Raw genomic sequence first — 72,089 nt, forward strand, 5'->3', positions numbered from 1 at the left:
CAGTTCAAAGGGTTTCCCATAATCTGGCATTCCCAGTGCTGGGGCCTTTGTTAGGCTCACCTTTAGTTCCTCGAAAGCCAGCTCAGATTCCTCAGTATGAGAGACCCGATCTGGCTTAGTTGAGGAAACCATCTCTTGTAGTGGTAATGCCAGAATAGAGAATCCTGGGATCCAATTGCGACAGTATCCACACATGCCTAGGAACGTACGGATCTGATGCTGGGTCTGTGGCAGTACCATGTTCTGAATCGCTTGGATTCTGTCGTCGGTGAGGTGTCTCAGCCCTTGGGTAAGGCAGTGGCCCAGATACTTAACCCTGGTCTGGCATAATTGCAGCTTATCCTTTGATACTTTATGTCCTGTCTCTGAGAGATGCATCAGCAGCTGTCTAGTGTCATCCACTGATGACTCCAGTGACTCAGAACACAACAATAAATCATCGACATATTGTATCAGTATCGAACCACTCATGGGTTGAAAGGATTGTAAACAATCATGCAAGGCCTGGGAGAAGATGCTGGGGCTGTCTATGAATCCCTGGGGAAGTCGTGTCCAGGTATACTGTACTCCTCTGTAAGTAAAGGCGAACAGATACTGGCTGTCAGGGTGCAAAGGGACGGAGAAGAACGCTGAACACAAATCAATGACTGTGAAATGAGTACAGTGAGGTGGGATTTGCATTAGGATGACAGCTGGGTTTGGCACTACGGGGAATTGGCTCTCAACTACTTTGTTTACCCCTCTTAAATCCTGCACTAGTCTGTAGCCCCTCCCCCCCGCTCTTTTTCACAGGAAAGATGGGACTATTGGCCGTGCTGGAAGTTCTAACTAGGATTTCCTGTTGGAGCAATCGTTGGATCACTGGGAATACTCCTAGCTCAACTTCAGGTTTTAAAGGGTACTGCGGTATTTTTGGGGCTATCCTGCCTTCTTTTAAGCGGATTTCTACTGGAGCTACATTTGCCATCAGCCCAGCGTCCTGTCCATCTTTAGTCCAAAGGGAACCCGGTATTTGTGCTGTAATTTCAGCTACCCTAGATGGATTTGACTCTACAACAGTGGAATACAACATTAGCCTCTGAGGACTGTCCAGCATATCTTGCACTTCCTGTGTAAGATTTTTAGGAGTGTCCAGAAATACCCCATCGGGGGTGCAATAGATGACACATCCCATTTTGCATAGTAAATCTCTACCCAGAAGGTTAGTCGGGGTCGCTGCAGCCAACAGGAAAGAATGTTTGGTATGCAAAGGCCCGATTGTAACCTCTGCTGGTTTCGTCAGTGGGTAATGTTGTATTTTTCCTGTTACCCCAATTGCCGCTACTGATTGGTTAGTGAAACCCAAGTGAAGAGGAGTGTTGAGAACAGATCTGGCCGCCCCTGTATCAACCAAAAAGGTTTGCCTTACTCCAGCTATATCAACCTTCACCTGAGGTTCCTCTCTAAGGTGTTGAGTTAATCTAACTGGCTGTAGGATACAGGTATGACCTGTTTCCTATTGTCTGACCTGGGTTGCCCTTAGCACAGTGTCAGCCATCAGATGGGGAGGAGGCATGTTGCGTGACCTGTCTGTCTCCTCCCATTGTCTAGGGGCTGGGTATCTCCGTGTCTCACCTTTGTGAGATTCCCATTCTCGCTTATGTGTCTGATAACTCCTGTGGTTTCCTAACCTACAATGAGCTGCAATGTGTCCCTCCTTATTGCAGTTGTAACAGATAATTGGCTTCCTACCTGTGTCCCTGGTGTTTCGTTGGTATGCAGCTTTGTTTGGGGCATTAGTAAGGGCTTGGATGCTAACCATCATCAGTTTGTCAGTTTGCAGTTCCCTGCGTTTCTTGATGTTACGGTCGTGGTCTACAGCAGATTCCCGTAGGGCATCCACTGTCATTCCACGCCAATTTGGAAAAGAAGTTTGGACTCTGGCTCTCAGGTTTTCGCTAAGCCCTTCCACCAGCACAGAGACAATCATCTCCCTCAGGTGGGGGTCGTCCTTAGGCTCGGAGACACCAGTGTACTTTGATACCTCCAGTAAGGCTTTTGTAAAATAATCAGCAGCAGTTTCGCCATCTTTCTGTTTGATGGTGAAAATCTTGCTATATTCTACTGCTGCAGGAAAATACACTCCCAACTGTAAGTTAATCAGGTGTATATTCTCCTGGTTGATCTCATCATTTATCTCCTTGTCCACTTTCAATCCACTATCCTGAATGAATTTCGGGATGTCAATGTGAGTGGGGAGACAGGCCCTCAACATGATTCTCCAATCCTTGTTGGTGGGCTCATCAGAGTTTCCTAGATCCCTTACAAATTTCCGGCACAATGCCAGATCTTTCCTTGGGTCAGGGAAATCTGAAATGATGGACCGCAGCTCTAACCGTGTCCATGGGTTTAGCATGTTCATCTTTCTGGTAGGTATCACACCCTCTCTGTCTGCCTTACCATAGGGAACCTCCAGTGTGCGCATAGGATATGTTTGTACCACATTCGCATTACTGGGACCTGCTTGGGAGTCATTTGTGTCTGTGCTGTGTGGTGCATCATTACCTGAGTCCAATACTATGCTGTTGGCATCAGCCGTCTCCTCCTCCTGTGCTGGGGCCTCAACAGCGGGTTGAGCTTTTCCCTCAATCATATTAATTGCATGAGAGACGGCCAGTGCCAACAGCTGCTCGTTTTCCTCTCGGGTTTCCTTGTAAGGGGATAAGACAGGGTACAGGTTAGCAACGGATACATTATTACTTATACTTTTCTTATGAGTCATTATCCCCTTCGGCACATATGGGGGTGGGGGAGCTGATTCTATTGTGGCAGCGGTTGCATTTATATTTTGGCTGATTGTGTCAGGTATTGCCAGACCTCTGCTTCCCCATTGTTCCTGTCCTTCCTTCTGCCACAATTTAAGAATATTGATATGCTTCACTCTCTCCTTACGACTGGAGAGTAGGCATATTTCATCTTTTACTGCCGATAAGATTTCCGGATCGAAGCTACCAACACTGGGAAATTCTAACTTGCTGCCTTGTGTCATTTTTCTCCATTTATTTTGGTAAACAAACTGCGAGTTCACCGTGCTTCCTGCACATAATAAAAGCAGCCGATCCTTTTGGCCGGCTTGCTTCCTCCCTAACATGCACGTTATCACAGCGTGACCCGTTATTACCCATAGTTACAGGAATAAACGTTCACAGCTTAATAGATATCGGTGGGTTATTACTTATCTGAGAGCTCCCCAAACACTCACTTCTACAGCTTCCTAGAACATCCCACAGTCAAGCAGGTGCGAAGGATACGAGGTACGATACTCAATCACCAAGTCTTTCAACTAGCAGCGAACTTCTAGCCAACTTGCTTGGTGCGGCACAATTTTTCCAGGGTATAAAAAACTTGTTTTCCTATACCCCCAAAAATTGGATTTCTAAAGTAGCTAATCGGAAACAAGTGCGTTCCGATGTATCTTCTTGTACCCTCCTAGCGGAATCACTTCCACTGAAGGGGCAGTTCCTATGGGCACGTCGTCACGTGAACCCTAACCTTGTCCTACCTGGACTGTCCTACACTGGACTACACTGCGCTTGAGTCGTGTCGTCACACACCCGTTCGCCTCAGTTATTTTTCACACTGGGCGCTGGTTACACCTTGGTCTTATGCATATATTTGAAATATTTCTGTACAGAAAATTCTTCCCAGGCTGGTAGCTTTTCACTAGATACTTATGCAGGTATAAATCCCTTATAATACTCTATAGGAATCTATTAAAATAATGCTTGAGTTGCTTGTTTAAAAAAAAAATGAACAAAAAGAAAAAAAACTTATTTTCTTTTATTAATCACCGCCTTATTCGCAGTATATTGCTATACTGTTTAAATAAAGCTAGTGGTTCAATACTGTTCACCTTTGAGTTCCTATGTGTGCTGCATGTGCAGTACCAATGAACAGCCACGTGTGTACATGCACTGTTCACAGGCCGCCGATGAATCGGCCACCCACGTGTTCTATAGTGTATTTGCAAGGCTGTGCTCGGGTTTCGCTATACGCAGTAATTGCGCCTAAATGTGGAATAAATCCCTTAACTCCGTCCGAAAGTTACGTATCAAGATGCGAAATAAATCCCGCACTTAATCCGTAAATCACGTACAAAGATGCGAAAATTTCCCGATATGGGCACGTGCGCGCGCACCTTGCGTAATACACAATAGACGCTTTACGTTACTGCAAAAGGCCCAGGGCTTGTCGCCACGTGGCGGAGTCTCTGGTTTTGCAGTAACTAACAATAAAAGTTATAGTTTTGCACAGAGGGTATCCTCTATGTACTATAATAAACACAGACTCCACGTGTGCGAACCTTATCGCACGTGGTACATATACTATAATAAACAAGCAACCCAAGACACTATACCCCGTTAAACTACTTGTGGCAGGCAGAAGTACAGTTTACTAAACACTTAGGTATGATATGCTTTAAAACACGTGGCTTTCACTTATTGTACTCCGGGTTCAGCGCTAGCACTTCCCGAACCCCGCACCGCCGCGGACTCGGCCTATCCAGCAATGGAAACAAATAAATACTTCCACCCTTTTGCTGGTATAGGTCGAGTCGCACGCCTGGTACTTAGTTCTGGAATGTGGAGCGGACGGACGTGCCCCCAATGGTTAATGGTGATTAAATATGACCAGAGAGACAATAAGTGAAATGCGCAGGTTACGTAATAAGTCCGCAACCAACGTACCCTTTATACCTAACTACGTGCGTACAAAGCGTAGCGCAGCGTAGTGTACCTTTTATTGTATTATGTACACAGAGAACCAGTACCTTAATCAGAGATTCCTTCGCAGTATTTTGTCTCTAATCTGCGAATATACCTTATCGGACAGTGTCCGTAATATACCTTGTCGCTATTATGCGAATAAACAGACACGACCACTGTATAGAAATAAGGAGATAAGAACTCCGTAAAAAGGTTGTATTTAAGTCCCTAATGGACAAAAGGGGGTTACAGAAATAAGAATAAACAGGTATGACAAGTAATACAATATACTAACAATGAATACTAAACAGACTCTGCTAAGGGGAAAGAAAACAGATACAAGACACAATCAGCCAATCAATACAATAAGGATAAATACCGTTAATGCAACCGTTACCGTTCTCATCAAATATGCGAAGTGTAGTCCGGTCAGAGCTCACTATCGTTCAGGGATGAACTATAGTCCGGTGGTCAGGTCAGGGAAAGGTAGATGTGCCGAAGAGACTTTGGCTGCTCTGGGTCGCTTATCTTATAGGGTCAGAAAGGGGAGGTCAAAGGCCGTTCTCATTGGTCAGGGGTCGAATGTCAGGTCAGCTGTGATTGGGGGGTAAGCTGATACACCTGGTTTGGCTAGGTCCAGGGGAGTGAACTTTAAGAGTCCTTTGTTCGGTGGTTTCGGCGTCAGCAGTGATAAGAACTGGTTTCATCTGGATTTCTTTGTTACATTCTTTTAACAGAAACTGTCCCTGGATTATGGATTATGTCCATAACTATTGAGTCGTGTATATTGCGAAATATTCGCAATGACCGGAATACTACGCATAAGAAACGGAACGGAACGGTACTAAACATGATACAGACAGATGTATGCAGGGCTAACTAGGCTATGTGTGGCGTTCTAGACCTTTAACTATATTTTATTTAGTGTCAGTATGTTTTTATGAATTTATGTGTGATAGTATGGCTACTCTTCTGGTCCACTTTGCCACGCATACTCGGGTATGGAAACTTTATTTGCGCAACTCTGCGAACCAAAATGGCGGCCATACTATCCTAAAATGGCGTGTGTGCACTAAATCCCAGACAATTTTTCCACTAACACCTACGAGGGAGGGGGGGCATTCTGGCGGTTCAATTCTTGAATCCTTCCCTTCATATACCCTAAACCTGTGGGTGTACCCTGAGGTGCTTTCACACAGCTTATACATTTTTATGCCATACCTTGCCCTCTTACTGGGAAGGTACTGGCGGAATTTAACCCTTCCTTTAAAATGTATAAGGGACTCGTCTATGCAAATGAATTTATCTGGGATGTACATCTCTTCAAATTTGGCACTGAAGTGATCAATGACCGGCCTGACTTTGAATAGCCGGTCAAAGGTGGGATCATCTCTGGGTGGGCACTGTGCATTATCGTTGTAATGCAAAAATTTAAGGATTAACTCAAAACGATTCCGGGTCATGGCCATACGGTAAAGTGGGGTGCTGTACAGAACATCTGTACTCCAATATTGCCTAATTTCTGGCTTTTTAACTATGCCCATATGAAACACCAGACCCCAAAACGTCATCATCTCTACTGCATCTACAGGGGTCCACCTAGCAAATGATGACGTGGGGTTTTGAGCAATAAACTGCTGGGCATATAAATTAGTTTGGTCCACCATTAAATTTATAAAATCATCAGAGAAAAATAATTTGAAAAAGTCAATTTCTCTGAGACCTGTTGAATCAAATTGGATTCCTGGGGGGGGGGTCTCAGCTGCTCTACGGGGGCGTCTTTGAGGGGGTCCCTCATCACTAGAGGAGGAAGAGGAGCTTAAGATGAATCCTTCAAATTCCCCGCTTGCCTCACTGGCTGTGTCAGAGTCAGAGGCAAGCATGGCATATGCCTCCTCCGCTGAATACATTCTTCTGGATGACTGGGATGACATTTGGGATGACATTTGGGATGACATTTTTATTTTTGTGTTTCTGGTAGTGAAATGTTTCAACACGTGTATAGTGTAGGGGGGGTACAAACTTTGTTTCAATGTAGTATGTAGTGTGTAGTGTGTATGTAGTGCAGAAAAAAAAAAAAAAAGGTCCTGCGCCAAAAATTGAGCACAGATGTTGGTCAGTAACGTCCGTCACTGAACAGCGCTCAAAGGCAACAGGAATTTGATCAAAAAAATTTGATCAAAAAAAATTAAAAAAAGACCCCACAGCACCCTCAAAAAAAAAAAAAAAGGTGATCAGTGATGCGACACTGATTACCAGTGAGGGGCAGCAGGTGCACAACCTTTGGTGCAACTGGCAGGTATATATAAAAAAAAAACCCTGCACCCCCAAAAAGTTGCTGATCAGCACAGATATACTGATCAGCACAAAAGGGGGGGTAGCAGACACAAAATATAGCACTCTCTATCACTCTCTGTCACTATCTCTCTCTATCTCTCTCTATCTATCTCTCTATCTCTCACTATCTATCACTCTATGACACTGCAGCAGCAGCACTGACAGTTATATATATATAAAAAAAAAAACTGCAGCCCCAAAAAGGGGGGGTAGCAGACACAAAATATAGCACTCTCTATCACTATCTCTCTATCTCTCACTATCTCTCACTATCTCTCACTATCTCTCACTATCTCTCACTCTATGACACTGCAGCAGCAGCACTGACAGTTATATATATATATAAAAAAAAACCCTGCAGCCCCAAAAAGGGGGGGTAGCAGACACAAAATATAGCACTCTCTATCACTATCTCTCTATCTCTCACTATCTATCACTATCTATCACTCTATGACACTGCAGCAGCAGCACTGACAGTTATATATAAAAAAAAAACCTGCACCCCCAAAAAAGGGGGTAGCAGACACAAAATATAGCACTCTCTGTCACTATCTCTCTATATCTCTCTATCACACTGCAGCAGCAGCAGGAAGTCACAAGAAGTCAGATCCAGGAAGCATCCAGCACGCTACAAGCAGTGATCAGGTGATCAGGTAAGGTATTTGCAAGGATCAGGTAAGTATTTGCAAGGATCAGGTCAGTATCACGGCAGATAGGCACGGTGACCGCTCTGCACGCAATTCCAGACCGGAATGGCGTCTGCAGCGCAGTCACCGTTAGTTTAAATGTCGCGCCTTGGCTGTGATTGGTCCGTGGGTCCCACGGACCAATCACAGCCTTGGGGGCAGGTGGGGTGAGGTGTCGTCGTCACCGATGACCCCCTCATGCCCCCTGACGCCCGGCGGTGATTGAAACCTGTGTTACCGAGCGTCTGAGTCGCTGGTAACACAGGAAAACGCTGTGAATGGCTGTTCACACTGAACAGCCAATCACAGCGATCGCCGACGGGGGGGCGGCATCGCAGCCCCCCCTGGGCATGCAGGGACATGTCTGCTGTCAGGGACAGCAGACATCGTCCCTCTGTCACTGCGTCTCTAGACGCAGTGACAGTTTAAAGTCATGACGTACATTTATGCCATGTGTCGGGAAGTACATCCCGACCATGACGTAAATGTACGTCAAATGTCGGGAAGGGGTTAAGGCCACATTCCACCAGGTAAATGTGCTGCCAAATAAATCATTACAATATTCTGTGTTTTGTCTTTATTTTATATTTTCTTTACAGGACAGACTACAAGTGCCAGCAAGCACTTGATGTCCAGCATTGCTGGCAATTATGGTTCTCCATGCTGGGTCTGGACTGCTGGGATCTATAAGCCATCTGTAAAAGAACAATATTAATGTACCATGAACCCTGCACACACCCGCTTTCAGTTTATGAAAGGAGCCTCATTTTATCTTCCGTTCCAAGGAATTCCAGCCAGGAGCTCCCTAGTTTTGGGGTTGGTTATTGTGATGAGAAGGGAACCCAACACTGATTGTTCCCTTGGCTTGTCCAGCCTGGTTCTGGCAAAAATTGGGGAAACACAACTCTGGTTTCTCCCCCTAATTTTTACTAGGTCTAGGATGGTTATTGAGTTTTTGAGGAAATTTAATTTTATTTATTAACATGGAAAACCTCTTTCGTATCTGTTAATAATATTCTGAACCCCCCCCCCCCCCCCCCCACAGTTATCAATAATTGCCTCCCTGCATTAAGTATTTATGCAAATTGTTTCAGCAAATACAGAATGGAGAGTTGCTGTAAGATTGGTTAAGTGTGTATTTATGTATTGGATGTAGAATCTGAAAGGAGGTTACAGTAGAATTGTATAAATAGTCTGCTCTGCTGACAAGTGTGTACAACTGGGCAAGTAAGTATGTACCCAGATTTAGGAGAGGATGGGTTGGTACTTTCTCTCCAGGCTTTGATACATATATTTAATATTGAAATTTGGATCAAGTAAATAAGACTACTAATAGTGGCATTTTAATAAATGGTCAAATGCCCTGGGCACACAGGAAAAGGAAAGTTCACCAGCAGGGATGTGGAGTTAGAGTGGCTGGTTGGAACAAAAACCTGGTAATATCTGAGTGACAGTTTTTGACAGTTTTCCAGCAAATAGTCAACTGTCATCCATTACCAGGTTTTTGTTCCAACCAGCCAGATCGGACAATAAATCTGTAGATGTATGACCACTTTTAAGATGGTTGGATTCAGTATAAATGTACTCTCTCCATCTCAACGGTCTCTAAACATAGGAGTATGGCTATTCTTAATACCTGGACTGGAGCACATTTGAGAAGAACTGCACTACAGTAACCAGAAAATAAATCTATAATAAAGTAATTGCTGAAATAACTGGTCATAAAAATAGTGAATTTTTATGGAGGAATGTTAGGGGTGTATTCAATGCTGCCTGCTCGATGTCACAGCTCGCAGGGTCAGTATTCAACTTGCGGCTAAATGCAGCGGGATTCCTGTATTAGCTGCGAGCCTCGCTGTTTGGGGGAATCCTCACAGTCCTCTGACAGTGAGGATTCCCCCAGAACGTTGACTAGGATGAGCGGCTGGTGCAGGGTTAAACAGAGAGGATCGCTTGTTTTCTGCCATTCCTGCCTTTTAACCCCCTTGCCGGCCGCATTGAATATGGGCTTTAGACTATTAGAAGAGTATGGAAAATTATTATTTTATAGTTACCCAATGCTGCCACCATTACCCACTAGACACTACGCTACAATAATTACCATTTTCCACATGCAGTCATCATGCTGTGATATAGATAACCCACCCTGCAGTCATTTGTAGTGGTAAAAAAAGAGGAGGAGATACGGGTTGGAGTACTGACCATACAGCCCTGCTCACCAGCGCACCTACCGGTAACAGAGAATAGACAGTACAGCTTTTATCACAGGCCAGAGACAAAAGACAAGAGGAAGATTAAAAAAAAAAAGTCTATACTAACTTGGTTGGAACAAAAACCTGGTAATGATTTTCCCAGTCTGTGGAACTGTGTAACTCTAACCCTTCCACAACTTTGTGACAGCGATAGGCTGATCGAGGCTGGGGCGAACGTCACACACGCCCCCCTAAAAGCATGGACAATACCAGAAAACGGTTACCATCTATAAACGCCTGGCTTCCTGTGGTGTGTGCCAATTGTGAAAAAGTAATCACGGATGTGTGCTGCTGTTTGACTTTGCACATTATGTTTCATACACAAGCGCATTCGTTCTGGAGTAATTGCCTTGCGAATTTGCACAATATCAATAAGATCTAAATAACCTCCTAAATTCCTTAAGCTAAAATGGGCACCTGCGGCAGGTGCATAACCTATGTTAGGGGATCCTAATAATTAGGGGCAAAAGGCAATAAACTATTTTCTCTTGTTAAGCTAATGCTGCCTCTTTTATTTAAGCTATAGCATTCCGTATTTGTTCTCTAAATGATACCTCAAACTGCTCTGCCGGAGATGCTAGTGGTTAAAGGCACACACCGGTTACCATGGCGCCAGGGAGTAGGTGCATACGGTACAGATCATGCTCAGCTCTATTGACTTGCTAAGGTAACAGAGAGAGAAGAAACTATTTGCACCAAAACAGGAATGCTGCTACACCAATTAAAATATTATTAAACAAAGCAATCCTTACTGGGTACTGAGACGAGCTGGAAGGAAAATAAAGGGCCCTTTTCAATGACATCAGATCAATATAAACAATGACAATTAACGGTCATATGTTTAGTCAATCTAATCTTCATGCATAAAACACAAGTGGAAAAATACTAAACTCATAATAAAGCCTAACATGCTAATTAGAAAAGCATATGTAGATTTTGTTTATATAAAATGATCACCTACTGTATGTACCCCACTGGCGCTGATGTCACTGACACTCCCTTAAAACAACTGGGCACGCCTGTTTTTTTTCTGACATTCCCAGAAAATGACAGATTGCCACCTCCCAGAAGCCAGCTTCCTGTTAATCATCCACCGGCCACATTGATTTTTACGATGTTTGCACATTTTCACTTGTATTTGGGCTTTTGCAAGCTCAATGTGTACAGTAGACAGGAGCAATCATTGATATATATGCTCAATTTGTGAATTTGCTGATCAGCAATCAATTCTGAATCAGGCCCGTGGTCAGGATTAATAGGATCCTTAATGTTGAGAAATATAGGGCCTTATTCTGGTTCACTTCTGGCAAATTCCATCTTAGATGGACAAAACCATATGCTCTGCAGGGGGCCAGATGTAACATGTGCAGAGAGAGTTAGATTTGGGTGGGGTTTTACTTCAAAGTGAGATCTATATTGTAGTGTAAAATAAAGCAGCCAGTATTTCCCTGCACAGAAACAAAGTAACTCACCCAAATCTAATTCTCTCTGCACATGTTACATCTGCCCCCCCTGCAGTGCACATGGTTTTGTCTATTTAAGAAGGAATTTGCCAGAAGGAGTGAACCAGAATAAGGCCCTTAGGCAGGTACTTATCCATAATGTAACGTCATCAGGGAGGTATCACATCCACAGAAGATCTGGGGTTACTTGGAACAATCGCCCTGCCAGGTTCTGTCAAAAACGGTGTACTGGTGAACCTAGAATTGATGCTGTTTTGAAGGCAAAGGGTGGTCACACCAAATATTGATCCGAGTTCTCTCCTCCACTCACTTTGCATTTAGTTAAGAATGCTTAAAAATAACAGTTTATTTTTAAACCATTGTGTCGCAGCATTTTTTTCACAACTGCCTAATTTTTTGTACAGCACGGTTATTTATATACAGCAGTGGTGGCCAACCCGTGGCTCTTGAGCCTCATGCGGCTCTCCCCCTTGTAAAGTGTGGCTCCTGCTCCCACTGCTGCCCACCGACCGTCCAAGTACCCCCTGCTGCCGGTTCCCTGAATCCCTTCTCCTTCTGAGGGGAGGAGAGTGCGCATCGCGCATCTCTCCTACCCCTTACTGTGCATCCTTGTGACTGGGCCGTCCGCCAATTAGAGCTCGCAGGCCAGCAGCCAATCAGGAGCCGGCCAGCGAGCTTTGATTGGTGGACGGCCCAGTTACAGGGAAGTGAGGGGGAAGGAGACGCGCAGTGTCCTGTGCTGTGCTCTCCTCCCCTCAATGACATGACAGGACTGCAGGGGGACGCCAGACTGTCCTCTCCCCGCCTGGCAGCAACAACGGTGAGTGGTGGTGCTGCTGCTGGGAAATTTGCACTGTGGGGGCATAGCAGTCTGTGGCACTGTGGGGGCATAGCAGTTTGTGGCACTGTGGGGGCATACCAGCTTTTTGGCCCTGTGGGGGGCATAGCAGCTTTCTGGCACCGTAGGGGCATACCTGGCACCGTGTGGGGGGCATATGTGTATCTGGCACTATTTGGGGCATATGTATATATGGCACTGCACTATTGGAGGCATATTTGTATCACACCCACCCAAGGGGTCAAAATAGACTACGCCCCTTCGGCGCACGCATGATGTCGGCTCTTTAGCTTGACTACCGATATTTTTTGGCTCTTTACCTCTGACCGGTTGGCCACCCCTGATATACAGCATACACAAATATCTGATCTAATATTGCCCAATGCCACTGGATTTAATAGGACATGAACAGAAAGGCTGGTTTGGTTACCAGGAAGCCAGCTGCTTGGTCCAAACCCAAATTACTGAATTTATATATTGCTGCTGTCCATAATCTGAGTTTAATTTGGTGATCATGCTGAACAGACAGACTGTACAATGCAGAGCTGATGCACATGTGAAAGCATAAATAACTAAAATAACAGAGTACGCAAATAGCATTTTTCTGCACATATGCCAAATAATACACGTATAGAGACTTGTATGTAGAAGGTGATAAAAGGATCTATCTTCACACGAGTCCCATTTCTGTGACCTTGCCATTACTGAAAATGCCCCTTATTTCCGCCGTTCTACCTCTCCACTTGCAAGGTCTGATACACACTAAACATCTGTGGGTCTGCAATCACTCATATGCCTATGTGCATTTACAAGATACACTGCAGAAGCTGGTATAGTACTCAGACAGTTCCAGAAGATGTAGGAAAAAAAAGTCTACTATTTGAAGCGAATCAGCTCCTAACTGCTGTGCTACAGGCTGGGTATGAAAATGGCAGGTAGGAGCTGATTGGCTGGCTGTTTATCACTCTCCATTTTATCACTTTTTGAAGCTTGATACATCTGGCCCTCAGCAGAAATGTGGATGTCACATTACCAGAATACCTGTGGTTTTGGGATTACTCCTGGCAACAGATATATCGCAGGCCAACAGCCACAAATTTGTAAATCTACTGCAGACTTTGGGCCCTATTCAGATGGTGCCTAGCGAGCAGGAAAACGCTGCCTTTGGCAAATCCCCACACTACCATGCAAGCGGATGCGTACGCTTACATATCCACTCGCATGCGGATGCACTGAGAAATCATTTGATTCAAATTATTCTTTCAGGCTTCACAAGTCTTTTCAGATGGCCACTATCCATTGAATTGGGACAGGCACTGACATCTTGTGACGTCAGCCGGCCACGCCAAATATGCATGGGCACGCCTGCATTTGCTACGGTACGCACACTGTTTTCATGGGCACACCAACCGTTTTTGGGGCATGGCCATAATACGCTGAGAGGTCTTTGCGCCCAACCCCTACTCACCATTGTGCAAATGTCCTGGCAAGTGTAAAATTCGTGAAGACAGGGGATCGAATTCGGACATGGAGCGATCGGGTCTAAATCGCACCTTTATCCAAATGTATTGTCCATTTGGCTGAATTGACAACTATTCAATAGCCATAGTTTACTTTCAGGTTTCTCTTGTGGTTCCAGTTGATAGATCTACAGCAGGCATGTCCAAACTATGGCCCTTCAGCTGTTGTGAAACTACAAGTCCCAGCATGCATTGCCAGAGTTTTGCTATTATGGAATGCTAGAACTGTGGCAAGGCATGCTGGGATGTGTAGTTTCACAACAGCTGGAGGGCCACATTTTGGCCTTACCTGATCTACAGTATCTAGTATCGAATAACCCACACCCTTCTCTTGTGCTCTAGCATTAATGTAGCTACGGAGTTAGGGTTTGACTATATGAGGCTAGATAGCATTTTGAACATGCATGGGATAGGCATAAGAATATCTTTGCAAGTAGTTAACCCTTTGCTTGCCAATTGAATTTGTCAATTTTGGTGTGAAAATTGCAAAGCAAACCTTTTTTATTCATCAGAATGACCTGTAATGTTCACCTTTATATAGGAAATATAATTTATATTTTTTACACAATATTTTTTATTTGAATTTATATAACAAATATACAGGACGCATTTTTTAGCCAATATTTAGCATATCTCTCAAAGATGTTGGCACTCAAAGGGTTAAGGAACAAATAGGGTCTCAAGCTCTCAAAAAGGATAAAAGAAAATGGGTCAGAGTAGATGAGCCAAGGGGTTCTTATTTGCCGTCAAAGTCTATGTACTATAGCGCCTTTAACATTGGACCAGCCATCTGGCAATAATGTTACTATATGTAAACAGTGGAATGAGCTTCTATTTATAGAATGACGTGCTATTATTTTGTATTACAATTAAGTGAAAATAGAGATTTTTCCTATAAGTCACGAAAGACAGGACAGAATTCCAATTACAAGCGAGATGAAATTTGCCTTAAACAGCAAAAATATATTCATTTCCTACCACACACAAGAGCTGAGCTGGCATCTCATATGTTTAATGCAGGGAAGGGTGCAGGCAGCTTGTTCCAAACTGCTGTTATCAAGAGCAGATGGTGCGAACACGCGTAGAGTAGCAGTGTGCGAAGAGTGGGGTGTACTGTTATGACAGACTGCAGCAGTCCTGGCCTGTGTTTCCTAACTGCTTCCTGAAAGCGCCTCATTACCAGAATACAAGCCAATCAAACCTACTGGAGCTATGAGAAGTTTGTTTCTTCCCAGGATCCTTTGTAAATTATTGCATGACATAAGTAAAGATTATGTTTGTGAAGATTGAAAGGGAGAGAGCATCTACTGTATATAGCCCTTTTTTCATCAAATGTATGTAGAAATGCAATTTTTGCATATTTTTATGTTTTCTTATTTATGAGTCTAATGCAGGAAATTTCACAGAAATCATCTGCAAAAAGCTATTTAGTGCTGCAGACTCCAGTCCAACCCCTATGTACCTTTTGGTTACTCCATTATCAGATTTTGTAATATCACTTTAGGTCTATAAAAGGGGATACTTATGGATAATTGGCAGTCAGAATACCAACGCCAGCATCTCCAAGGATGGAATCCTGATGGGGCAGGAAAGTATACTTACCCTCCCCCTGCCCCCCTCCTAGCAGCCTAACCCTAACTCCCATAGACTGACCCTAAGCACCACCGTTCTAAGGGCCAGATTCTCTAAGCTTCAAAAGTGATAAAATGGAGAGTGATAAACAGCCAGCCAATCAGCTCCTACCTGCCATGTCACAGACTGTGTTTGAAAAATCTCAGGCAGGAGCTGGCTGTTTATCACTTTCTGTTTTATCACTTTTTGAAGCTTAGAGAATCTGCCCCTAAGTGCCTAACCCTAAACTTCCCCTCTCCACAGCCTAATTCTAATTCCCCCATTAGTGCTTGAACATAACCCCCCTATGATGGCTGCACCTGCATACTTATCAATTGGGATTCCTACTGTTGGTATTCCAGTGTTGGCATCTTGATCCATTCGAGGTTCTGGCATTGGTCTTGTGATTGCAATCTGGATGCCGGCATCCTGACTGCATCCTTATGGAAAGCATTCAAGCTAAAATGGGAACTTATGTTACCTTCCCCAAAGCCTCCACCCGACTCTAGAAACTGACACTATTCACAGATTCTTAGGAGAAGTCGATGTAAAATGAGGTTAGGATATTACTCACAGGGATTATAGCTACCAGCGTCCCTGCAGATCATTTTAGTACAGAGAGGTGAAAATATTAGTACAAATATAAGGCTGTTGAGACAGACTTCTAATGATCACAGCACCGCCCCATATACACAATGTAAACTGTACACTACTATGGCAATACTTTTCACAATGCCATATAGGTTTTCATACGTGAATAAAAAAAAAGATAGAAAAAAAAGGTACTGGTATTCAAATTACAATATACGTTGTAAGGGAGTTTTAGGGATGGCCATCGACCATCGATGATTTGTAATCATCAATGTTTTATGGCCGATGTAGAATAGTTTTGCCAGATGGTTCCCATCCACCCACAGCAGAAGCGAAAAGGGAACACAGCACGGCTAGGGGCCTGCTTCAGAGAGGATTGCTGATCAGCGAGTTGCAGAACGAATTATCATCAAACGACTGCACATGCGTGCAAATCTTAGCCGCATGCGCAAGGGTTAATAGCAACAGAAATTGTGTATGGATCCTAAATGCAATGTTGCTGGAGCTTGACAGATAAAACAACGCAACTCACGGGCAAGTCCCCGGAAGAGGAAAAGCACTGTCTTAGCCCTAGACTCTGACGCTGGCAGCAATCAGACAACCACTGGCGGCACACTAGTTTGGAACCCTGGGATAGTGAATAATGTATTAATCCATTTGGCATTCACCAACAAATTTACACAGGGTGGCGGCTTTCTACTCAAAGTCATCTGCAACTTTGCAGTTCAGCGATCAACTCTGCATCAGGCCCTAGGTTTCAGAAGTGTCAGAAGCTGATTGGCTAGCATGTTCTCTGTTTCTACATTTTGATAAATCCCCATTTAGCTATGATCTTATGATCGGTCTACAGACTAACAGGTGCAGGTTATGTTCTTCAGGGGACACGGTCACTAGGTCTACAACAACTAGGTCAACAAGCATTAGGTCGACATAGGGTTAGATTGATAGGGTATTTAGGTCGACGTGGGGTTTTTCACTTTTTTTTTTTGTGCCAACAGGTGGTTTGTCATGCCCTACAATCCACTAGGGCACACTGGGAGAATAAAATGGTGTGCTGAGCGTAGTGAGGCACCGTGCCCGAAGCATGGCGAGCGCAGCAATCCATGCAAAGTGACGTGGCTCACTTTTTTAGTATCCATGTTGACATTCAGGACAAAAAAAAAGTGAAAAACCCCATGTCAACCTTATATGGTAATTTTCATGTGAAAAATTTTGTTTTTTCTTGTTTCAATTTTCAATATTCACAAAGCCAAACACCCCAAACAGTCAAAGTATAGGTGCCATACACGTTGCGATTTTAACATGCGTTTTGAACTTATAAAGGTCAAAACGCATCACATTGGTTAAAATCGCACCGTGTACCTGCGGGGATGCGATGTGCATCCCTGCAGGTACAATATTGTAGAACACAAAAAGTATCCGCAGGCAGTACTTTATGTGCCACATCACATCGCATCAATTTTGTAGTACATGCGATGCGACATCCATTAGGTAACTATAAACTCAAAAAAATAAAATAGGAGATCGCATTGCATCGCATACCCCTATAAGTGCAAAAATCTCAAGGCACAAATGAAGTACAAAACGCACAGCACACATATCGGCACGTGTATGGGCACCTTATGTGCAATTACAAATCTTTCTTCTGTCAGTTGTGGGATTGGAAATTAGGTATGTTTAATTGGCGTTGCATTCCAGAGAGATAATTCAGAATCTAACACTTCAGAGGACATCTGATCTGACTGCATCTGTGTGACCAGGAAGTGTTACCCCTCAGCCAAAAATAAGACCAAAAAAACAAGTGCTCATTCTATTCAATTAAATTGGATATCTGCAAGGTTAGTATATATATATATATGTAGTGGATACAGATCAGACCAGCAGCAACCATATGAAGAGAACCAGCCAAAACTCTCCATCTGTCATGCCACATAGGTAAACATCATACATAAACCAGCCAGATGTGCAGTATAACTTTCATCAATACATCAAGCACTTATTTTTTCAGTTTTACTGGAAGACATAATTCACTTGCAACAAATATGTCTCTCACTTATGCTGTGTTGCTAGGTGATCACCACCTCCAGGCTTTATTGGTATTAATTCTACATCTTCTAACTGTAATTGGAAAAATCACATGCATGTACGAATAGATCAGAGGTGGCGATTGCATAGCAACATTGCAAAAACAAGATAGATAGCTAGACAGGTACATTAAACACAACTACTTTTGTTTAAACTAAATGTTTTCTTTTAATGTGTTTTTGCAATAAACATTCTATTTACTGATTTGTATTCTGTTTTATTAATGTTGTATAGAAAAAAATACCTCTATTACTTCCTCCTCTTGTCTGAGGGGGTTTACCCATCTGGCAAGATGCTGACGAGTCTGCCCATATTTTGAAAACGGCAATCAATTTAAAGGCATGCTGGTGTTGACTTTAAAATGATTGTTGCTTTAAAAACAAAGGCAGACTCAGGGGTAGATTTATTAAGCTGGGTGAAGTGATAAAGTGTCTGGTTTTTATCACCGGCCAATCAGCTCCTAACTGTGAAGTTAGGCATGTAGCAGCTGATTGGCCGGTGATAAAAACCAGACACTTTATCACTTCACCAAGCTTAATAAATCTGCCCCTCAGAATCTTATCAGAACCTGAGTGTAGAAAGCTATCACATCTTACACAGATAGCGGTTTGTGGGTAGGACAGCACGTAGCAGGGTTGGCTTCTTACCTGGATAATGTCGCAAATCTGTAGCTGGTGGTGGACAGCTGTAAATGTGCCGATGTTTGTCTGTACAAAATTTCTCAGTACAATAACATCTATAAATTTGACAGTAAAACTGAAAAACAGCCCGAGATACTGGGAATATTACCTTTCATTAGAATCTCGGTTATAGAAGACAACGTATTTTAATAGTAAGTGGTCCTTTAACATCCAAACAATGTACTAATTTTACCTCATTTGGGGCCAGATGCATCAAGCTTCATAAAATGATGAAGTGGAGAGTGATAAAAAGCCAGCCAATCAGCTCCTAACTGCCATGTTACAGGCTGGGTTTGAAAAATGACAGGTAGGAGCCGATTGGCTTGTTGTTTATCACTCTCCACTTTATCACTTTTTAAAGCTTGATACATCTGGCCCTTAGCCACTTTAGAGTTCTAGGTTTGAACCCTTATGTCTGCAAGATTGTATAGAAAGGAGTGTACTTCTATTAGCGCAATAAATGCACCGCTAGGATTAAAAAATTATTCTTTTGAACATTGTTCCCAGTCTGAATATTTTTTTGCAGCACTATGCAAAGCCATCCTCAAAGCCGCTCATCTGCTGGTAATACAAGCAGATAAGCGGCTTTCCCGGCGATGATGAAGGATCACTAGGCCGTACACACAGGGCCGACAACACCACTAGGCAGCCTTAGGCATTTGCCTAGGGCGCCGGCCACTTGAGAGCAGCCCCCGATCAAGCTCAAGGTGAGTAAAAATTTAGATTTAATTATTTTTCTGTCCCCTCTGCTGGAGTGGGACATGATGCACATAGGTGTAAACGATTATGCACTATAACAGCTGCAAAACATTTCTGGAACTTATACCCACAGTAAGTGGTATAAAATGTATAATATCAATATATAGATCTCTGTAGTTGAACAGATTAGCATTTACTTTAATAAGAGAATCTTCCATCGAAGGTGGAGAGGTGTCATACATTGCTATCCAGAAATTCCCAAGCTTAGCCATTACAGTCCAGGTTGTAAGAATATCCATGCTTAAGTCCAGATCTTAAATCAAATTGACTGAAGTACTACTTAAGTCATCTGTGCTCAAGTATGGATATCCATAAAACCTGGACTGTAATGGTGGAGTTTGGGAAGTTCTAATCTTGTCCAAAGTTTTTTGATCAAGAGATGCCAGTGTGGTGCATGCATGTGGAAATGCGAATGCTCGAGGACAACATATCCTTTCCACACAAACTGCAACTTTCACACAACAATTGACCATTCTTATAAAGAAGGAACCCTTTAGCTTGGAAATGTATCCTTCGAGAACTTGGTATTAAGATGGGCTTTGGGTGCCAGAATTCTGCCAGCAAACCTATATGTAGCAAAATGACTCATCGGGCATAACATTCAATAGCACTCTTACAAGATGGAATGTGTTTAAAGAATTGTGATACACAATACAAAATAGGAATTATTTATAATCTCCAAAAACAAAATAAATCTACTGACTTTGAAGTATCAGTGGCTGAGCCTCACAATGACAAAATAGCTTCTGTAAGTACAGGAGGGCAAGGATAATGTCAAAGCAAAACAGAATATTGTGAGAATACAAGATGACAATGGAACAATGTTATAGGTCAAACAAAATTAAAAAAAAAATGGTCCTGAAAGCTGGATGCAGCAACTGTGGGAGAAAGATTCATTAACTCTCACCAAGGTCAAGACAGTACCTTCTTATCTGGTAACCGTCTAAATTCATTTAATTAATACCTACTTCAGCCAAAAATTAATTAGCATTATACATTTTAATGGCTGAAGCAGCCGGAGTTATCTGAACTAATAATCAGCCTTAAGAACAATAGGTCACTTATGGGAGAGAAACAGGACCTCATGTAGAAAGCTGCATCCAGCGGCAAAGCCACAGTTTAACATTTCAGCAATATAGAATTTGGAAACAACCATGTTATGTTGGTGGGAGGAATGGAGAAAATGCTAAGAAATGGCAATAAAAACTAAATTTAAAAAAAGGTTAAAAAAAAAAACAGCAACTGTAATGGAAATCAGAAAGAGGGGTAAACAAGGGTACACAAAATAAAAGAAATTAAAATGCATCCCAGAGATTATAAACACAAGTGTAGCCTCCACATCGTCCAGGGGAAGGGAAAAAACGGGGTCGGAGGACAGCTGTGGAAATTTTTCTCAGCCCTTAAATGTCTGCACTCCAAAGTCTTTCAGGAGAACGGAAACGGCTTTCCGCCCCTATAAATTAAGATAAAGTTCCGTCAGGGAAAATGCAAGTCTATTATGCTCCCTGCTCCTCACAGGATACGGGAGACAAAAGGCTCAGTCTGGCCACGTGGCAAAGGAGAGTAGGGTGGCAACACACACAATGTGGGGGAGGTAAAGATCGAAACCTCCACTCTCACCCCCTCCACAACAAGCGTCTCTCATGCGATGAGGAAGAGGAGAGAGAGTAACTTATCTAAATAATAACCACTTTGTTAGGATTGCTTCAGGCGCTTGCGAGGTGGACCCAAGAATGGGCACTGGGCAGAGGCCAGCGAACGGTATGCTTCTGCTACCAGGTGCGGGTGTGAGACCACCATAGATTTCCATCCTGAAGTTTCCATGACATCAGAGGCGTGGCTGGGGGAAGAGAAAGATCAGAGGAAATGTCTTGGAACAAATCAATTGCAAAGAGAATATACAAGAACAATGACAATACAATCAAATAAAATCCACTCCCAGTTTTTCAAAAACATCTTTAAAACACACTTACTAGTTAATGAAGTCCACAGCCTGTGTTTTTAGCTGGTCGGCACTGTGTAAATCAGCCAAAATCAGAATCTCTGCAGCATTTTCCACTGACAAGTTGCTACATAGGGCTTCCTCACACATCACCTTTAGGCGCTCTAGAGCATACTGTAAACACAAGCAAAATGATTTACAAAGAAATTTTAGAATAGTTTGGCGATTGCTTCTGAAACTATTAATCAAGGAAATCATGCTAAAACTTAGAATCAGTTTCTTTGGTGAAACCCACAGTGATGCAGCATAAATCACTAATAAGTATGACAACATACAAGGACATTTTTGAAAACTGATACAATAATCCATAGCGAGATCAAAGTGTTTGCTCATTTTTAAACTTAATTTAGAATATGAAAGACCTCTGATGGGTAACCAAACAAAATAAATGTATGGCTCGGTTAAGAATGTGCTTTAGTTACAGAAATAAAATATGCCATGTGCAAAGACCCACTACACCTCAAACAAAAATGTTCTTTTATACAATAGGAGCGAGCAGCATTCAAAAATCTATAATGTAAAGATTTCAGGGGCAAACCAGTACTGGTAGCAATCTCATTAAAAGGACAATGTCGCCAACAGTTTAAGCATTATTTTGCATAAAATGATTGAAAACAGAACAATGGGGCAGATGCATTACGCCCAGTGAATTGAAAAAGTGATGCTAAAACGTTGATAAAGTGGAAAGTGATAATGCACAAGCCAATCAGCTGAGTTCGAAAAACAACATTTCAGAGTTGATTGGTTGGTGCGTTATCACTTTCCAGTTTCTCAACGCTTTATCACCACTTTATCACTTCACCGGGCTTAATACATCTGTCCCAATGGCTTTTAATTCAAATATCTCAACTTCCCTTCATCCCAGTGGAAAAAACATTTGTCTTCCACTATACAAGAAACCAGGGATATTACAGAGGCACCTTTGGTAGGCAGCGCTTTAGAAAACAGCTTACACAACATACTAATGTACATCAGCTTAATTCATTGTTTGCATTAGGGGTAGATCACTGATCTAAGCTAACATCTATACCCCTTATACACCAAAATCCCAGGTCTGATCCAGGATAAAAAGTTTCAACTCATGAAAAGCTGCTCAAACCCCTTTAACATTGTACGCTGAACCTGGGTTATTAGCCCTGCAAAGGTTTGTGAGTCATTAAAAAGTGGATGTTGATGACTCATGAAAAGTGAGCAGCTTATAAACATAACTCTGGATTGACCACCCGTGGTATTGCAGGCCTGGACAATTACCTGGGGTCGACTCTTTCACACCAATACATGATCCCGGTTTACCCGGGTCAAAGGTTCTTGGGGAAAAGGGTAAAAGTAATATTAAAGGAAACTAATGGATATCCTTCCAATGTTATCATAGAGACCTTAAGTGACGCAGTGAACCATGTTTTGTGCTTCACAAAATAAGAGTTCTGCCTATCATGCAGGGAGCTACATGCAGGACTACTGGTTTTCTATTGGAATGGGAAACCTCAGATATTCTGATAATACACAGAAGAAAAAGGTTTGCCTAGTTCAATTTAATCACTGCCTCTTCGAATAGATCCGCTGTGCAGCACCTACACATGTCCCTGGGGCTTTCTTTAGACTGCTGGAAGTTTTTTCCTCATACAGATGTAATTACTACAATTTTGTTGCATTATTGACACTGCTGACAAACCTGTTTGCTACTGAAATATATTTCCTTTTACGATGCCGCCTTATTTATTAGGCTGTGGCATAATACCTCTCACTTTATTACTCTGTGCCATAGGATCAATCAACTAGACACTAAGTAAGATATACATGCCAATATTTTGTTACGTGTAAACCACTTAACTACTATATATTATTTCTAGTTGTCTTCTGTATTCCATCAGCTAGGGACACTTACAACGTGTGACATTTGGTGCTACAAAAAGACTTGATTTTTTACAGTTAATGTATCCAAGTTTGAGCACAAAATTGATCAAAACAGAGAAATACCAATGTACTATGGGGTGAGTGTAAAAAGAAAGAGATTCATCTCATCTGACCTGTGCCATCCCTACTTCTGTACGGACCAAATAAATAAGAAAAACACGTAGGGGTAAATTTACTAAGATGGGAGTTCTACTGAAGGTGGGATGTAGTCATAGCAACCAATCAGATTTTACAGACTATTTTCTTGAAAGTGCCAAGACGTAGAATCTGATTGGTTGCTATGGGCAACCAACCATCTTCAATAGAACTCCCATCTTAGTAAATGTACCCCTAATAATGGGTAGACACCGTTCGATCTGGGATTCGATTTCTACTATATAGTCTTGCCTGGCAAGACTTTTTCTTTTCAATTTCCACGAAATGTGAACACGCATTGGGATTGAATCAGCATCAAATGCTGCTAAAAGCATTCAATGTGCATTCGATTCGAGTTTGCTTTTACACGCATCGATTTACTTTAGTTTTGATTTCTATTCCATTCATTCACTTTCGATTTCCCCAATTCCACTCCCTTTATTTTGGCCTTTCATGGGATTTCACATTCGATCTGCACTTTTGCATTCAATTTGATTTGCATTCAAGGCACAGTGTACACATTCAATTCGATTTTTTTCAGCATAATATATTTTTTCTTTTTGACATAGTGAGAACGGGAGAACGCATCAAATCAATTGCTTCTATAAGCAAAATCGAATGGAATACCTGTCAAAAATCGAACACCCCTTAAGACTTGTGTTAGAAATTTACCGCTGAAAGTAGCAACAGTTGGCAGACCTGTTAAGAATGGTTTCTTTGTATTGTTTGTTCCCATATCAGAGTAAGACAGCTCTTATAGCCTGTCAAATTGCAACTACAAATGGAGCGCCCTTCATTCTTGCAGAAGAATGCGTGCGTCCACCTAACTACGGAGCTCCCTGCCGCCTGATCCCACCTCCCCGCTCCCCCCCTTATCCTGCCAGTCTCACTGAAGCGGAGATGGGCAGGGTTCACGTCCCCTGCTGCCAGGACGCGTGTGCGTGATGCTCGCACGTCCCAGTCAGATGGAGCACCTCTCAGCCAGTTCTGGCGAGCCCCAGTGCTGGCTGAGAGGCGCTCCATCTGTAACTGTAGTTTAGACCTTTAAAGCAGGACATTTCAGGAGAAATACATATTTACAAGCAACTTATCTAATTGTGGTTACCATTTAAAACCACTGTACAAGAAGCAACTCAGATTACATTTCATTAGTCTGGACTGCTAAAAGTTGATACAGTTTAGCCAGTTTTAGGTCTCTAATTTCCCTAACATTTCTTAATATATACTCATATTAACATCGATTTATAGCATTTATTTTCAGATTTGACATCCTAAGTTGAACCCCAACAATACCTTGTCCGCAGCAGCAAGAAGATCATCAGCCATCTTGTCAAGGTTGGATGCCTTCCCAGTGTATATAAAACACATCATTTCCTTGAAGACATCTGGTTCCACATCTTTTATCTCCACTCGATTCTAGAATGAAGAACCCATAGAACAATACTGAACCTAATATTGTTAACATTTTAAGTCAGCTGGAAAAGAGCCATACAGGATATTATTTTTCTTTTTGCCTCCGTTTGAGCCATGTCTGAATACATATTATGCTTTCTGCTGATGTGGCAGTTTAAATGGAACTGTGCAACACTATTGATCACTATGAGGCTGATGCAGAGTGAGCACTAGGCCAGTTAGCGCGGCAAATTTGCCCACTGCGCATACACTTAAATCAAATAGACTCGAAATGGAGAGTGAATACAGTTGTGTAATACCACTAGGGTAATTACTAGGCGCTCCCTAGGGCCCTTTCATCAAATCAAGCAGCAGTTATAAGTTAGGGATAGTCAGTCCAAAATACATACACAGAAATAAAGTTTGATAACTGCGCTATTTGAGGAAGAAATTTAACCACATACATTTAACAATTTATGATATGTGAGTGACATTGACTGTTTCTCCCCCCTTCATATTTGTCCGTGGCAGAGGCAGAACTCTGGGAGGCAATGGAGTCATCTGCCGCCGGGCTCCTGCTCTTAAGGGGGCACCTCTCCACCACTGCCAGTTTAAATCCATTGATTGAAAGCCATCAAAATCGCTTCTGTGGCTGAGTTCTGAAATATATGTGTTCTCCCTCTCTTTCTGTTTATACATAGAGTATATAATATATATTTCATAACAGACTATATTTTGAATAATGTTGTGTGCGTGTGTGTGGGGGGCACCAATATTCATCTTGCCTCCGGGCAACTGGGACAAACTTACGCCACTGGTCCGTGGAGTCAAAAATTAACAGGATCCACACACAAACAGAATCAGTGGGGTGCAATATCCAAAAATCTTGCCCATAATCAAAGTGGTGATCTAATCACCTGCAATTTTACATTATGGACAAACATGAGAAGGATGGGAAAAGGCATTCCCATGTAGGACAAAGATCTGTTGGGATGGATTACAGTCGTAAGAATATTGTGTGTGTTTTAAGCACATACAATCGATCGTTTGATCGATCATATAATCTGCATTGTATGCAGGTCTTTTTAATATATGGCCAGAATAAGTGTAAACTAGGCATATATGCCATCTATGCAGATCCAGATGCATCTCGATACATACGGCTCAGCATATGTGCATAAATATACATGAGGTGTAAAATTATTATACATCATTTAAAAAAAAAAAAAAAAAATGTTTAAATATAATTATTGTACCTTCTTACTCTCTTCCATTTCATGCTCAAACATTGCACTGAAAACGGGAGATCGTGCTGGGAAAAAAAAAGCACAAAATGATCTAATACTCATCATAATCCATTACACATTCAATTCACTGACTAAGCTAATTAACATAGGTGCATTTCTACTTGGCCAACCATGTCTGTGTATATCTATATTAAGAAAACAGAAGGCTGGTGCTTTGCCTGAAGCCAAATTGATGATTCTTATTAGTTGTCTGTGTGAAGCCAGACTGAAGATTTTCATTGGCCGTGATCCAAGGCAGCTGAATTATTGGTTCTCTCATTTGGAATCCATGGCCATAATCAGATAACTGGCTACTTTCTTTCTTCCACACCTACTTCATAAATTAAGTTCTACACCAACAAAAAAATTGTTTTAAAATAATAATTTACTATATTTTGTATAAAAGATATTTTGCACAGATATTTATTATTCAAAACAGCTCAAATAAAACCATGTCCTGGATGCAGGGTTTTTCCCAGGCTTAAATTTTCAGGCAATCCACCGAGTCCCCGAACTACCGGCACTCTCTCCAATCAGATCTTGTTGCAGGCGGACGTCAGTGTCACATGATCTTCCCATCGGGCAATCAGTCCAGAATCAGTGTCTGCCTGCAACAAGGTCTAATTGTTGAGTGTGCTGGGTGTCAAAGACAGACTCCGGGGTTGCAAGGACAGTGCCATGGGCAGCAGGGGGCAGGCATGTGGCCATTCACAGTGCAGGGTGGAGGACTGCGATCCCAACTCCTTGAATAAAAGCCAGGTGTCACTGTTCAGGTGGTAACAGTCCGCTGACTGAGAAGCAGTGAAGACAATTTTTGTGTCTCTCTGGGATGTGTATATTATACTCTGGGAGTTGTTAATTTAAAAAAAAAAAAAAAAATGTGTGGTGCAAGAAAGTAAAGGCTGCTTAGCATTCAAATCTCAAGTTTAAAACAATGTAAGGTCAGGATTTAAACACTTTATTATTGCAAAGACCCCCACCCGGCTACATCTTAACGCCACCCAGTTAGAAGAAATTTTTCAGGAGGGAGAACACTGTTGGATGGACACATAATTAGCCAATTGTCAAAATGTTAACGCTTGATTTCAGACATTGGGGTTAATCCAAAAGTGTGCGAGGTGCCGTTGCATTTTAACACCAGCCACAGCACCTGCACCCCTTGAGGGCTGAGTCCTGCAATGAACTTACACAAAATTGCTGAGCCCTATTGGGCAGCAAGAACTTTTGTGCCAGTTTGGGCCACCGTAAAGTGTGGCTGCTGCAGTGATAATGATAATTGGATTGACCCCATAGTTACATCTTGAATAAGCAGAAACTCGCCACAGTTGTACATAATCTCTATGTATGGGCTAACTAGTCTGCCATTTATCTGCCAGGAACCAACCTTTGTCCCCTGCTACTCTTAATACAAAATCATAAACCAACACAAATGAAGTCAGTCTCTTCATGATATTGTACTGTATGAAAATGAATTTGCATAAATAAATAAAAAAAGACAAGTTTGACAATAGCAGTGTGGAATGAGTTAATGGGACAAATAAAAGAACACTATGCTAAATGTTAAGCTCTGCAAACTTATTTTCTGTAATTAACAGCTGTAATCAAACTGTTGCCATGTGCGCACACAATCACAGCTGCTGTCAGCTATGGCACAGCAGCTAAGCTGGCTAGCAGTGCCAATAATTATGTGCTTTCTGGCTTATATATACATATACACACACACACACACACACACACACACACACACACACACACACTATATACCAGCTCATAAAGGGAAACTTTGTTAGGGGTATGGAACTTGTACAAAACAAATAAAAAGAACCACACCAAAGGTTTTACATGATGTACAAGAAAGACTCCTACAGTACAAACCACTGTTGAGCTACACATCCAAATATGCCGTGCAACACACATCAGAACATACCCTATAGTATGTAGCCAAGTAGCAAAACTATGGTAGAGCTGCAGAGATACAGATGGAGCCGGCCTGGTCTTTGCAGGGGATGGCAGCAGAATCGCCAGCCACCATCTGATCTGCGAAAGGGGACGCGTGCGCACGAGATCCGCGCGCGTCCCCTTTCGACGGCACTTCCCCTGGGGTCCCCACCGCCTCCCCTAACCCTGTCCGTCTCCCTGAAGCGGAGACGGACAGGGTTCCCGTCGCCCCGCCGCCCGGAAACTGAGACGCACGCGCGTTTCAGTCAGATGGAGCGCCTCGCTGCTGGCGGATCGCCAGCGGAGACAATTTGGCGATTCGCCAGCAAGAGGGAGCCCGGCTCCATCTGTAGCTCCACAACAGCTTGAGTGCTACTTATTACTCACCATGGTTCTAGACACCCTGGGGCAGATGTATTAAGCCTGGTGAAGAGATAAAGTGGAGAGAAAGTAGAAGGTGATAATGCACCAGCCAATCAGCTATGCTAGATCGCTCAGGACTTGCCAGCAATGTGTGCGTAGCGATCTGTCAGGGACACTGTTCTCCGGTGAGAATACTGGCCCTGGCCAGCGATTAAGTAGATTTATCCAGCATACTGGATAATTGATCCGCAGGTCCCTTACACACGGACTGATATAGGAGCATTTTCTAAGCAATCTAGTCAGATCGCTTAGAAAATGCCCTGAAATTGCCCCATGTGTAGGCCCTATTAGGAGTTGATTGGCTGGTGTGATATCAACTTTTTTACCAGGCTTAATACATCTGCCCCCCTATGTCTAAATCTATATCCAGTCATAACTACATTTTATTTCCTTTTGTACAGAATGGGAATTCCACACACAAAATAGAAAAATAATTGAATGCACCACCCCCTTATTCAGTCAACAAACCCACCAGAACAATGATACATTCCATCGTATCCCCAGGACCTTATTTAGGTTCTGATAAGATGTACAAGTCAGGCTAAAGTGTACTTTCCTCCCCCATTAGGGAGTCATATCTGAGTCATATACAGTGAAGGAACAGTTGGAAAACTGGTTATGAATGCATCTCTATGCCAAGTTAAACAAAGTAATAGGTCTTCGAATCAATGCTTTGCTGATGATTAGAGACAAATTAAATATGCAATATTTAAAAATCGATGAAACTTTACATTACCAAGAAACAAAAAAATGGTTATAGTCATTTCATGAAACACAGAGGGGTATACAAGTGGTGCATATTTTTCACCTATGCAAGAAATTGGCACTGTTTTTTTAGGGCAAATTTCGATTTGATCTACTCAAAGTGCTGATTATTTTGTAGCCACTGTGAAAAATAATCGCAGGCAAATCCCTGTGTGTGATTTGCTAATCCACGTGTTGAGTTTCACCACCACCCCCCCCCCCCCCCCCCCACCCGCAACCCCCCAAAGAAAACCTGATGATTAATGTAACAACATGTTATACGGGCAACTTTATATGTGATCACAGCCACATGTAGCAGCAATCTTCCAAAAATAGCTGGCTGCATATAAATTATTATAGATAGGAGTGCCCTGACCATCTAAAACTGTATATGGACCTGTCCTAAGCTGTTAAAAAGGACAGAAGACAAAATATCCTAGATAAGAAATGGATTAGGATTAGGAGGATTTACTTTAAATCAAAACTTTCTCTCACATTTTACTTGTGCATCATCTGCCAGAGGTGCCCTCTTACACAGGCATACACACGGAGAGATTTTATGCTATTCTACTCAGATTGCATAGAAAGCAAGCACAGATCTCTCCGTGTGTATGCCCATATTGATACCAGGAACTCGCCTACAATAAATAGCATAGCAAAATTGCTTAACACACATCTCTACATGTGTATGCCCCTTTAGAACTTGAACAATGAAAGAGTAGCCTACTAAAGTTATACCCCTTTCACAATTATACAGGGGGTGACCTGCGTATAACCCATCTAGAATTGACGGGTTGTCAACCCGGGTTATTAGCTGTGGTGCTTTTATACCACACCTCAACTTGGGTCTATAGGGCACTAACCCGGCAATAAACCAGGTCCAAGGTGCAATGTGAAAGGAGTACATGGTTCCTCTGTTACGGATTATGGGCATGATTCAGAGGTGCTACCAGTAGGCGCCTTATGCACACAAATATAACAATTTATTAAATGAACCTATTATGCACAAATTAATTAAAATAAATGGACACAAAATATATAACAACAATAGCAATATCAGTATAAAAAGTTAAAAAACATGTACAATAGCAAATGCTGATTTAATGTATAGTTACCAAGTCCCGGTAGATTTTATCATATGCGCATATGATGCCAGGTACTAATGTCCCGAATTGAAGGATAAATTGCCAGCGCTCTGTGGGAGTGAATAACACCTGTAGAGTCTCCCAACAGGGTTTTTGTATTCCACAGCGGGGGTTTGAAATAACTTTGTGATGGCAGACGATGGTTAAGTGAAGCCGATGAAGTCGACACTTATGTGTCGATGGAGACGACAGCCACAGTGCTTACTTGCGGGCAAATAATTTGCAGCGGATCCCAGTTCAGGGTAACAAATACACCAATGTGCCCCACGCCTGGCGGTGTCAGATGGTTGCAGGGTTATTTCAAACCCCCGCTGTGGATTACAAAAACCCTGTTGGGAGACTCTACAGGTGTTATTCACTCCCACAGAGCGCTGGCAATTTATCCTTCAATTCGGGACATTAGTACCTGGCATCATATGCGCATATGATAAAATCTACCGGGACTTGGTAACTATACATTAAATCAGCATTTGCTATTGTACATGTTTTTTAACTTTTTATACTGATATTGCTTTTGTTGTTATATATTGTGTCCATTTATTTTAATTAATTTGTGTATGATAGGTTCATTTAATAAATTGTTATATTTGTGTGCATAAGGCGCCTACTGGTATTTCCTTCTTTTTGCTAACCTTTTTGGGGGCGGCAACCCCCTTCCAAAGGGCACCCACTTGCACACAGCACTCAAAACATAGGCCCGTAGCGCTCAAAATATATTGTTTTCTGTATGATTCAGAGGTGGATGCAATGCCGATGTTTGTGCAGTCGTGAAATTGTTTGCGACTGCACTAAAACTACAGAAAACCTGCTATGGCGCATGCATTCCCGACTGTACACAGAGAACGTTGTTGTGTAAGGAATCACTTGCAATAAAAATGGCGGCACACAATGGATTTTTATATGCGGTGACCTGAGATGCTTACAAAAAAGGGTGTGTCACTGCTAAGTCAGCGAATGTGGGTGTGCTCTCAAGTGCAAAACCACAGCCACAGGAGGCCATATTGAGGGGAATTTCATTAGGAAATGCTGTGTACGCCACTGGCTGTAGCAAGTGACGTTGGTGCACCAATAGTAGAGCATTCATAAACACGTTCTTGCACCGTCTATAGATGGTAAAAGTGGGAATCCCATTGCTTTCCGCCGCATGCAGGTGCACAATGGGAAGACCGACAGCAGCATTTGCATTTTAGCGCTCAAGCAGTTCCTACCAAAGGTTGTACAGTAGTATTCGCCTCTGAATCAGACCCCATGGCTCAATCCTTTCTGGAAGGAAAATCTTAAACTGGCTAGCTGACTGTGAGGAAAGCATATGAGGCATCCATTTTGTGAAGTACAGGTATATATTAGCAGATAATAATTTTGAAAAGGTATGACATTTAAAAGCTCTGAAGCTTCTTCTATAAAAGGCCAAAGATTATTTTAGTTACAACTACTCCACATAAATAAATGGGTTGGAAACCAAAATCCTTGAAATATCAGTCTTTACCAATTCTAATTGTGGTTATCTAATGCTGGGTACACACCAAAAGATTTGGGCACAATCCCATCAATCTGGATCCAGTTCAGACCGATTGGGTCAAAATCGTTTGGTTGGATCCGATTCCGATCCTACCTGGATCCTATCTGCTGCATGTAGGATCTTTATAAGATCCATTCATCTGAATACAGATGGGATCAAATCGTATCGCACGATTTATTTATTTATTAACAGTTTCTTATATAGCGCAGCATATTCCGTTGCGCTTTACAAAGGGGACAGTGATACAAACAAAACAAAGTATTTACAGACAGTCAAAATGTAGGAGGGCCCTGCTCGCAAGCTTACAATCTATAGGGAAATAGGCATTGATACATACTGTATTCTTTATTATTGCATACAATCCAAATCGTTTTGGTGTGTACCCAGCATTAGTGACACAGAAATAAACAGCCAATAAAGCAACAGTCAATATAATGTCACAACAAATGGAAAATTCAAATTCTGTAAATTAAATGGATCAAACATTCAATAGTAAAAAGAAAAAAGAAACATAACCTATCAAAATCTGTTCTTTCCACTTTAACTACCAAGTACTTTGTTATTTCCCATTCTTGCAAATCTATTAGCCTTGGGTCCTTTTCATACACTGTTCTCCTTCCTGTGTCAAAATCTACCACTTCTCATTGTAGGCTTATAATTAATTACTTGCCATAAACAATGAGACACATTTGTATATTTTATATTGTAATTTAAAAGAAGCACAAAGCACAGAACTCCAAATAGCGCTGCGCTTCCACCAGCATTCTACAAACTCAGGGAATAATTTAGCACTGTGTAGATTAACATTAAAGAATATCAAATATAAACCAATCAAACTGAAGAAACTGTTACAATGGGAAAGCACTGTGGATGCCACAATTGTCCTTTATGCAGACTAATTGGGCACAAACATCACTTTTAAGGCCCATACACACTTGACGATTTTCAGCTGAAAATCGCTCAAAACAGCCGTTTTGAGCGATTTTCGGCTCAAAATCGCCTAGTGTGTATGGCCCAGTGATTGCCCACTAGCGATGATGCACGCTCCCGCATCATCGCTAGGAAAGTGGTTCATCTGCTGGTTTTACCAGCAGATGAGGCGATGATGGATGGTTTTTCATCCATCATCGCCATGTGTGTACGCCTGCCGGGCTGAAAGATTAACCACTTTCAGCCCGGCGGACCGCCCCGCTGCCCCCCCCGCCCCCTCGCCTGTCATACTCACGGCACCCTGCGCTCTCCCTCTGGCCGCCCGGCTGGCGCTGCTGCTGCTCCCCGGCCAGGTTAAACACCCGGCTGGCCCCGCCCCGCCCCCCACAACACGGAGCAGACAGCACAGAAGTGCTGTCTGCCCAGCTAAACACACTGACCACCAATGTTTATATATTTCTGCCAACTGCCACCAATGTATTCATTTAAAGGCAGCAAATATTATATATATATATATATATATATATATATATATATATATACGTTAGAGGAAGAAATGGCGGCACTGGCAGTCTTGTTGAGGAAAATCAATGCATTTAATTCACATCACAACAACCAAACGTGCATAGGTGTCCGACGTTTCGGGGTGGTATCCCCGTTTTCAAGGTGCAGAAAAACAACAGCATTACATGTGTTAGGACTCCTACCTTTATGGGGTAGAAGATCTGAAGGCGGGAGCCCGTTCTCTGCGGCGGCGTCCGGCGTATGACCGGAAGTGGTCAGTGCTCACCTTCCGGCTCTTCCGCCGGGAGCGCTTGTCGCAGGTAACCCAGGCAACCTGCATAAACAAAGTGGAGTGTGCATGAGTGAGACATGTACAGTGTCAAAATACAGAACGTATAAGTGTAGACAACATTTAGATATAAAAAAAACGATTTAAAAGGTATCTCTCTGTGGCTCTGTATGGCCGTTGCTTGCAGCTTCACTGCCGTTAGTACTATTTAATGCACTTTTCAAGCATAGCATTGTATTTCAAACAGAAGTCGACAGCCGTGTCAACATTGCGATACATGATGTTCCTGCTCGCGGAATCCGCTGTGAAATACAGCGAATATCGCAGGCAGTGTCACAGTGATATATGTTTGCAAATATTGTTAACTATTTTTAAGTATTATTAACTCAGAATGGGAGAAGGGGACTTTGGGGAGTGCATAAGTCCCCTTCTCCCATTCTGAGTTAATAATACTTAAAAATAGTTAACAATATTTGCAAACATATATCACTGTGACACTGCCTGCGATATTCGCTGTATTTCACAGCGGATTCCGCGAGCAGGAACATCATGTATCGCAATGTTGACACGGCTGTCGACTTCTGTTTGAAATACAATGCTATGCTTGAAAAGTGCATTAAATAGTACTAACGGCAGTGAAGCTGCAAGCAACGGCCATACAGAGCCACAGAGAGATACCTTTTAAATCGTTTTTTTATATCTAAATGTTGTCTACACTTATACGTTCTGTATTTTGACACTGTACATGTCTCACTCATGCACACTCCACTTTGTTTATGCAGGTTGCCTGGGTTACCTGCGACAAGCGCTCCCGGCGGAAGAGCCGGAAGGTGAGCACTGACCACTTCCGGTCATACGCCGGACGCCGCCGCAGAGAACGGGCTCCCGCCTTCAGATCTTCTACCCCATAAAGGTAGGAGTCCTAACACATGTAATGCTGTTGTTTTTCTGCACCTTGAAAACGGGGATACCACCCCGAAACGTCGGACACCTATGCACGTTTGGTTGTTGTGATGTGAATTAAATGCATTGATTTTCCTCAACAAGACTGCCAGTGCCGCCATTTCTTCCTCTAACGTAGTTACTTGTATCGGAAGGCACGACAGCAGAATACTTTCAAGGGAGGAGTGCTGGTCCGCTACTACTGTCATATATATATAATATAATATATATATATATATATATATATAATATATATAATATAAATATATATAAATATAATATAATATAATATAATATAATATAATATAATATAATATAATATAATATAATATAATATAATATAATATAATATAATATAATATAATATAATATAATATAATATATATATATATATATATATATATATATATATAGCAGGATTCTCATAAAGAGACGCAAGCACTCTCCACTTTATCAAAGAAATGATACTTTTGATAAAAATAAAGTCGTTTTTAATTTTCAGCAAAGATTATCAGGTAAATCCCGATTTCACCATAGCCCCGACGTTTCGGTCCTTAAGAACATGGACCTTTATCAAGGAGCGTTTGGTGGTGAATAAAGGTAATGACAGGGAGCTTCAGGAGCAACAGGTGTACACCAGCATAGGTGCAGTGTCTCACCCACTGCACCTATGCTGGTGTACACCTGTTGCTCCTGAAGCTCCCTGTCATTACCTTTATTCACCACCAAACGCTCCTTGATAAAGGTCCATGTTCTTAAGGACCGAAACGTCGGGGCTATGGTGAAATCGGGATTTACCTGATAATCTTTGCTGAAAATTAAAAACGAATTTATTTTTATCAAAAGTATCATTTCTTTGATAAAGTGGAGAGTGCTTGCGTCTCTTTACGAGAATCCTGCTACATATTGGAGGACTGATTCCTGTCTGGACTCCTTCGCATGCACCCCATTGTTGAACTATCACCCCCAGTGTGAGTGCGGTCTTTCTCCTTGGAATATATATATATATATATATATATATATATATATATATATATATATATATATATATATATATATATATATATATATATATATATATATATATATATATATATATATTTTATATGGCCAGGTAGCGCCCCAGGCGGGGGGGCGCTCCGGCACTACTCGCTCCACTGGGGAAGGGGGTGTGATGCGGGTGCTGCATTGCTCCACGGGGTATCGCTCCGAGGGAGGGAAGGGGCTGCGGGTGATGCGGCCGGCGCTGCATGGCTCCACGGGGGGGAGGCTGGCGGGTGATGCGGTGAGGGCTGCCACGTCGGAACCCTTGGAATTCAAACCCAGCCCATTTATAATGAAAGATTTTCAGCAAAGTCTTTCGCCCTTCTGAAAATCTCTTGCTCTTTGGGGACAATAGCTCAGTGTGTACGCACTACTTTGGTGAAAGATATATCTATCAAAGATTTTGGCAAAGTCTTTTGAAATGAAAATCTTCAAGTGTGTATGGGCCTTGCGGAGTAAAATAAATGGTGGTTTGGAAATCAATTGATATGCGAAAAATATATTCAACATGCGAGTACCACAGACTGCTATGTTACTATTTTAAAGAGCAGGGTCTCAGGTACTGTTTTTCATTACATACAAGTATAGTAGGCATGAGCAACATGGTATCAAGTTGCCAGTTGTACACAGTGATTGAGTGTGGCTCATAGGATTGACAAGCAAAAAGGAGACATGGGAAAAGAGCGGCACAAGCAACAGGTCAACACAGATAAGGTTGACATGATTTTTTCACTTAAGCACATGGAACCCCAATAAGTGTAACGCTTTGCTCGCCAAGCTTTACTGTTCACAATCATAGCCCACGTGGATGGCAAAGTATGACCTACCGTCCATGTTGACCAATAGTGGTTGATCTATTGACTGACAACCTAATACCCATCATCCAAATGCCCAGTCATTAATGTGGCATAATACAAAGCATAGCCTTCCGCATCTTCACCTTATGGTGCCCATGTGATTATCAAGTTCAATTTGAGCTTTTTAATTCAAATCGTATTGTATCTACTTAAAAATGCACCATCTTTATTTTCCCTTGGGATGCACGCTCCTAAGTGGTCAATATTCCAAGGCAAAATAGTATGTGCATGCAGGTATTTTTTTTGTACTACATTGCATGCAATTGTGCTACATTCTTTTGTAGTGTAGTCAAAATCTGGTGAAGTAAAAATCGCAGTGTGTATAGTCCAAATAGCATAACACACACAGTCTAGTCCTAAATCGCACCAAGCACACATCTCACCATGGCCCTTATGGCGTGTACACATCGTTATCGCACGCAGATCGCAAGGGTTTTAGTCTTGGTTGCCTTGACTATATAGTGCAGATCTTCACTATATAGTCAAAATCGTATGCCATAGCATGCATGCCGTGCGATGCGATCTGATCGCATCGGGGGATCGCATCGCACGGCACATCTCACAGCGTGTACACACCATTATTCAGATCTGATCGCAGTACAAATTTGTTTGGAAAATGGGAAAAACCATGTGCACTGCAGGCGGGGCAGGTGTAACATCTATAGAGAGAGTTAGATTTGTGTGCGTTATTTTGTTTCTGTGCAGGGTAAATACTGGCTGCATTATTTTTACACTGCAATTAAGATTTTAGTTTCAACACCCCACCCAAATCTAACTCTCTCTGCACACGTTACACCTGCCCTACCTGCAGTGCACATGGTTTTGCCCATTTTCCAAACAAATTTGTACTGCGATCAGATCTGAATAAGGGCCCATGTGTGAGCACCTTTAGGACAGACTTCTTTTATTCAAATGACTAGTTAATTTAACAAGTTAACAGCAACTCAACTGTCACAGCAAGAGAATCCCTACCATATGAACTTACACCACATACTGTACAATAAGAAAGGTTTCCTTTTAGACAGACCTGCTAGGATTGCTTTGTGTGCTTGGAACTCCTGTCCAGCCACGCACAGGCAGCAGTCAGTGAAACGTGAATTCTCCCACAGTCCTCCAAGTTCATCGGCTAGGCGACATTCTGGTACTTTGACCATGTTCATTGTATTCTGGCCGGATATGTTCACAGAGTCCTGAACGACACTAACCTGGGGGGAAAAAAAGATGTAATGGTTAAAGAAAAAGAAAATTGACAAAAATATAAAATTTAAAAAAAAAAAACACATAGAAACCCCAACAAATCTGGGTTATTAGAGGTTGCATGCCATTTGCCTGCTAGATGGATGGAAAAAAACGGTTTTCAGGCCTTTTTTGGGTGTCAACACAAGTACATACCTCACAGAAGAGTGTCAACTTGTCATCTGGGAGGAGCCCATTAGCCTCATCAAGCAAAAAATCCCTGCGAATAAATTTCTTAAAGCCCCAGTCCTTTCCTTGTACGAAACGGTATGCCCGCTGACTCTCTAAAAGACAAAAGACACAAAAGCATAATAAAATAAAAGGGCAGTCGCTAATGAAATTTGAAAATGCTTGGATAAACTTATAAGCTACATACCCATTGCCTTAGTCTCCTCTCCTTTGGCATTGAGGATGGAGAATTTGAATTTAGCCCGCACCTCACTCTTTGGACAACTGACCAGGAGCAAGTAGAGGGACAAATAGTCCTTGCTCTCTTCATCCAATCCTTTAGGATTTACTCGCAGGCACCTGAAGGTAATGGGAAAATCCAGAAATATTAACAAATAGGAGTGCTTCAACTTTTTAATGGTTGGAGTCCAACCTTTTTAAAAATAAATGTAAAATAAAAGGTCACAATGTTGGACATTCAGCAGTGTCCAGTATTAGGGGGGGGGGCATGCAATCCTCCACTGCTATTTCCGATGTCTTCACAGATTGAAGAGGCATCACGGCCTCTGCCATTCTGCCCATAATGACCATGGATTGTAGCAATCCCGGGCGTATATCGACAATCCATGCCTGTTTACGCGGACATGTCCCCTTTCGCCGATCTGCAGACGGGACATTGAATCCCACCTGCCGATTTGCTGTCGGGCAAACCGGCCAGGATCACGGCTTTTGGGAGGGACCTAAAGCCATAATCCGGGATTGCATACCCCCCTAAAAGTCTCAAAGGCCCATTGGTGACTTTCATTAATCAGAAAGTCAGCAGACCTAGAATATTAAATAGACATACATCCAATTTACCAATCATGCAGAAAACACCTTCTTGCTACTTACCATTTCAGTTTATCATTGGCCCCTGAAGAAAAAGTGGAGCTCTTTATCACCTCACCCATTTCCTCACGACAGAAGCTGAAATTGTTGATTGTCCACATGTATGAAAATTTTACAACCTTTATCTGTGATGAAGAATAAAAGACGCTTTATCAGTCTCTTCCAAACTTCAGCATATCCATTAACAAAATGCTACTTTCCATTATGTTATTGACGGTACACAGTAACTCACCTGTGTATAACACCAGCTTTCAGCCACAGGACCACTGGACATCTCAGCCGGGGGAGGGGGACTTGGTACTCGCGACATCGCCAGTTTGACAGCTTTAGCGAGGCGGAGGAAGGAGCCCAAGGGGCCTTCTCCTGACAGAAAAACACCACCTTAAAAAAGTTAGTGCATGGAAAGCTGCTAATCAAATATAGAACACAAAAAAAGTCAAAGGGCTTGTCCTGCCCATATATATCAGGGCTGGGCAATAGCGACCCTACAGATGTTGATGAACTACACATACCAGCATGCCTTGCATCAGTTTCAGCATGGCCCCATAGCAAAACTAATGTAAAGAATCCGGGGATGTGTAGTTCATCAACAGCTGAAGGGCTACTATTGCCCAGCCCTGCCATATATGAATGGTATTACCATGTGACTTCACTAAAATAAGCCATGTGATCTCCTGGCATGCTACTCAAAACATAGAGGATGTCCCCATTCCAGAGGGCACATTACATTTACTATCATGGCTCCCCAAAACCACTGACCAACCGTGGCATACTCTATGCCAGGCATGTCCAACGTTGGCCCTCCAGATGTTGTGAAACTACATGCTTTGCAATAGTTTTAGCATTCTCTAATAGCAAAACTGTGGCAAAGCGTGCTGGGATGTGTAGTTTCACAACATCTGGAGGGCCAACGTTGGACATGCCTGCTCTATGCCAACTGTACAACCTACTTTGAATGTTTGTGAGTTTCAGCTAATTACACAAGCTCACTGAATACAGATCTACAGTACTATAACCCAGATAAGGTGGCATACATTCACACATTCCTCCTAAGGGTAATAGTACTAAACATGCTTCCCTCCGAATCAGAGAAGGACGCAGCACATTCTTACATAAGTGGGTATTCAATGCAGGGTCACGACTGTCGGGCTGGCCCCACAGCCGTGACCCTGTCCTGTTCTCGGTCAGCTCGACACTGAATCGGCAGTTGGGATTCAATGTCCCGCCTGCCGAGCCCTGAAAAGGGGGGCGTGGCCATGAGATGTGGCTGGAAATTGTCGAGCTACGGCCGGGAGCTCCTCAATTACCGGTCGCTCTCGGCAGAACGTGCCCGACTGCTTGTGAAGTCAGGCATTTTCTCCCGAGATCCCTGTTCAATGCTGTTGGGGAAGACATTACCCCATAGGGAATAGCGGCGGGAGATTGAATACCCTCCATAGTATGGGAGTGTTTGCTCCAAACTCATTCACTGGCTAGTGTGACAAATAAAACATTTAACAACAATGGATTAATCCGATCTACGGTTAAATGTATGTATGTACTCTGCAAGCAGCCACAGAATTATCTCCCTTTTATATCACAGTGTCCTTGCCCCAGTGGGTCATTCCCTGGAATGTTACACAAAGGCTTGGGAGATATGTGGGCACAGAGCTTGCATTAAAGAACACAAATGCAGTCATATATAAACACTGCTATTAAGGAAACTACTTTCAAACTATACACAGTGGTGACTGTACATTTCCAAATGTCACACTACCTACCCTATAACAAATAGCATGTCAGAGACTGTGTAGTAATGTTCCCACTCTCTAGAAACGATTTCTGTATCTGATGGAGCAGGTCATTAATGAGTAGCTGACCCATATTTTCTCTTCTCTTTATCTCTCTACAACCTTTCCATGCTATTTCATTTTTGTGGAAATGTTTAGCATTATTGTGTCACAGTACTGAGGTCTTGGATTTGATTCCCATAATGAATACGGCCCTAAATGTGTAGATCTTGCTTATTCTCCATATCAGAGTGCATTAGATCAATTATGGTAATAAATAATCATAAATATTACAACATTGAACAAATTCTAAAATAACAGAATAGTAGTTGGACGTGATCGAATCCTCTGGTTACTCCTTTACGGGAATGGGAATACACTGTGGGGGAAATCTACTAAGATGGGAGTTCTATATCACATGGGATGTTGCTATGGGCAGCCAATCAGATACTATTGATTATCTTCTAGAAGGTGCTAAATTAAATAATTTGTTTCTGATTGGTTGACCATAGCAACAGTTCATGTGAAAGAACTGCCATCTTAGTAAATTTCCCCGGTGACTTAGGGGGGTATTCAATGTCTGTCGAGCTCCTTATTTTTGTCGAGCTTTGTTGTTTTCTCGACGAGAGGTTGGTTATTTATGAGGTCACCTATTCATTGTCTAGTTTTCTCGACTTGTCGAGCAGAGCTCACCTGATTTGGTTTTCGGTTTGCTCGACTGTCGAGTTGAACATAACTCGACTTGTCGAGTTATTTTGGGTAAAATCTGTCGAGATAATTCCTGCAGTCTATTCAATGTCAAAGAATTCACCTGACCTCGACTGTTTGAAATCACTCTTCCCTCAAATTTAACTCGACAATTATTTCTGTCGTGACAAGGGAGTTTCTCTTGTTGCATGTTCATAAATTGTGTTAATGTATATGCAGGATTGTACTAATGTTTGTAGTGCTTATCTTGACTTCTGTCTTTGTGATATTTTGCTAAATATTCCTCTTTTGATTAACTTTACATTTGCTGCATGTTTATATGGTATGCTTTAACCCCTTCCCGACATATGACGTATATATACGTCATATGTCGGTTGGGGGTGAATCAAGCCAGCTCACGGAGTGAGCTGGCTTGATAGAGAGCAGGTAATGGCTGTATATTACAGCCATGTCCCTGCTCTCACGGCCACGAGCGGCGAGTTCGCCGATCGCGGCCGTTTAACCCTTTAAGCACCGCGGGCAAAGCGCCCGCAGTGCTTAAATAGCTGATCGGAGGGGGGGCGCCCCCCTCCGGCGCCGATCGGGGCCCCCCGCAGCGCGATCGGAGGGTGCCGATCGGTTGCCATGGTAGCCAGGGGTCTAATGTAGACCCCTGTGCTGTCCGTGTATTCATACCTATTACATCCTGCCTCAGGCAGGATGTAATAGGAAGTGAAAAAAATCACTACGTTCAGCCATAGAGCTCTATGGCTGAACCTAGTACAGGCGATCGCGCCCCCTAGTGGTCAAGTACACTAGGGGGCCTTGTAGTAAAAGTAAAAAAAAAAAAAAAATAAAGTTTAAAAATAAAAAAAAAATAATAAAATATTAAAAGTTCAAATCACCCCCCTTTCCCCATTTCCCAAATAAAAATAAATAAATAATAAAAAAAATAAACATATTTGGTATCGCCGCGTTCCTAAAAGTCCGATCTATTAAAATATAACATTAGTTATCCCGCACGGTTAAAGGCGTAAACGGAAAATAATCCCCAACGCCAAAACTACGCTTTTTGGTCGCATCGCCTACCCAAAAAAAAATAGCTAAAAGAGATCAGAAAGTCGCCCATATCCCATAATGGTATTAATTAAAAAGTACACTTCAGCCCGCAAAAAATGAGCCCTCACCCAGGTCCGTAGGTGGAAAAATAAAAAAGTTATAAGCCGCAGAACATGGCGACGCGACGCAAATTCGAAAAACCGTAACATTTTCTATTTTTTTTTTTTGTGGTAAAATGTAACGAAAACTATATAAGTTTGGTATCACCGGAATCGTAACGACCCATAGAATAAAGATAACCCATCATTTTAAACGAACTATGAACTCCAAAAAAACCGTAACCAGCGCAAAATTGTGGAATTGCGTTTTTTTTTTTTTTTACCCCACATTGAATTATTTCCTGATTCCCCAGAATATTATACGGTATAGTAAATGGTACCATTAGAAAGTACAACTTGTCCCGCAAAAAAAAAGCCCTCATGTGTCTATATAGCCGGAAAATTAAAAAAGTTACGCTTATTTGAACACAAGGAGGAAAAAAAAAAAAAAAATTACCTTAAAAGGCAATGTCGGGAAGGGGTTAACCCATTATTCCATTGTCAGCATCAGTTTTCAGCTTGTATTATTACGCATTTGTTTAAATTATTCCATTTGGCATATAAGAAGTATTATCTTTTTTTCTGCTCACCTTTCATGTTCACTGTGCTGCATTTTGCCCATTGAAAGTCTTCTGTATACATGTCTATTTATGTCTACTTCTGGTTTGATCAAACACCTATGTTTAGTTTGTTTGTTGCCATTCTTTTGTTTATTTCTACAATGCAATGCATTGCAATTTACCTCAGAGCTCTCATTCCTGTACTGAGACTTCAGGGAGATACCAGCATTGTGCAGTCTGCTGATTTGGAAATGGTTTTTATAGGAGAATTTTCATTTTTAACAAGATATCTACTTTTATATAATTGACTATAAAAATGAAGCCTATCTCTGACAATTGCCACTTTCCTCTAGGGGAGAACTCGACTTGTCGAGCTAAATTTTCAGTTAGCAAAATGAGAAAAACAAATGCAAATGCTCGACAATTCGGACTGTTACTGGTGGGATTGAAATTACAGTTTGAATAGGCGAGAACTCGACTTGTCGAGCTAAATATTCATGTCGAGCAAAACAAATGCTCGACAATTCGGACTGTCACTGGTGGGATTGAATACCCCCCTTATTCTGCTATTATTCCTCTACACCAGGCATGTCCAAAGTCCGGCCCGGGGGCCAATTGCGGCCCTTACCATCATTTCAAGTGGCCCTCAGCCTCCAGCCAGAAGTGGGCGTAGCATCAGATGAAGGATGCACAGCACAGGACACTAAAGGTGGGGTCCCGGGAGCTTGCCTTTACCTTGCTGTCTGCAGCAGTGAGAAGGTGCCGGCCGCCACAGTGAGATTTGTTTGGCGGCTTTCGTGTGTGTGCGTCCAACCCCTGCCATTCAGAGAAGGGGGGGGGGGGCAAGCTACGGGACAGAGTGAATGGTTGCAAAGTGGGGAACATACAGTGAATGGGGGGCATACAGTGAAGGAGGGGCAGGCTGGGGGACATACAGAGAAGGTTGGTCAGGCAGGGAAATATAATGTGAAGAGGGCAGAGTAGAGGACATACAGCGAATGGGGGCAGGCAGGGGAATATACAGTGAAGGGGCAGGCTGGGGGACATACAGTGAATGGGGGGACGCTGGGGGACATAAAGTGAATTAGGGCACAGTGGGGAAACATTCTGATGTGATTAATGATTCAAAGAATGTCAGGCTGAATGGTCGGCCCCCACACATTTTCACCTCACTAAATCTGGCCCTCGTCGCAAAAAGTTTGGACACCCCTGCTCTACACAGTAAAGTATAGTAGTGTAACTCCACACAGTAAAGGTCCATACACACTGGGCGACTTTGAGCTGAAAGCAGCTCAGTCTACTCGTTTGAGCGGCTTTTAACTTGAAAGCCGCCCAGTGTGTGCGGGGCAGTGATGAGCGGTGAGCACTGATGCATGCTCCCGCATCATCGCTGGCCGGGCAGCTCATCTGATCTGACATTACCCGCAGATGAGCGAAGATGTGGACAGCTTTCCGTAGCATCCTGCTATGGAAAGTCGTCCACTCCTGGGAAAATTGCTAGAACGGGCAGAAAACGCTCAGTGTGTGCACTGAGCATTTTTCAGACAATTTTCCCCACCATCGTTGTCCATACACACTGGGCAAAATCTCCCAGTCTGTATGGACCTTTAGGGCCATTTTAGGAATCTATGACTGAAGCAGTAATGCGAACCATTAAACCAAACATGTCCATCCTTAGGCCCTCCTTAGGCCTTGCCACAGATTTGCTATTAGGGAATGTTAAAACTATGGCAAGGCATGCAGGGATGTGTAGTTTCACAACAGCTGGAGGGCTGCAGGTTGCCTGCATTAAACCACCAGTACTGCCCAATCATCTTTAAAAAGGACTTGCTGGCTCTCAGATTTGAATAGCTGAATCTCAAGTCCTACATTATCTGATCACCCCTTCAATAAGTATAAATTCCCCTTAAACTCACCTGTCGATACAATAGGAATTATCAAAACAGTCAGTGCCAGCAGTTCTATAACGATAGGTTATATAAATTCCAAACCAGTTTTTCAGATATTCTATCCTTAGAGAGACAGAGATTAAAGTTTATATACAAGTAACAGAAATTAATATTCATAAATACATGCAAATGTAATTGATCTAATGACATTTGGTGCCTCTAGGTCACAAACTCCAAATTAAGCCACAGCTTAATTTGGTCTTAAGCAAATTGTCAGTAAGAAAATGGTCTTTGGTAATATGGTGGAAACATATTGAAGGTCTTTTAATAACCCGGGTATTCAGTTTTATCAAACTAGTATAAATTAAGAAAATTCTGTACAGTATCTAAAACTATAGGCAAAAGAAAATACACCAGAGGTAGTCAACATGCTACCCTCCAGCTGTTGTGGAACTACACATCCCAAGATGCCTTGCCTCTGTCTAGACATTAGGGCATGATAAAACGGTGGCATGGTATGCTAATTTCACAGGATGAAGACCCCTGATATACAGTATGCGCTGTTTGGTTTGAACAAGGGCCTTTGCATTGCCATCCTCATCAATCCCAGAATGTTATCCTGCCCATATATCTGCATAAATATTTGTGGATTGGAAAACTGTTAAATGTGGGGGTGGGGATGGACCAAATAATCTACTAATCCTTTTTTAGGGGGAAGGGGGATTGCTGATGTATGGGTCAATTTAGTGTACAAACCAACAAATTATCCCATAAAAACAACTACCACCATGAGATAAGAGAAAAGGCACTGGTCAATAAAAAAGTTACATTTTCGAAAACTGCATAATACATACATTCACACAATCATGCTACTCTGAAAGGTAAAACTCCACAACTAGATCATATGGAAAGAGATGGCTCCTGCCTGTTACTATGTGTACACATACTGTAGGTATGAAACACTGTACACAAACACTCTCTATGCCAGCACACACCAAACAACACATGCTACTTACACACTATACCTCTGATTTCACAGTATTACAGAATACTGATCACCACAAAACTACAGGAAATATTCATTCCAAGTGTTCATCAGCTGTCAGTTCCTGGTTCGTAGCCCCTCCCCCTCAGGTTCCCAGGGGCCCTATTTCCTCCCCCTCGAAGTACGCGGAACCAATATCCCGTGCTGCGGCCACCACCCCCTAGGGAGCTACGCCTTAGCGCCTCTGTCACCCTAACATGCAGGGCAGATCATAATGTGGCAGCATATGGGGGCATAGGAATGCTCACTATCTGGCAAGCCAGAAACCCTGCAGAGCTGCACAGCGCATGCGTTATCCCAGAGGCGGTATCGCACATGCGCAGACAGTCCGTGCTCTTTCCGCCATACAGCGATACTAGACGCTACGCACGCGCAACAGGATATTCTAGTTAAGTCAACGCATGCGCACTGGGATATGACGGAAGACATGCGCAGTGAAGCGGGCAGGTTATTAGACGCACATGCGCACTGTCTCTATCCTGTTTTAAGATACACGTACCGGTTATGCAACTCACTGCTCCATCTCCCGCTTACGGAGCAAATCAACGTTACCGTCCATCGGAAGCAACCGCTGCACAATACAGCAGCAAAGGCTGAGGAACTCCCACGTCACAGAGGTCGTCCGTTCCACCCCCTGGAACGTCCCCAGGCCCGGCGCCATGACGTCAGTGCGTACGAATCCCGGAGCTTGAGCGAGACAAATGCGCATGCGCCGACTCATTTTTCTTTCCAGGATTCATCCACCAATAGTGGAAGTTATTTTGCATGTAACTTTGTTGCCCTCGGTGACATTTCCTTAAGATGGAAACAACAATACACCCCACCATGACCTATTTCAGGAGGGATGCAATGCTCTGTTTCTAAACTTCATGCTAAACTTTTGCTTGGCATCACCTGTTTTTAAACAGGTCAATTGATATCCTTCCTGGAGAGGGTCATGTTGGGAGGTATGCAGTGATAATAGTGGACAAGTATGGCAGCCAATCAGTTTTGATGTTTCATTAAGTGCATTATATAAAATTATACGAAGCTGCGAATTGGTTGTCATGGCACTCGCCTCCTCTTCCTACTAGATTGTAAGCTCATCAGAGCAGGGCCCTCTTCCCTCCTGTTGTCAAATCCCTCTTCTCTTTAACTCACAGCTCTCCCATACTCAGCGACCATATTTGTCCACATACTCATCTCCATCTTTGGCCATCAGCCCCTAGTAGCACATTGGTCAAGTCCTCACTACTTACATTTAAGCTGTAATGTGTATTGAACTGTGGCGCTCTTTATACCTGTACTCTGTTGTTTTTTTTATTTATTTATGTAATGTTAAGTTTGTCTCCCTGTACTGTTTCTTGTACGGCGCTGTGAAACACTTGTGGTGCCTTATAATAAAATTATAATAATAATAATAACACTCTGTCACTCTTGTCACTGCTTCGTTCATCTACTCCAAAGTAACATAATTACACAAACTTTTTTTTTTGTCTATCTCCTTTCAGTGCAGTGCCTTCCCATTTATTTATTAATAATCACTTAAAGTTAATATATGAAACAAATGTACATCAGATTGAATATGTTCGCTAAATAATAAATTTCAAAATGAATACAATTGTATATGTAGTATGTAGTAAACAAAATACAATTAAACATTACAAATATAAAATTTGTATGAGACCATTGCAATAATCAATGAGATGATGAGAGCATGGATTAGAGTTTTTGCAGTGTCTTGTGTAATGTAAGGGCGAATTTTAGGTGCATGTGGCATGATTTTGAGACAGATTGAATGTGGGGTACAAAGGAAAGCTCAGAGTCAAGGATAACACCTAGGCAGCGAGCGTGAGAGGTAGGAGTGATTGTCATCTTCTCAACGGCAATAGAGATATCAGGTTGGTAACTACTATTTATTGGCAGAAATATAATTAATTTTGAGGTGGCGAGATGACATCCAGGATGAAACAGCAGAAAGGCATTCAGAGACACGGTTCAATACAGATGGGGACAAGTCCTGGACGGATAAGTAGAGCTGAGTATCATCCGCATACATATGATACTGAAATCCAAAGGAGCTGATTAGTTTGCCAAGAAATGAGGTATAGATTGAGAAAAGCAGAAGACCTAAAACTGAACCCTGAGGTACTCCAACTGAAAGAGGTAGCGAAGAGGAGGTAGAATCAGAGAAACGAACATAGGTAGGATGAGAACCCAGAGAGGGCTGTGTCTTTAAGACCTAGGGATTGTAGTGTTTGTTTGAGAAGTGTGTGGTCAACAGTGTCAAAAGCAGCAGAGAGATCTAGAAGAATTAGTAGTGAATAGTGGCCTTTAGACTTAGCGGTGACCAGATCGTTCACAACTTTAGTCAGTGCTGTCTCTGTGGAGTGTTGGGCACGAAAGCCTGACAGAAGCGGGTCAAGTAAGTTGTGCGAGTTAAGAAAGTGTGTGAGGCGAGTGTAGGCAAGTATTTCAAGTAGTTTGGAGGTGCATGGAAGTTGAGAAATGGGACGGTAGTTTGAGAGAGAGCTTGGATCAGAATTCTGTATTTTCAGAATCGGAGTAATTATATCTGCGTGTTTGAACAATGAAGGAAAGACACCAGTAGAGAAAGAGAGGTTACATATTTTAGTTAAGATTGGGATGAGCACATGAGACAGATATTTACTTATTTGTGAGGGTATAGGGTCAAGAGGAGAGGTAGTAGAGTGGGAGGAAGAGAAAAGTGCAGATACTTCATCTTCATTTGTGGGATAAATTGAAGTGAATGCGTCAGAGGGCTCAGTTATGGAATTAAGCAGATCACCAACTGATTTGGACCGTACCAATTAATCGCTGATCTTTTCAATCTTATTCCTGAAGTAGGAAGCAAGATCTGGTGCATGGGTAGTGGCTGGTGGCTTGGGTGAGGGAGGGTTGAGAAGGGATTTAAATGTATTAAAAATACTTTTTGGACTTTTTGAGCCGACTTTCTCAGCTCCTGATTGGCCGCGAGGCGGCCAATAGAATCATTTGGAGGAGAGGCGCGGAAGATGAAACATCTCTGTGCCTCTCCTCAGTCCGATGCGGGGAGCTGCCGGAATCGCCGGCATTTGGCAGAAGACTTGGACTTCAGAACGAAGAAGACAGATCTTTGCAGGAGGAACTTGGTGAGTTGAATTTCCTTCCACAGGTCCCCAATGGATTTCTTCGAATCCAGGACCCCGGACTCTTCAGCCCTGGAGCCCCGGACCAGCCCCGGACTCTACAGCCCCGAACCCAGGAACCAAGGCACTGGACCATGGAGCCCCGGACCCTGGAGCACCGGACCCCCGACCTGGACCCTGAAGGCCCGGACCCAGGAGCACTGGACCCAGGGACCTACCGACGGGCTCAAGATAGGTAAGTATCAGTTTGTGTGGGCTTTGGATGTATTAAAGTTTTATTTTTATTGTGTCTGTGTGTGTTTATTTGACTATTTTTATTACTGTGGAACCACAAGTGCTAGCGGGCCCTTTAATGCCCAGCATGCTGGGACTTGTGATTCTCCAAGTCCCTGCATGTGGTGCAGGCTTGCTGGGACTCATAGTTCCACAGCAATACACAATAGTTTTTCTATTTTTTAACACAAGTATCAGCTCGATGCCCACCGCCCAGGGGCATCGAGGACAGCCCCGGGCTTCAGCATGGGCAGGTAAGTTCTGGAGGGGGGGACCCCTTCTTTGGGGGGGTCCCCACTCCCCCAGGACCCCTGCCCATGCTGACCAGTCAGGGGGTGAATGCTTTGGCCGGGGGGACTTGTATAAAAAGTCTCCCCCCGGCTGTGGCATTACCCTGCTGGTTGGTTGAAACATCTGGATGCGAATTGAAGTGTGACTAAAAATCGCTACTTCAAAAGTGAGATTTTTGCCGCGAATCGCACCCTATAAAATATGCGATTTTCGGAAAATGCCCATTTTTTTTGCGAAAAAAAATCGCAAAAAAACCCTGCACCCTATTACATTTCGCCCTTTGGGTTGGAAGCTTTAGTAGAAATGAGAGTTTGGAAATATGTTTGTTTGGCAGTTTCCATGGCATAACTATAGGACTGGTAGATAGTCTTATATGTAAATAAATCCATTGGACTGTGAGATTTACGCCATTTACGCTCAGCTTTGCGTGAGAGATTTTGTATGCGTCTTGTTAATTTAGAGTGCCACGTTTGGTGTCTAGGCCTACCTGGTGTTAGGAGTCCCAATGGACTGCACGACAAGAAGCAATGATACTTGCTGGAGGAACAGACAAACGGAGGCAGGATGGATAAAACTCACTGCTTTATCAGGTTAAATCAATCAGGAACAGGAATCAAGGTACAGGAATCAAGGTACAGGAATCAAGGTACAGGAATCAAGGTACAGGAATCAAGGTACAGGAATCAAGGTACAGGAATCAAGGTACAGGACAAGGCTCCAAACAACTCCCAAAAACTCCATAACTGGCCCTGAGCTCAGGGCAATTGCAGTTTTTAAACCAGAGCCAACCAATAGCTGCAGCACACAGAGACAGGCCCCTTAATGATCAGAATGTGCTGCAGCTGGGAATGGCACTCTTAGAGCAGCCCAGTCCAGCTAATTACACCAGCTGGAACTGCTCTCAGAGACCACTGCTCTGTAGGCAGAACCCACTAGCAGCACCTCTGGTCACCCACAGGTACTGCCGACAAATAAATCAGCACCTCTGACCACACAGAGGCACTGCAAGGTAAACATAACAGCAGTACCTCTGGTACCACAGACCAAACAAGATATACATGGCAGTCCTGACATAATGCCCCCCTTGAGAAGGCGGATTCCAGACGCCTTCTGGAAGTTCAAGCTCAGGCTTCTCTCACTGGGCAGAGCAACAGTCCATTCCGGCACCACCAGGACATCAGACGTGGACAGGACCTCCGAGATGGCAGACACTGGCTGGATCTTGGTTACTCTGAAATTTTTTTCACCATGAGCGACAGCCGTCACGGTGGCACTCAAGACATATCCAATGGCAGACGCAACCAGGTCCTCATGCCCGAGGGCAAGGGCAGACGGGACCACATGCCCGAAGGCAAGGGCAGACGGGACCACATGCCCGAAGGCAAGGGCAGACGGGACCACATGCCCGAAGGCAAGGGCAGACGGGACCACATGCCCGAAGGCAAGGGCAGACGGGACCACATGCCCGAAGGCAAGGGCAGACGGGACCACATGCCCGAAGGCAAGGGCAGACGGGACCACATGCCCGAAGGCAAGGGCAGACGGGACCACATGCCCGAAGGCAAGGGCAGACGGGACCTCATGCCCGAAGGCAAGGGCAGACGGGACCTCATGCCCGAAGGCAAGGGCAGACGGGACCTCATGCCCGAAGGCAAGGGCAGAAAGACCCCCTCCTGGGTCTATGATACATGGACCCCCTTCTGGGGCTAGATCATCATACTCGGTAGGCAGACCCTTGCGGACCTCTGGGACATCAGGCGGACCCTCACGGACCTCTGGCACTTTGGGTGGACCCTCACGGACCTCTGGCACTTCGGGTGGACCCTCACGGACCTCTGGCACTTCGGGTGGACCCTCACGGACCTCTGGCATGGCAAGTGATAGTGTACTAAAAGAAAGGACATTGCGACTGACAGCCGACACGGCGGCTCTCAATTTATGCTCCATGACATGGGCATTAACGGACTCAGGCCCGGAGGCCACGGAGGCAACAGAATCAGGCCCGGAGGCCAGGGCAATAGCGTCCTCAGGCCCGAAGGCCACGGAGGCAACAGAATCAGGCCCGAAGGCCAGGGCAATAACGTCCTCAGGCCCGAAGGCCAGGGCAATAGCGTCCTCAGGCCCGAAGGCCAGGGCAATAGCGTCCTCAGGCCCGAAGGCCAGGGCAATAGCGTCCTCAGGCCCGAAGGCCAGGGCAATAGCGTCCTCAGGCCCGAAGGCCAGGGCAATAACGTCCTCAGGCCCGGAGGCCAGGGCAATAGCGTCCTCAGGCCCGGAGGCCAGGGCAATAGCGTCCTCAGGCCCGGAGGCCAGGGCAATAGCGTCCTCAGGCCCGGAGGCCAGGGCAATAGCGTCCTCAGGCCCGGAGGCCAGGGCAATAGCGTCCTCAGGCCCGGAGGCCAGGGCAATAGCGTCCTCAGGCCCGGAGGCCAGGGCAATAGCGTCCTCAGGCCCGGAGGCCAGGGCAATAGCGTCCTCAGGCCCGGAGGCCAGGGCAATAGCGTCCTCAGGCCCGGAGACCAGGGCAATAGCGTCCTCAGGCCCGGAGACCAGGGCAATAGCGTCCTCAGGCCCGGAGACCAGGGCAATAGCGTCCTCAGGCCCGGAGACCAGGGCAATAGCGTCCTCAGGCCCGGAGGCCAGGGCAATAGCGTCCTCCTCCTGGGGCTGGACAGAACCCCCTCCTGGGGCTGGACAGACGGGACCCCCTCCTGGGGCTGGACAGACGGGACCCCCTCCTGGGGCTGGACAGACGGGACCCACTCCTGGGGCTGGACAGACGGGACCCTCTTCAGGGGCTGGACAGACGGAACCCCCTCCTGGGGCTAGACAGACGGAACCCCCTCCTGGGGCTAGACAGACGGAACCCCCTCCTGGGGCTAGACAGACGGAACCCCCTCCTGGGGCTAGACAGACGGAACCCCCTCCTGGGGCTAGACAGACGGAACCCCCTCCTGGGGCTAGAACATCGGGCTCCTTGGCGGGGACCGGATCATCGGGCTCCTTGGCGGGGACCGGATCATCGGGCTCCTTGGCGGGGACCGGATCATCGGGCTCCTTGGCGGGGACCGGATCATCCGGCTCCTTGGCGGGGACCGGATCATCGGGCTCCTTGGCGGAGACCGGAACATCGGACCCTCTGGCGGAGACCGGAACATCGGACCCTCTGGCGGAGACCGGAACATCGGACCCTCTGGCGGAGACCTGGACATCGGACCCACTGCGATATACGACATCGGCATCGACATCGGCCACCTCTCCTGGGAACACACCATCAGCTACGGGATCGGCCACCTCTCCTGGGGGCACACCATCGGCTGAGGCATCGGATGCAGCTTTGGGGAGGTGCACATCGGACACTGCTCCGGAAGCCTGCACCCTCCGATACAAGCCTGCCATAATACGGGCCAGGTCTCTGATCTGATCTTCCAGGCTTTGAGATGGGTTAGGCTCCATAATGACACACAGCAAGGTTCACTGTTCTCCCTCCAGCAAGTCGGTATGGCCAGTTATAATGTTAGGAGTCCCAATGGACTGCACGACAAGAAGCAATGATACTTGCTGGAGGAACAGACAAACGGAGGCAGGATGGATAAAACTCACTGCTTTATCAGGTTAAATCAATCAGGAACAGGAATCAAGGTACAGGAATCAAGGTACAGGAATCAAGGTACAGGAATCAAGGTACAGGAATCAAGGTACAGGACAAGGCTCCAAACAACTCCCAAAAACTCCATAACTGGCCCTGAGCTCAGGGCAATTGCAGTTTTTAAACCAGAGCCAACCAATAGCTGCAGCACACAGAGACAGGCCCCTTAATGATCAGAATGTGCTGCAGCTGGGAATGGCACTCTGAGAGCAGCCCAGTCCAGCTAATTACACCAGCTGGAACTGCTCTCAGAGACCACTGCTCTGTAGGCAGAACCCACTAGCAGCACCTCTGGTCACCCACAGGTACTGCCGACAAATAAATCAGCACCTCTGACCACACAGAGGCACTGCAAGGTGAACATAACAGCAGTACCTCTGTGTAACCAGAGGTACCACAGACCAAACAAGATATACATGGCAGTCCTGACACCTGGAGTATGGTGGGTAACTGGAGCCACTTCATCCAGGGCTGTTTTGAGAGTTAGGTTTAGGTGTGATACCACCATCTCAGGAGTAGTGAATGCAGAAATAGGAGCAAGCTGTTGTTGCAGTGATGAAGAGAGTACCCCAGGGACTTCTGGAGCGCAGGCAACTGCTCCACTTTGGCATTCCCTTCCTCAGGTTTAGCTACAAGGAACTACTCTGTCCGTGAGCAGGCGCAATTTCCAGCACCTGCAAGCAGCATCATAGACCCAGCATTCCCCGCAGACTCCACTGGTGCTGGCTCCCCCAAGCAGGGCCCATTGTTATGCCACTGCCACTGCTGTCACCCACTGCTGTTTGGCATATTGTTAATTTGGGCAGAAGGGGGCCCAATTTATGTTTTTGCACCTGGGCCAACCACTTACAAGTTCCACTCACAATGTTACCTTTTAGCACCTGACAGTGAGAGTTTTGGACACAGTTGCACCAGATTCGACCTTCTCAGGGAATCCCAACATGGAATAGTTACATCTCATTTGAACATGATTTTTTGGGAGCATTTGTATAACATTAGAGTACCAGTTAGTTGCTGTAATGATACAGTGTATCTTAATATTGCTGATTTTTTTCATATATAGATTTTATAATTACTTAAGTGATATAAACAAAACAATAAACAATAATTAAAACCTACATAAAAAATATACATACAAAAATAAAGGAAACAAAATAAACTATAATAAAAATAAGAAAGATCAAGAGATCATTAGTACAGTATATGCACATCATCTGTGTATTTGTATTGTACCAAAGCTTTTTTTCTCTTAGTTTCACCTCACCAGACATCTTCAATACCATAACGTGGTTAATTATAATTTTGATGGAATAATGTTAATTAATTTTGATTGGAGATTTACAAGAAGTATTTGAGCGGATTATTCTCATTCAGACGTTTAGGGTTAATTGTATCCATTATAAAGATCCAACTGGATTCTTTTTGCAAAATAAGTTTCCCTCTATCTCCTCCTCCACTCAATTTGGGTGCATAATCGATTTTTATACTGTTCAATAATGCAAGTGGATGCTTTTATTCAAGGAAGTGATGGGCAACAGGTTTATCTTAGTTGTTATTATGAGTAGCGGCCCTGATACTCATCTTTAAAAGCACAGACCATTTTTCCTATATAGGCCAATCCACAAGGGCATTTTAGCATGTAAATTACTTGTCACTCTGTGATTAATCTTGCATTTTTACCAGAGTGAGGGTGGTAGAAAAAAGGCCCAGTGTTCATAGAACTACACGTACAGTAGTACATCCTGTACAGCGATAACAGCCCAAATTTGGAGGTCTAAGCCCTGTTGCTTTTGAATTTTAAAGTCAGTCTCATCAGGTAGACACACAATGTTTGGCTCCTCCTGTATGTTATCATTGTTTTTTTGTTTTCCAACTTTAATTTGGGGTCAGTTGCCACTGTTTTTTCATGATACTCTTCCTGAAGATGGGCAAATAGGTATCATACGTGGTTGTATTTATCATACGTGGTTGTGTTTATCATACGTGTTGCCACATTAGTTTCCTTCTCCTTTTTCTTGCCTCTCTGATATTTCTTTTTTACTTTTCTTAAGCTATATTCAATAACTTTTGGTGAGTACCCACTTCTACTTAACTTTTGTCTAATCTGTTTAATCTGTACCTCCGCTTTCTCTGCATCTGTATTTGTTCTGAGCACCCTCAAGAATTGTGAAATACTGTAGGTAATCCATCCTAGATTTTTTGGATGGTAGCTTGAGTAGTGGAGCAAAGAATTCCGATCTGTTTGTTTGCCAAACAGAGTAGTACCAACTCCATCCACATTTTTGTATACTGTCCTGTCCAAATAATTTATGGATTCTTCATATTGTATGTAAATATTGTAGGTAAATCGAATTGGTGTACCGAGCATATTTAGCTCATTAACCAATTCCACAAATGCTTCTCTGGTGTCAATCCAAATCAAGAAGATGTCGTCAATGAAATTAAAATAATGAGACATTTTTAAAACATATTTTTTCTCTATATATCTCTCCTCATATTCAGCCATATAAATATTAGCATAGACAGGGGTCATGTTTGACCCCATAGCGGTCCCCTGCCTTTGCATATAATAAGAAAAAAATTCAAAGTGATTATTGTTCAGCACCCTGGGGAAAAAAATCACACACAAACTCAATTTGTGGTCCACTATTCCCTCTTTTGGTCAGTCTTTGTCTTACTGCATTAATTCCTTCCAAATGTGGAACAGTATGCAAAGATGTGACATCCATGGTGGCAAAGAGACAATTGTCACCCAATTGTCCCATGGTGCCAATCTTTTTAAAAAAATCTGTTGTATCCCGTAAATAACTGGGGATTGTCTTGACTACTGGCTGTAGTATTGCATCCATCAGTACCGCAGCAGGTTGTAGGACAGATCCCCTGGCAGAGATAATAGGTCTGCCAGGGGGTCTGTCCAACCGTTTATTTATCTTTGGCAGCAGATAGATAACTGGACAAATCGAATAATCAACCTTTACATATTCTGCCATATTTCATCAATCCATCCCATATTGGTGGCATACCAATGCATGTTATCCATGTCTTCCTTAATTTTTAGCATAGGATTCTTATCAACAGCTGTATCCTTCAGATGTTCATGAATTTTGCTGTAGTAATATTTATAGCCCATAACGACCACAGCCCCTCCTTTATCGGCAGGGAAAATCAGTATATCATGATTATCTTGTAATGATTTCAGAGCCACTCTCACAGAGGCTCAGATTATCATGGACAATTTTTGATGGTTTGGATGTCATGAAATCCTCATCAATGAGGCGTAAAAAGGTTTTTAGATTATGATTATAGGAGACAGGATTGTATGTACTTGTTTTTTTTTCAATATCTTGGCTAGATCAATTTCACTGCACACTTCAGTTTCACTAAAGTGATCCCTTAATCTCAATTTATGAATCTATAATGATCAATGGTGGTATTAAATTTCTCCCGTGAAAAAATAAGAACATATCCCAACCGTTTCCCCCTCTGTTAGATCATGGCTTGAAATATTTATAACCCTTTAAATTCTCTATTGTTTGCTCTGGCCTTTTCTTGTAGCCACCCCTCAGGCGTGCGGTCAGGGACTTCTCTTTTTGATTACCCTGTTTGTTGGGAGTTCATCTCACCTAAAAAAGCTTTACTCTTTTTAAAGTTGCCACTAGATGGTAATCTCTGTTGGCCCTCTGTATCTGTAGATGATTGTGAGGAACCAGTATCTATTGTGCAGGGCCGGCGCTACCCACTCAGCAGCTCCTGCAAAGCAGGAAGGCGCCATGCTGAAAAGGCGCTGTGTCCCTCCCTGCTCTGCTAAAGCTGCCTCAGCCCTCACTGTCACTGCCTCCTGTACACTGCCCGCAGCGCCTGTCTGACAGCGGGCAGGCGGCAGTATAAAGATCTGCTCCCTGCACCGCGAGTTCACACAGCCTGCACGCCGCCCGCAGTGCCTGTCTGACAGCGGGCGGCAGTATGGAGAGGCTGAGACACGGACACTTGTGCTGAGGCATGTAGCGCTGTCTGTGAATGCCTGGATGACTTGCCATGTCCGTATCCGCCCCCTAACCATTGCTCCCTCCAATGGTCAATCAAATGACAAACAGGCAGCAGCGCCGCCCTTCCTTCCCTCTTCTCATTGTGCTGTGCCAGTGCGACTGCCAGTCCTCAACACTCCGTCCCCTCTATCTCCTCCCCCCTTCTTCCATCTCCTCCTTCTCTCCCCTCCTTTCCCCCTCAGTCATGAGAGGGTTGTAATGGCGTCCTCAGCGTCCTGCGTACGCAGATAGAAGAGGAGGGACTGCAAAAAGAATGAGTCTTTTATTATACATGTTTATAACAATTTTTTTAATAATTGCAGATTTATTTATATTAATTTAGACACTTTTTAAATAATGGGCTGGGTTATGTGCCTAAAGGTGCCACACATGCTGCAATAGCAGCGTGCGATGCGATGTGCGCTCCTGCGGGCATCTTATCGCACAGTACAAAAAGTATGTGCTGCACATACTTTTTGTACTGCTTTCGGATCGCATCGCAGTGCACACACATTGCATGCATGCCGTGCGATGCGATCTAGCCCATAACATATGCGATTCTCGCAGCGTGTATGGGCACCTTTGGTGCCTGCAACATTTTGCAGACACAGCACTGAGATGGTGTATGCATACATGTACATGCAGCCGAGATCCTCCTTAGGATCGCATGTTGCATACACTCCCACAATCGGGCTGCAGGTTGTTGCAATGGCAATGTGAAAGGGCGCGAAATGTATGGTTTGCAGGAGGGCGCCGGACACCCTAGCACCGGCCCTGCTATTGTGCATGGTACTCTTTGTCTATGGTTCCTCCTGGGGCGGTTATAATTATCCCCCATCAACCATCTATAAACTGTATGTTGTTTATAGTCTAAGTTGATTGTATGCAATTTTCTACTTTTAAAGATTATTAGATCATTCCTATATTTATCTATGGAGGAATTCATCTTCTCCATCCATTTCTCTTTTTTGTCTTCCCCTAATATAGGTGCGGCCAGGGCTATTTTTGTGCAGGCTCCAGCAGGAACTGAGGCCCTTATTCTAGTTCACTCTTTCTGAAAAAATATTTCTTAGATGGACAAAACCATGTGCACTGCAGGTGAGGCAGGTGTAAAACCCCACCCAAATCTAATTATCTCTGCACAATTAACACCTGCCTCACCTGCAGTGCACATGGTTTTGTCCATCTAAGAAATATTTTGTCAGAAAGAGTGAACTAGAATAAGGGCCACAGTTCCTGCTGGAGCCTGCACAAAAATAGCCCTGGGTGCGGCTATATATATTTTTTCTCCCAGTTCAGTTCTTATTTTTGTCAGTTCTTGACCAACCTCATCTACCACCATTAGTAACAGGTCTGGGGAGCACTTATTTAGTACTGCACACCATTTTGCACAAAATGTTGGATTTGTTCTACCAATTGCTGGAACATTGGCTATGCGAAATTCCCTGGGGATTTTACAATTTATTATAGTAATCTGAAAAGAATTGACCGTGCAATATCAGGTCTACTTCCTTTTTAGTAAGACGTAATAGTTTATGATACAAATCTAAAGGGGTCTCTGCTGGTAAACAGCCAAAGTCCTCCTGTTGGAATAAGACATTTGTCGCATCATCATCTGTTAGCGAAATCTGGCCTGTTTCAGCCATTTTCAATAAGTCATCATCCATACCAAAAGGGTTTGCCATTGTAGCAAAAAATAAATAAATTTAGGTGTGTTCCTATACGTAGGACACCATGGGGGGTATTCAAATGTTTACTGTTGGGTGTCATATTTATCATACCTTTCAAATTCACGCATCTGACGTCTTTTGAAGTAATGGTCGGGTTTGCTATTCAAATGTTTTTTCTTTAGACGTCTAATCTGCTGTAGCTGTCTTATTTATCACGCCCATTTTATCCCTTTTTTTAATATCACGGATTGTATATATTTCATTTGCGTGCCATTTTATTCATTTTTTATTCCCTCTTTTGTTCCACCCTGTTTTGCCCTGCCCTCTGCCCAGTCATACAAGTTTGTCTCCATTCTAAGAACGCCCCTCACCCCGTTAAGCAAACGCAATTTCATTTGCACGGCCCTCGCCCAACTACACCCTGATGTGTCCTGCACTGTGATTCTGAAAAGCAGATGTGCGAGCAGGCACATGCCACATTCAGGGAGCCGCTGGGGAAGATGAAGAGCAGATGATGTGTGCTGCAGCCTGCCGCCCACAGGAGAGAAGACGAGCCGCTGCACTGTGCAGGGAGCCGGCAGCCGCTGACCCACCAGGGTGATCCGTCTGACACACACACACTTGGTAGACTTGTATGTGAAGGAGTTGGCGGGTTGCATTGGGTCAACCACTGAAGGTCAACAAGGCTTAGGTCAACATGGAAAAGGTTGACACAAGCATTAGGTTGACATTGGGAAGGTCAATAGTTAAAGTGTCGACATGGGTTGATGTTGATGGAGTGGCTTGTGTAATGAGGGTGTGGTTTAAATAGGCCCATGTGGGGTTTACCCACATGTACAAAAAGGTTGATATTCAGGGGCTTTTTTAAGCCCAATTAAAATCCATATTTAAAAAAAAAATTGTCAGTACTCGCTCTGTATCAGCCCTAATAACTAAATATACAATTGGAAGTTTACAATTAGCTTAATTAGTCTCTTCCCTAGCATTGCAGACAGCTTCCATGTACCAGCATAGGACAGGTACTACCCCTAACAATGCACCCACTCCCTACACACACTATACTACCGCTTACCCCACTTCCTTCACACACACACACACACACACACACACACACACACACTACCTAAAATACACCTGACCGCACCTGCTTTTCACACATACACACACTACACTAGCCCTAACTCTGCATCTTCTTCCTGCATACACTACATTGCACTACCCCTAATTCTTCAACTCCTCATGCTACACCACCCCTAACCCTGCATCTGTTCCTTGCACACACTATCCCACACCTAACCATGCACCATGGGGTATTGCTTGCACCTGCTCCCTGCAAGCACTACCCCACCCCTAATCATGCACCTGCTCCGTTAACACACTACACTACCTCTAATTATACACCTACTTACACTACACCACCCCTAACCCTACATCTGCTCACTGCACATACACAACAGCACCCCTAACCCTACACCTGCTCCCTGCACATAGACAACACCACCACTAACCCTACACCACACTATACGCCAACCTTAACTATGCATCTGCTCCGTTCACACACTACACCACCCCTAATCCTGTACCTGATCACACTACACCACCCCTACCCTGCTGCACATACACACTACCCCTAACATGCACCTACTCACACTACACCACCCCTAACCCTGCACCTGCTCCCCGCACATACAACACTACCCCCTAACCAGCATCTGCTCCCTGCACACACTACACCTCTCCTAACCCTGCATCTTTTACCCGCACACACTACACCACCCCTGACCCTGCACTTGCTCCTAGTACACACTACACTAATCCTGTACCTGATCATACTACACCATCCTTACCATGCACCCGCTTCCCGCAGACAGGGCCGGATTAACAATGGGCCTGAAGGAGCTACAGCTCCAGGTCCACTCTCCAAATAGGCCCATTTTGTAGCTGAGGGCTAGGGCTTTCCAACGAGCCCAGCCCCGCGTCGCTAGCCCCACGGGAACCGTAGATACCGCCAGGCAAACCTGGAACGTTCTCCCCATAGGATAACATGGGACCCGCTAATTCCAACCCCCACCCGGTTCCAATGGCTGCCAGTTCTTCCTCCGGCATCACAAAAGCTCGAGGTTGATCTCAGTCGAACCCAAATCGCTGGCCCTTCAATCTTATACCTGGTCCATATGGGTTCATTGGTTCTAGAGATATTGCGGGTAAACCAATTTGTTTTCATTTCTGAAATGTAATTTCATGGCTGTTCATTTGTTTGATGACAGATTTCTCTGGCACCCAAACGGCCCAGTTTCACGGGACCAAAATAATTTGAAGCCTACATGTAAATGGGTCAGTTGGTTACGAAGATATAGCTGGTTGTTTAAAGGGGGCAGGGGTGGTTTTCTCTCCCCCTCACACCAGAAAATGCAGGGACTAGACTGGTGTAAAAGGGGCCAGTCCGGGAATGTCCCTGCATGAACCTGGAACCATATTGCTGGGTAAGTCCCTGCATTTTCTGGTGTGAAGGGGTATTATTTCAAATAGCCGGGACATGCAGTGCTCTGAATACAGCCGGGCAGCCCCCTGCTCTCTGCCCGGCTGTCAATGGCTTCCCGGCGGCGCCTGTCCGACAGTTACCACAAGCATGTATTCCCCCTTGGCAATGAGCATGTAATACCACATGGCAATGAGCATGGAACCCCTGGCAATGAGCATGGAACCCCTGGCAATGAACATGGAACCCCTGGCAATGAACATGTAGGTAAGCAAAACTTATGTAGCATAATTTTTAATAGGCATTATGATGTTTGGCATAATACGTAATGGAGATTATGGTGTGTGGCTTATTATGTAATGGGCATTATGGTGTAAATTTTTAATGCGCGCCTTTGGCGCGCAATGCCCCTACTGTATTTATGAAGCATATTGTGCATTATTGCTCAATCTGGTATACCTAGGCATGTCCCAACTATGGCCCTCCAGCTGTTGTGAAACTACAAGTCCCATCATGCATTGCCATAGTTTTGCTATTAGGAAATGCTAAAACTATGTCAAGGCATGCTGGGACGTGTAGTTTCACAACAGCTGGAGGTCCACTGTTTGGACATGCCTGGTATAGTGTGCATTTTGGCTCAATCCATGTGGCAAAAATGTGAATTTTGCCTCAACCCATGTGCCATAGTGTGAATTTTGGCTCAATCGGTGTGAATTTTGGCTCATTCCATGTGGCATAATGTGTAACAGGCAAGTACAGTATAAGGGGGTTACTATTGTGTTGCATGATTTGTATAAGGGGTATATGGTGTGGTAAACTTAGGTGACCACATAAAAGGTGCTGAAATGTTGTCTACCAAGTTTCGGCTTTCAGTATTTTTTTTATGACTGGAATATCGCCTCAACCCGCAAGTATCTTAGGACATCGGCATCCTGTGGGTGCACCTTTGGAGGGCACCCGCCAATAATATATCTCCCTGTGTTTTTCCTATGCCAGCCCCCTGCCTTTTCCAGGCATATATAATTAGTTGAAAGTATTTACACAAATAGAGACACCCATCAGCAGACCACCCAACCAGAACACTGGTCACGCCCTCCACATTATTAGGTGCTGGCCACAACCCCTATTATTGCGCATAATAGGCCATTGATAATTTTCAGCTGCAGGCCCATTTAGACCTTAATCTGGCTCTGCCCGCAGACATTACATTACCCCTAACCCTGCACCTGCTCTCCACACACACTACACCACCCCTAACCCTGCACCCACACACACTGCACTACACTACCCCTAACCCTGCACAAACTACACTACTGCCATTCCCCTGTTCCCGCTCCTCTCATACACCACACTACACTTCCCCTAACCCTGCACAAACTACACTACTGCCACTCCCGTATCTGCTCCCTCATACACCATACTACACTACCCCTAATGGTCGACAGGGACTTGGTCAACACCTAAGAGTGGCCAACATACATTAGGTTGACATTGACAGGTCAACACAATTAAGGTCAATGTGGTCATGGTCGACATGAATACGGTTAATGTTAGTTTTTTACGTTTTTGGGGGTGTCTATGATGGTACAAATACCAAGAGGTCTTCTGTTTTTAATCATAAAACATGACGGATTATTGTCAAACAGTCCTGGCTAACCAATACAGCTATGCTATGTTAGTAGTCCCATGTCTACTGTGTACATACAGCACATACTGCAGATTCAGTCCACAGTGTGTTTAAACAGGCTCAGGCTCATTGCTTTCTTTTGCAGACAACAGTCTAATCTCCTGAAGAAAAATAAATGCAATATTTGAAGGCTATTATGGGAGTCCCAGAGGTAAATGTGAGTTTATGGGTTAAATTATTTAATTCATCATCCACAGGGCCGCAGGGCTACAGGGATGTGGTGCTCATTTGAGGAGGCCGTTTCCAGCAGAGCTGAAATCACTGATATATCTCATATATATGAAATTGGCGGCAAGAATGGGCACAGCTGGGAAAGTAGTGTGTACTCTTTACGTGTGTGTATATGTGTGTAATAAATATATATATATCTATATATATGGTACTTGTTTCCTAGCACGTCGCCGAGTACGCTTTTAGCGTACTGGGCTATTCTCCGTATTGAAATCGCATCGGATCGCACAGCGTGTATGATGCCGTGCAATGTGATGCGATGTCCATATTAAGTGCACAGGAATGCTTATACAATGAAATATTACATGGGATATCCATATTAGACAGGGTGCGATCCGATTTGATGTGATGCGATATTTCATTGTATAAGCACCCATGCTATGAGATATGGTCCGATGTGCATATTAAGTGCAGAACAGTACTTATACAATGAAATATCGCATGTGATCGCACGGCACCATGCAGTGGGTGCGATCCGATGCGATCCGATATGTCATTGTACAAGCACCCATGCAATGAGATGTGATGGGTGCTTACTATTGAAAGCACCTATGCCCTTCTTTTGCGTCGCCACCACTATCCACGCCACCCAAAAGCGTGGCGAGGGCAGCGAGCCCTGTGAGGGGAGGTGGAACTTCCATACCCCTGCTAGCACAGCGAGCCACCGAGCCCGAAGCGCGGCGAGCGCAGCGAGCCCCGCGAGGAGACAAGGAATACATGTAAAGTAATCCGCGGCCGCTCGCCATGCTTCAGGTTTGGTGGCTCGCTGCACTCGCCACACTTTGTAAAATCTGTACTTCTATGTTAGTTAGGTGCCCACTATAGTTAGTACGCTCATACCCCCACTATCCATGTCTGCGTGGAGTAGATTTTATATAGTGTGGCGAGCCCGAAGCGTGGCGAGCATACCGAGTCCCGCGAGGGGACGCGCAAAACTAAGCAAATAGCTTAGTGGACGCCCAACTAACATATAAGTGCCATAAAATCAACTCCAAGCTGACATGGATAGTGGGGGTATGAAAAGGTCGGAGGACGCGTTCTGCCGCCCCTCGCTACACTTCGGGGTGACGTGGATAGTGGTGGTGTTTTAGGAACACATTCACACCTGCAATATCATACATCTGACACAGTAGTGACGATATGTGTTAACGAATAACTGTAATTTACTTAATAAATTAGAATGAAAAAGCATAATGAATTAATCACATTAATTACAATAAATAATGATAATAACAATGAATCAAGTTACAACCTAACAACATTAATGACTAAAAATCATGAAAGAAAATATATAAAAAAACAGTCAATCTGCTTTAGGTAGGAGTGAGTGCTCGAAGGATGCGGTCAAATGGATTATCACCACCCAAAGGCTTACTCCACATAACCTCCTGTAAATATGATTGGAGATGGTGGCATGCTGTACCTCTTTAGCGCTTATTGCGCCATTTGCATGCACCCCAAAGTCTCTCGACATTTTGCATATGAACCCCTGTGTCCGAGTCAATGAAGTTAAACCTGTGGTTCACTTGGGCATTCTAATAACCAGCCAGTTGCAACTGTTCTGTGCTGTACGCCCACCAGCAGTCTGAATAAATAGTTGTGTCTCCATGAGAAATCCACTCGTGCTCCGTGCGGTCAGCGGCTTACCGCATTCGGACGGAGTGAGCGATCCGTACGGAAGGCGGGGTTTAGGACGCACGGTCCTGGCCGCATAATCGGCTCTGGCCGCACAGACCAGAATAAGGCCCCATGTTATGTGCATATTCTGTAAATGAGCAATAGGTATTTTTAGAGCAGATTTAAGTGCTGCCATTGTATTTTATTATATTGACTGCCTGTTTCCCAGTCTTTAGGTAGTAATTCCACTGCTTGTCAGTGCCATGACCCCATCTTTATATCTGATTAAGGGGCAGATTTATTAAGCTCGGTGAAGTGATAAACTGTCTGGTTTTTATCACCGTCCAATCAGCTCCTCCCTGTGAAGCTACAGGCTTGGTTTGAAAAATGACAGGTAAGAGCTGATTGGCCGGTGATAAAAACTAGACAGTTTATCACTTCACCGAGCTTAATAAATCTACCCCTGAATCTGTCCATGTAGTACATTAACCGCTACCTACCAACTATCAAGATTTATGTTTGACAATAAAAACTATGGAGGGGCTGACAATTTTGGGCAGTCATGATATTTGTCATGATTTGCTTGAACTTGACCAATTTGCTTAACCTTGACCAATGCATATTTTTTTAATGACATAGTACCTTTATATATTCAAAGTTAACACACAGGAGCAAACAACAGCAAAGGTTCAATACTTATATACAGACAAAAGAAAACAAACACAAAGAGAAAGGGTGCAAAATCCTTAGTGCCCAATTCAGAGGGAGGGGGAGCAGGTACTAATTACCCAGGCTCAGGCTTGCTGGAGGGGCTGGCGGGGGGCCTGGTCCGACCCCCCCTTCCCCCTCCGTCCCTCCCGGGCAGTACACACCTACGCATGTGCTGTGATGACAGCATGAGAATCTCACTGACAGCGTGAGAGCTCATGCAGACTGAGCAGGGCCACAATAACACAATAACACCCCCCTCGACTTTAAAGTGTTTTTTCACCCCCTAAACATTTTGGGGGTGTGGCCTAATTGCAGGAGTTGGTCACGCCTCCCATGATTAGGCCACACCCCAAAATTTTACCGGGACCCAACGTACCTCTCGGCTGCCCTGTCTGTACACAAGATGATTTACACTCTGCGACCGATTGGGGGTAGTAACCCGGCATTTTCTGGGAGTGCCCCAGAAAACACAGACGTTCCCCAGCCGCTAGGAGGGAGGGCCGCTGTTATAATGATACCCATACAAAATCTCTTATGGCTTCAAATAGACCTAACTTTAGTTCAACTATATACAGTAAATAATTAAATTGCTAATAAACTGTAGAATAATATGTAAAAGCAGCTACAGATGGGCTACATGTCAGTATTGACTTGCACTGGCCAAACCCAACATGTGAGGATTGTGAGCCTTCCCTCACAAAAAAAACTCTTACAAGCTTGTCCTAAGTCCTCATCTACCGTGAGTTGGGTATGCCCATCATACTCTTTCACATCTACACTGTCCAGATATAGATTTTTGTGTAAGACTCTAACATAGTTAGTTATATTTTATTGAGAATTCATCACATTTGAATATCAATCCAAGGAAAGAAAAATAATTGAGAAAAGGAACATTTTTACAAGGAAAGGTTCCCCATATGAACTTTAGATCTATGCGCCTTTGAAAAGTATTCTCCTGTTTTATTTTGTATTAAATGATAACGATGTTTTCTATGTCCCCTTCAGCAGTATACCATGCAACAAAATGGTGGCACACGCTTTTAACTCAAAGCTCACTTTAGCTTTCTGTTAGTTTGGCCCCTCCTACAAAACCAGGACACTTTCAGACTATGTTTTAGGGATACTTTATGGGCCCAATTCAGACCTGCTCACTAGGCTGCATTTATTCAGAGCCTAGCAAGCAGGTGAATGTAGTGTCCCTCCAATGCCTGAATCCACTCGCTACGCTGTGAGCCAAAGTATACACTTAAACATCCCTTCACAAGTGCCCGCACAGATTAAATATCCTTCAATGATTACTTACCATCAAAGGATTTTTCCTCTGCGCGCAGCCAAAAAAACTTACTTTTCGGCTGCATGCTTTTCTACGAATTGGGGCAGGTGCTGATGTCATGTGACTTCAGCCACCCACCCTGAACATTTAGGGGAATGCCTGTGTTTCCTAGGGGTTGCCCAGCGTGTATATGGACGCGCCTTCCGTTTTTGTGGGCACACCAATGAAACGCTGGATGTCCATGCCATGTCAATCAGGCAGTGAGTGCCCCGGCAAATGAAAATTATGCTAAAGGCGCTAGCTGTGGGGGTCTGCACATATACATAAGCATATATGTGCATGTGCAGGCCCCCAATATCGACAGAGGGGCTGAATTTGCAGCTACGAGCAGGTCTGAATCGGCCCGTATGTTTCCAACATGCCCCATAGTATTAACCATTTGAGTGACAAGTGAATTAATCAAAATAGGTGTGAAAATTGGCAAGAAAACATTTTTATTCATCATAATGACCTGTTATGTAAAACTTATATAGGAAATACAATCTTTTTTTTTAAGCAACATTTTTTATTTGAATTTACATAACAAATGTGAGCGACACTAGCATTTTTTGCAGATATTTTGCACATCTCTCACATGTACTGTAAGGAATAAGTAGCTTAACAAAAGCCTTATACCAAAATAAACACCTGTATATACTACTGGTAATTACTTTTCGGATTTAAGTAAGTAGCCTCCTCAGAATAGAAATTGATTTTGGTTGCAGTAATATTTTTATGTGCATTCATTTTCACAAAATATCTCCTTAAAGACAGTCATGAAATATGGATGCAACCAAGCATCATTTGTCATTCACTATGAACCTCAAATCAGTTAATTAGTACATCTTCACTGGTGAGACAAATTACAATTTGCTAAGAAATAATAAAAATGTACTTATTTTCCAGGTATTGCTCTAAGCTAACAAACCACAAAGCAGCCTCTCCCGTGTTCTTACATTTCCTGTTTCCAAAATTGTCTCACATACGATCATTCGCCTGGCAAGGAGGACACTTAGCAACTGATCAGAGAGATTCACTGCTTCACTTTTGAAGGATAAAATACATTTATTTTTCACAGGACACACACAAGCAAACCGCTCACAGTTCATTAATCCCGTTGCCAATTATCTCTGTAAACCGTTGAAGAAAATCAATTTTTTTTTTGCTTCCTTCGCTAAGTGGGACTGACCCTTTCAATGCAGCTCGTTAATATTCTGCATCTTCTCCACCTTCTAATTATTTTCCTTTTCCTTTTTTTCCTGTTTTTTTTTCTTTCTGCCTTTTCAATTCGCTAAACCTAGGAGCGTAATTAGAAGCTGAACAGTTATTAAAATGGTAGTTTAGAGAGAGTGAGAGAGATTCTTATAATTACATCCATCTCTCCAGAAAAATAGGCACAGCTTCAACCAGCGCTAATTAAAGAATCCCCAGCCGTTAGGGAGGGACGAGGGAGACACAAAATCCTATTTAATTAGTTTTTCTGTGTTGTAAATGTTGAAAAGAAACAGCAGAGATTTTGATGTTTTTATTTATTCCGAGCTATAAACTGATCTCTACTTTTTTTTTTTATTTCTCTGGAGGCTGGGGTGGTAGAAAGGTAATCACAAAAATCTGTTAATAGTTAATTTGCTGATTTTAGATTCCCAAAGACCTTGGAAGGTACTGTAGATTTTATTTTCCCTTCCAAAGTGGATACATTTCTGCAACTGGGGTTAAAGTTTGGGAAATGTTACATGTTTGATTTTAGAGATTGAATTAAACTGCACCTGTCGCATGCATGCAGAGGAAGCAGCCATTTTGAACCAAAATGAATAGCAATTTACGCTAAACCATGCTTGCCTGCAGTTCCATACTGGGGGATTTTTATTAAAGCTAAGGGAGCGATAGAGGTCTGCTTCTGTCGTTTTAAAGGCTGTATTACAAAAGTGTCAGTAGTTGATTGGTTGGGGATTCAGATGGATCACAGACAATGTCTAAGTAGACAGTCAATAGGCCCTAAATTTTGACAATCAAATTGACAACATTGACAAAAGTTCAGCAATCAATAGTTGACATTGACAAAAGGTTGACATGCACTAGGCCGACAGAGGCTACAGGTTGACACAAGCAAAAGGTCAACATCATTTTTTCCCAATTTTTTCAACATTTTTGGGACGGACATTTTTGTCATGCTTTACAATCAATGATGACTCCGAATGGGCCTGACCCGAAGACGAGTCATTGTAAGGTACATGATACACTAATTGGGGTTCCACATACTCGATGTTGTCACTGACACTAGGGAAGCCATTTTTTTCAATCCGGGGAATTGGGAATGGGTGCGGCCAGGAGACGGTGGTTGGTGCAGCCGGGAGCAGGGCAGCTGGGAGCCAGGTGGGCATGCAGGTGGTGCGGCCGGGTGGGATGGAAAACAGAGAAGCACTGGGGTGATGAGGCCGGGGTGGGTGGTTCAGCTGTGCAACCTGCGCAGCATGACCTCTGACCTTGTCACGCTGCGCAGAGCCACACAGCCGGGGATAGGAGATGGTTGAGTCTTTTCATTTTATCTCTCTCTAAGCTTGTAAAAAATCTCCCCCAGTATGTCTGAGAGAGTAAAACAGCCTCAGACACTTCCTGCTGCTTTAGCATTTTTGCTGTACGGTAATGCATAGCAACTTCACTGCGGCTGTGTAATATCGAACATATGGGAAACAGTGCTAGAGTGCATTCAGCCCAAAAAACAGCTACCACAACTGTGTTTAGGCAACAGCTGCCTTTTGATATAGGGATTTAGAAAAGCGGAGTTAATTTTAGTATCCAGTATAGTATGCACAAATATGTAGGGAAGTGGTGTGGAGAATAGTTTAGAATTGATGAGCCAGCCGTGGTTTAAGATTTCTGGCTGTTTCTGAAACGTATAACTTTTTTCTGCAGATACCACAAAAATCTGTAAAAGGAATGACATTTTACAGCAAGGAAACAAGATGATTGATGATTTTAGAAATGCTACAGGAAATGTGGTGTGCGGGCTGCAGTTCAATGCAAGTACCATGGAAGGAAAGATGTAAGATTAGGTGAATTCTCTTTTTTTCTGTAAAGGTATTTGTTAAACAGCACTCTATATTTTAATTAAATTTTCTGTGACATGTCTAATTTATTAATCTCCTGATTAAAACACATGTACTGAATGCTCTGTTAGATTATTCATTCAGAAATCATGTTCATGATCCAGAAGTGTTTCACAAGATGTTTCATTTTCTTAGAAACTGTTGGCATCACTACTGCATACTGAGAGTTTTTGACGTGTATTTACCTCACCATGATTCTAACAGTGACACCTGTAGGCAGGGGAGGCTCCGGGGGAGGGGGTGCCGCCAACTGCCGTTCCAAACTGACTCACTGGCACTTGGTGTAAACCACTCTTTTTGAATGTTGGAATGTGCTGCAGCCCCACCTTTAGAGCCGCCACTGCCTGTAGGCTATAACAAGGGTACTACCTAAGTTACTGATTCTGTAGCACCATGTGCCAATAATATGTACTACTGTTTATTTGTTATCCTATATTTATATATATATATATATTTATTTATATATCTTACACCATATTACACAGTCCTGTACAAGGAATATTGAATCATTGAAGTTAGTTCCTCACACTTTACATCTTATAATTTGAGGAGGTCTAGTCCATACTTGCCTACTGTTCCGGAATGGCTGGGAAGCTCCCAAAAATTGCTGATTACTCTGCACCCTGGATCCGACTACCCACTTTGGAAGTGAAGTGTTCAGTCCTGGGTCTAAATGTAATAAGGTGCAATTTTTTAGGTGTCTAGGTGGTGGATTCCGGGCTGATTATTTTGTGTACGAATAAGCTATAACACCTAACCTATATAAAAGGGAAGAGTCCACTTTTTCAAATGATGTGCAGCTTTTATCTGTTGACTGCCAGACTTACTGTACATCACCCAGCATTATGGAAAAATATTTGTCATAGATGGGTACTGCCACATTGTACTCTTTATCCCCCATAATGGCCTTCATAATAATGAGGTCACCGTTGTTTGAATATGGAATATTATCTGATTATCACACAAACAATACGTTTTTCTAGTTTAAAAAATGGTAGGGCTTCCAGTGTCAGAACTTGTGGGTTGTGGGCCCAGGTGCAAAAATATAATCCTCCATCCCAACCCAAGTTCACAATATGCAACATGGCAGTGAGTGACAGGGAGAGGCTATGGGTGACAGGGAAAAACTGTGCGTTACAGGAAGAGGGTGACAGGGGCAGCAGTTGGCAGCAGTGAGCCTCATAGACCTCGGGAGTGCACCTGCTGCACCCATGGTAGGTCCACCTCTGAGGGCTACCAAATCAATCTTATAGTACTCATTTATGATGAACATTGTAGAATTCTTGGAAGTAAGTAAATATTGGGAATTGCTCCTTCTTGCATCTCCCTGGATACAGAATAGTTAAGACTGTTTTTTTAGTTTTTCCTTTTTTTTTTTAGATACAAATGTTTGCCTAAGACTATCTTTGTATGTAATTTTTATTTGCCTTTGTACATATTTTAACATTGTATCTTTCTTATATTCAACTTTGTTTTAAATTGGTCTCTGTGATTCTTATCATATACATTTTGTAATGTATCTGGTTTACCTAGTCTACAGATCTATACTTCAGACTTGTAGGGTGATGATGACTGGGACTTAATTGTAATTGGTCAGTGAGATCAGAACTTAAAGGATTAAAGGCCTGGTGCTAATACTATTTTTCTGGGGATACCACACATTTCTTTATAAAAACTTTTTAACAAAAAATATACTGTGTATACAAAATCTGCAACAAGCTAAACATATTTAGAGGCAATGTTTGCTGAGCAATTAAGGTATGGCTCTCATTGCTTCCAAACTCCTGAGAAAATTCTGCTCATTGTTAAGAGTCAAGAGTAAGAGGGGAGAGCAACAAGATCTACTAAGATCTTGCCTGCCGAAGCGGAGGAGCGCTAA

General features: G+C 43.5%; 1 protein-coding gene across 15 annotated transcripts; it reads right to left on the reverse strand.

Moving 5' to 3' along the window:
• Positions 1 to 20,219: 20,219 nt before the first annotated feature.
• Positions 20,220 to 46,688, reverse strand: SPOP (speckle type BTB/POZ protein). Of its 15 annotated transcripts, none has more exons than XM_083147338.1 (11): positions 46,530 to 46,688; positions 45,013 to 45,103; positions 39,156 to 39,286; positions 38,927 to 39,048; positions 38,244 to 38,395; positions 38,024 to 38,151; positions 37,659 to 37,836; positions 26,267 to 26,322; positions 24,912 to 25,034; positions 21,541 to 21,683; positions 20,220 to 21,407 (listed from the first exon to the last, which is right to left on the reverse strand). In XM_083147338.1, exons 3-11 carry the CDS (start codon positions 39,231 to 39,233, stop codon positions 21,263 to 21,265), a joined length of 1,125 nt encoding a protein of 374 aa, XP_083003464.1. In that variant the 5' UTR covers positions 39,234 to 39,286; positions 45,013 to 45,103; positions 46,530 to 46,688; the 3' UTR covers positions 20,220 to 21,262. The 15 variants fall into 15 exon arrangements, with proteins under 15 accessions (XP_083003464.1, XP_083003470.1, XP_083003461.1 ...); XM_083147344.1 differs by having other exon boundaries at positions 39,156 to 39,304; XM_083147335.1 differs by having other exon boundaries at positions 45,013 to 45,108.
• Between the last annotated feature and the right edge of the window lie 25,401 nt (positions 46,689 to 72,089).

The sequence above is a fragment of the Crinia signifera genome, chromosome 6 (assembly GCF_055691185.1).
Source record: "Crinia signifera chromosome 6, ASM5569118v1, whole genome shotgun sequence".
NCBI lineage: Eukaryota > Metazoa > Chordata > Amphibia > Anura > Myobatrachidae > Crinia > Crinia signifera.

Bases quoted from the DNA above. Each gene is read 5' to 3' on its own strand.
- SPOP (XM_083147347.1), bottom strand. From the start codon at position 39,233: ATGTCGCGAGTACCAAGTCCCCCTCCCCCGGCTGAGATGTCCAGTGGT. The intron at 37,837-38,023 runs GTATGTACTTGT...TTTTCCCCCCAG, and splicing joins AGTTGACACTCTTCTGTGAG to GTTAGTGTCGTTCAGGACTC. The intron at 21,408-21,540 runs GTAAGTGTGTTT...CTCTTCCCCCAG, and splicing joins GCTGTGGACTTCATTAACTA to CCACGCCTCTGATGTCATGG.